The sequence below is a fragment of the Heptranchias perlo genome, chromosome 20 (assembly GCF_035084215.1).
Source record: "Heptranchias perlo isolate sHepPer1 chromosome 20, sHepPer1.hap1, whole genome shotgun sequence".
Lineage (NCBI taxonomy): Eukaryota > Metazoa > Chordata > Chondrichthyes > Hexanchiformes > Hexanchidae > Heptranchias > Heptranchias perlo.
In genome coordinates this window covers 37,828,701-37,900,226 of record NC_090344.1, presented here as the reverse complement: position 1 = coordinate 37,900,226, position 71,526 = coordinate 37,828,701, and the positions used below count along the sequence as shown (strand labels likewise).

The following is a 71,526-nucleotide window of genomic DNA, read 5'->3' as shown; positions in this document are numbered from 1 at the left end:
TAAACCCAGATTCCGCAGATTAAAGGGCAGTGGCCTGCCCCTGTAATGCTTCCCGTGCTTACAAGTAAAGCATCAATCTGTTGGGTAAGGACAGTTGGCACAATCTCAAGTTTTGGCTCAATGGTAGCACTTGCCTCTGCGTCAAAGGTTGCGGATTCAGGCCGCATTTGATGACTTGAGCACGTTCAATATTGTACTGAGAGCTGCCCTGTTGGAAGTGGCATGTCTCAGATCAGATGTTAAGCTGAGATGCCATCTGCTTGTTCAGGCGGTTGTGAAAGATCTGATGGCACTACTTGAAGAACAGCAGGAAGACTTGACCAGCTTTCATCCCTCAACCAGCACGACAAACAGATTAACTGTTGTTGATTTAATTTGATGTTTGTGATTTGTAACAAAACAATGTTAGCTTAAGACAAGGTTATACTGCCTTGTTATTGACTTAACAGAGGAAATAGGGTACTTGGGAGAAATTATCAATTCCTTTAATCGTCTTAAACTCCTCAATTAGATCACTCCTTAATCAATATACTCGAGGGAATACAAGCCTAGTCTATGTTGTGCACCTTTGCAATCTCTGTCATAATACAACAAATATTTTGTTCAAATGTTTTAGGATTCACCAGCAGTGTTGGCCTCAGGAGAGGGGCGACCAGATCTGTCGTCTCCAACCCATCGTGGCGAGGTCACCAAGGTGAAACCTGTACAGAGTCTATATGAGCCAGTACAACCTCACTGGTTCTACTGCAGGATGGAGGACTCTAAACCCATCTGGGTTCCCTTCAGTAAAATGGACTCTATCACACTGGAGAAAAAGCATTATTCCGGTAAGCAGCAGGGGTGTATACTTAAGGTAGGATATCTCATTCAAAACCCTTCGCAATCAACTTGCTTTGATGGAAGCATGTCGCCGACCACAGCTACGGTAGGTGTTGCAACGGGTCTGTCACGTAGTCTGTGTAACTGTACGACCATGATGCTGTCGCCCCAACTGCCCAATTACTACCAGAGAGAGGCAGCTCGGAAGCTCCCTCCTCAGGAGGGAAAGCATCGACCTCGGTCGCTCGTGCATATCTCCTTGTGGCTCTTGTGTAAAGATGGTGTGGAGCAGGTTGCGTGCTTGGCATATGGAGAGTTTGGGGATTGTGGGAATGAGGAGAAAAATAACAATTGGGGAGAGGAGCGTCTTGGAAAAAGTGAGAATTTGAGCTGTGAGGAAAGATTCGATAGGCTGGGGTTGTTTTCTTTGGAACAAAGGAGGCTGAGGGGAGATTTAATTGAAGTGTATAAAATTGAGGGGCCGAGATAGAGTGCATAGGAAGGACCTATTTCCCTGAGCAGAGGGATCAGTAACCAGGAGGTGTAGATTTAAAGTAATTGCTAAGTATTAGAGGGGAGGTGAGGAAACATGTTTTAACCCAGAGAGTGGAGGGGGTCTGGAACTCACCGCCTGGAAGGGTGGTAGAAGCTGGAACCCTGATCGCATTTAAAAAGTACCTGGCTGTGCACTTGAAGTGCCGTCACCTACAAGGCTACGGACCAAGAGCTGGAAAGTGGGATGAGGCTGGATAGCTCTTTTTCAGCTGGCAAGGACACGATGGACCAAATGGCGGCCTCCAGTGCCGTAAATTTCGATGATTCACTGAAATTAGTACTGCCCCTCTGTTGAACGAGTTGTAGTAGTTTGCTGTCAAGTTGCATGACGCACTGGTTGGCACATCTGGAGCTTGGAACCTCGTCCTGTCAGATGATGGTAGTGGTGCGAGTGATGTGAACGTTCACGGTTAGACAGTCGTACTGTGTTGATGGTAGGGAGATGGCCGGGAAGCACAAAGGTGGTAAGTGTCTACTCGGGAATTTTTCTTTTTCAGAAGCACTGGATTCAAAGCATGTGGCTGTTGCGACAGATGGCGGGCGGTACGACGTATTTCTGGCAAGGCGCATGAGGCACGCGGTGTACTGGCAGGAGGCGCCTACTGAAGTGAGGAGGTGCTCCTGGTTCTCCAAGGGTGAAAAGGACAGCAGATTTAACCCATACACTGAGGACCTCAGTGAGCAGATCGAGGTACAGTGCCGCTAACGGAGGTCTACCCTTAACTATCTCCACTGCTGGTAATGTTTCACCACCGTTACAAACACTTGCTCTTCTGCAGCTCGAGATAGTTGCCGCTTCTGGTCGGTTAGAGTCATAGCGTTATACAGCACGGACAGAGGCCCTTCGGCCCATCGTGTCCGCGCCGGCCATCAAGCCCTGTCTACTCTAATCCCATATTCCAGCATTTGGTCCGTAGCCTTGTATGCTATGGCATTTCAAGTGCTCATCCAAATGCTTCTTGAATGTTGTGAGGGTTCCTGCCTCCACAACCCTTTCAGGCAGTGAGTTCCAGACTCCAACCACCCTCTGGGTGAATAAGTTCTTTCTCAAATCCCCTCTAAACCTCCCGCCTTTTACCTTGAATCTATGTCCCCTTGTTATAGAACCCTCAACGAAGGGAAAAAGCTCCTTAGTATCCATCCTATCTGTGCCCCTCATAATTTTGTACACCTCAATCATGTCCCCCCTCAGCCTCCTCTGCTCCAAGGAAAACAAACCCAATCTTCCCAGTCTCTCTTCATAGCTGAAGCGCTCCAGCCCTGGTAACATCCTGGTGAATCTCCTTTGCACCCTCTCCAAAGCGATCACATCCTTCCTGTAGTGTGGCGACCAGAACTGCACACAGTACTCCAGCTGTGGCCTAACCAGTGTTTTATACAGCTCCATCATAACCTCCTTGCTCTTATATTCTATGCCTTGGCTAATAAAGGCAAGTATCCCATATGCCTTCTTTACCACCTTATCTACCTGTTCCGCCGCCTTCAGGGATCTGTGAACTTGCACACCAAGATCCCTCTGACCCTCTGTCTTGCCTCGGGTCCTCCCATTCATTGTGTATTCCCTTGCCTTGTTAGTCCCTCCAAAGTGCATCACCTCGCACTTTTCCGGGTTAAATTCCATTTGCCACTGTTCCGCCCATCTGACCAACCCATCTATATCGTCCTGCAGACTGAGGCTATCCTCCTCGCTATTTACCACCCTACCAATTTTTGTATCATCAGCGAACCTACTGATCATACCTTTTACATTCATATCCAAGTCATTAATGTAGACCACAAACAGCAAGGCACCCAGCACCGATCCCTGTGGTACCCCACTGGCCACAGGCTTCCAGTCACAAAAACAACCTTCGACCATCACCCTCTGCCTTCTGCCACTAAGCCAGTTTTGTAACCAAAGTGCCAAGGCACCCTGGATTCCATGGGCTCGTACCTTCTTGACCAGTCTCCTGTGGGGGACTTTATCGAAGGCCTTACTGAAATCCATGTATACCACATCCACTGCGTTACCCTCATCCACACGCCTAGTCACCCCCTCAAAAAATTCAATCAAATTAGTCAGACATGATCTTCCCTTGACAAAGCCATGTTGACTATCCCTGATTAATCCTTGCTTCTCCAAGTGGAGACTAATTTTGTCCTTCAGAATTTTTTCCAATAATTTTCCTACCACTGATGTTAGGCTCACTGGCCTGTAATTCCCCGGTTTTTCCCTACTCCCCTTCTTGAATAATGGTACTACATTAGCGGTTCTCCAGTCCTCTGGCACATCCCCTGTGGCCAGAGAGGTTCTGAATATATGTGTTAGAGCCCCCACAATCTCCTCCTTTGCCTCACACAGTAGCCTGGGATACATTTCGTCCGGGCCTGGGGATTTATCCATTTTTAGGCTTGCTCGATGTTAATATGTTCGAGTATATCACAGTCCCCCTGCCGTATTTCTATGTCTACATCGTCCTTCTCCATAGTGAAAACAGATGCAAAAAATTCATTTAGAACCCCTCCTACATCTGCCGGCTCCACACACACATTGCCATTTTTGTCCCTAATGGGCCCTATTTTTTCCCTAGTAATCCTCTTACCCTTAATATACTTATAAAACATCTTAGGATTTTCCTTTATTTTGCTCGCCAGTGTTATTTCATGGCCCCTCCTTGATCTCCTAATTTCTTTTTTAAGTATCCCCCTGCACTTTTTGTACTCCTCTCGGGCTTCCTCCGTCTTTAGCCTTTTGTATCTGCCAAAAGCCCTCCTTTTTTTCCTAATCCATTCTCGTATATCCCCTGACATCCAAGGTTCCCTGGAGTTCTTGGAACCACCCTTGACCTTTACGGGAACATGTTGCCATTGTATGGTCTCAATCTCCCTTCTGAAAGACTCCCATTGCTCCGATGCGGATTTTCCTACAAGCAGCTGATCCCAGTCCATTTTGGCCAGATCCTGCCTTACCCTATTAAAATCGGCCTTCCCCCAATTTAGAAGCTTTATTTCCGGCCCCTCCCTGTCCTTTTCCATGACCACCTTAAATCTCACCGAATTATGGTCACTGTCACCAAAGTGCTCACCTACTAGCACTTCTTCCACTTGGCCGGCCACATTCCCTAGAATTAGGTTCAGTACCGCCCCCTCTCTTGTAGGACTTTCTACATGCTGGCTCAAAAAGCTCTCCTGGATGCACGTTAAGAATTTTGTACCCTCTAAGCCTTTTACACTCTGAGTATCCCAGTTAATATTGGGGAAGTTGAAATCCCCCACTATTATTACCCTATTATTTGCACAATTTTCTGAGATTTGCCTACATATCTGTTCCTCTATCTTCCCCTGACTGTTTGGGGGCCTATTGTTCACTCCCATCAAAGTGCTTGCCCCCTTTTTGTTTTTAAGCTCCACCCATATGGCCTCATTAGAGGAACCTGCTAATATATCATCCCTCCTTATGGCAGTAATTGATTCTTTAATTAATATTGCGACCCCCCCCTCCTTTTATACCTCCCCCTCTGTCTCGCCTGAAGATTCTGTACCCCGGAATATTGAGCTGCCAGTCTTGCCCCTCCCTCAACCATGTCTCTGTGACAGCAACAATATCATACTCCCATGTGTTTATCAACACCTTCAGTTCATCCACCTTATTCGCAAGACTCCTTGCATTAAAATAGATGCCATCCAGCCTTGCCCTCACATATTTGCCCTGTCTTCCAAGCTGACTTGTTTTTTTCTCTATATTTGGCTGCACATCACCCCCTATTGTAGCTCCACTCTGTATCCCATCCCCCTGCCAAGTTAGTTTAACCCCCCCCCCCCCAACAGTGCTAGCAAACCTCCCCGCAAGGATATTTGTCCCGCTCTGGTTCAGGTGCAACCCGTCCGACTTGTACAAGTCCCACCTTCCCCAGAAGCAGGCCCAGTGATCCAGGAAACTGAAACCCTCCCTCCTGCACCAACTCTTTAGCCACGCATTCATCTGTTCTATCCTCCTATTTCTATACTCACTAGCCCGTGGCACTGGGAGTAATCCAGAGATTACAACCTTTGAGGTCCTGCTCTTTAATCTGCTACCTAGCTCCCTAAATTCTTGATGCAGGACCTCATCTCCCTTCCTACCTATGTCGTTGGTCCCAATGTGGACCACGACCTCTGCCTGCTCACCCTCCCCCCTTGAGAATGCCCTGTAGCCACTCAGTGACATCCATGACCCTGGCACCAGGGAGGCAACAAACCATCCTGGAGTCATTCTGATCCTGCCTCCGTTTAGTTGCGGTTGCTCGTTACTCCAGTCAGAGATCCTCGCACTCACTTATTTGGGACCTTGTGTTGCTGTGAAATCGTTCTAGCTAAGAATTAAGGAATAGATTTTATCAATTAAGTTTACATGCCAGGAATGCATATCAGGAATTCAGGCATCGATGTTAGCACGTCCCACAAAACTTTCTGTTGGTAATGAACAGATAATCATGTTGGGCATGCTGACATCCAATCCCCAATTCCCAGGTGTGCCCATTGATGAATTATATAACTGGACCTGTGCCATTGTTAAAAACCCTTTCCTTTCCCCTCCTCACCGCTAGTTCACGTTTGTATACGGGAATGTCACTGGGCTTCATAGAGGGACCAAGTGTATTTCTGTGCCTTCTGTGAATCTTCAGTATGTGAACATGTTCAATCCTTTCAACACCAGGAGTTCAGATATGTGACATCAAATTGTGTTGAGTTGTCCGATCCTTATTTTCTCCCCAGACATCCACTGTCCTGTCAGTCTCTTGCTCTTAAGCTCTAGCCTTGTTAAGCTAGTCTGTCCTCTGTCAATGACACTGAGAATAACCCACTGGTTGTGGCTATTCATTTTGCCCACAAACTAGCTGGGATATTTGAAATAACAAAAAAAAATGCAGGACACATTGACACCATGTTCTAATATGCTCAATGAAGATTGCCCCAAGGCAGAGGGAGTGGTTGACATAGTTGGTCGCGAGACTCCACTTGTGTAATAATGTACTTCAGACTGAAGGGATGAAGGTCTCTTCCGCTTCAGTTGTTGCACAAGAGGAGTTTGAGAAGCCTCAGCCCAGTTCCTTGTGGGTATACGTCCACAGCATAAAAGTACGTAACTCGTAATTTAGATGCCAAATATGTTAGCTTCCTGCAAAATGCCATGGGAAATGGACATGTCAAGCTGTTGCAGTGGACGAATGGTACTGACTTCCGGGTGAGTGCAGAACCTGGCTAATTCTGTATCCAGCCAGTGCTACAAGGTTGACGCGAGATGCCGCAAATGGAATAATAGATCAGTGACAGCCCTTTCCTTGACCAGAATGCCTACTGAGCAAGGATCTGTCTCTTTAAAAACTCCATTTGAAAGTAAGACTCTTGTGTCTGAAAGACTTAATAGAAATTCTTGGCTCCCAACAGAAAACGTACAAGGAAGCAGTCGTGACCAACGAGTGGAACAAGAAGGTGGAATTTCCCACAGGAGAAGTTATTATCCTGCACAATCCAAAGGTGACGATCTTGCAGTGTTAAGTATTGTAGCAGCATCACGATTCAATACAAAGATAGGAGTAGGCAAACCCGGGGACGATTTTCCCTTCGTGCTGTCGCCAGTGTTAATGTTGGACAACGAAGCAGCCAATTTGCACGCAGCGAGGTCTCACAAATAGCAATGAGATAATGACAGGATCTGCTGTTTGTGATGATGGTTGAGGGATAAATATTGGCCCTGCTCATCTTCGAATAGTGTCGTGGGATCTTTTACGGCCACCTGAGGACAGACAGGGCCTCGGTGTGAGGTCTCGTCCGAAAGACGGCACCTCCGACAGTGCAGCACTCCCTCAGTGCTGCACTGGAGTGTCAGCCTGGATTATGTGCTCAAGTCTGTGGAGTGGGGCTCGAACCCATGATCCAGTGGAAAGAGTGCTACTACTGAGCCAAGGCTGACAATGTTAGAACAGATGCACAGTTACTGTTCCTTGTTGGAGCTCTGTTTGCTACTCACTGTCTAATGTCTGCCTATTTTTCTTTCCCTCGTTCTGATGTTTGGCACAGCTGATGATGCATTTCCAGCCTTCGGGAGTGCTGGATGAGTGGGGCTCGACGTCCACTGAGCAGTGTAAACCTTGGACAGTAAAGAGAGGGATAGAGCAGACCTACGGCGATATCTTCATTGGAGAACCTGTGAAGGTGGATCACTTGGTGTTCATGGTTCACGGAATCGGACCGGCGTGCGACATTCGCTTCCGTAGCATCGTTCAGTGCGGTGAGTTTTCTCCGTTCCAAACACAATTTCGTTGACCTCTTACAAGTTAATGAACCCACCAGCTCCCTCTGTGCAAAGGCATATCTTTCTGTAGTCTTGCTCTTTTTAGCGTTGCTCTCCCCTTCCTCACCAAGGACTTGAGTACAAAATCTACGTTGATGCTGCAGCTGAGTACTGAGGTAGTACTGCATCGTCAGAGGTTTGGATGAGACCTTAAACCAGGGCTTGTTTTTAGGTGGATGCAAAGATGGCATGCACTATTCCAAGAGAGGCAGGGAGCTCCCCTGGTGTCCTGGCCAACATTCTTCCCTCAATCAACATCACTAACAACAGATGCTGTTTACTGGCCTCCTGTTCAGAGACACTGAAGCTAATTGTAACACACCCAAATGTCTCATGCATTCACCTTTCAGTAGAAATTACTGAATAGTGATCAGGAACAGGAACCCTCCTCCAGGGTGCCAAGGACAAATAAGAACATAAGAACATAAGAAATAGGACCAGGAGTAGGCCAATCGGCCCCTCGAGCCTGCTCCGCCATTCAATAAGATCATGGCTGATCTGATCCTAACCTCGAATCTAAAATCATGTCCAATTTCCTGCCCGCTCCCCGTAACCCCTAATTCCCTTTACTTCTAGGAAACTGTCTATTTCTGTTTTAAATTTATTTAATGATGTAGCTTCCACAGCTTCCTGGGGCAGCAAATTCCACAGACCTACTACCCTCTGAATGTAGCGCCCCTTACTGCTGGAGTCAGTGAGCTCAACGCAGACCAGAGATTCAATGTGGGACCTTCCTGTGCCACAGTTGGACAGTAGACCGTGCCTTTCTCTAATGTTGGGATACCCTCTTACTGTTTGCTTAGTGACTCACCTGGCAGCAATTGTTTGAGGCTGTGTTATTGTGGTTGCAACTGTCCTTGTGACTGTACAATCTGCTGAGACCTTTTGCTGATTGATTCAAAGCAGAAATTCTAACCAAGGTTTCTTTGTGAGTGACATGTTCACTCATAGGCACCCAAACCTTTCCAGCTTTTCTTAAAACAGACTTGTCCCAATAATTTTGGGGAAAAAACAAATTAATTTTTTTTAATAAGCTGGAAAACTGCCAAGTTAAATTCTGTCAGGGATTCAGACTTGTACCCCTGAAGTATTGGAAAGAAATCCATTTGATACTGCCCCTGGGGAGGGGATGTTACAGTTACTCCTTTGCCCCAATGAGTTCTAGATAATGATCCTCAGCAAAATGTCAAGTTCAGCCAGTCGAAGCTCTTCCCTCCAGTGTTGTAATTCTCCCAGTGTACCATTCAGTTGCATCCTGAGCGCACGTAATACCTATCTCTACAGCTCCTCTGTCATCGTGATGGAGACTATCTTCTGTCTCGGGTGCATTAAGAATGTGAGGATATGGAGCAGACTTTGAACGCTCAGGTGACAAAGCACCGTCTAATCCCTGGTCCATTATGATATGACAGCCATTAAAGGGAATATTGCCCTCTGACGTGCGGTTGCCACTTAAGCTGCAGGCCTCCCCAAGCTGCTGATTAATCCACTTTTCCTGTTCGTTGCAGTGAATGATTTTCGGAACGCTTCTCTCAACCTGCTGCAAACACACTTCAAGAAAGCACAAGATGAGCAGAAAGTTGGTCGAGTGGAATTTCTCCCTGTCAATTGGTACTGCACGTTGCATGGAGATGCAACAGGAGTGGATGAGTGAGTGTCAGATTCCAAATATAAATTCACGTTTTTCAACAAAAAGTGTTAATGCTTCAGGATGAAGTCCATATCTCTGTGCTGCTTATGTATTTGAAGAACTTATAGTTTGTCTTCCCTTTGTCGTTTTGATTCTCTTCTGCACCCAAATATGTCAAGGACCATGTCACACCTGCGAGTTAGAGGCTGCTACGGATACACAAGTGCAGCCCGACATCTTTTATTTGATACAAATTGGGAGTCAAGTGCTCTGTTACTCCCAAGAACTGCTAATGCTGCAGTTAAAACGCCACTCTGTTGTGGGTGCACCGGAGCAGGGCAAAGCCACAGGCGTTTTACTGTACACCGAACTTAGCCTGTTCCTATCCTAGAAGCTTGGTACTTGCACCAGATGTGAAGTGTTCAAAGATGTTTCATTTTCTGTGATGTACCTTCTCAACCATCAGTAGTAAAACATTTATCAAGCTATAATTCATAAGATTTACGAGTAAAACTGTTGGTGTTGCTGATACTGTTATCCATACTGTCCCCCTCACTTTGTTCCCTGTTAGAGACATTCGGAGAATCACGTTGCCGAGCATCAGTCGCCTGAGGCATTTCACCAACGAGACGCTGCTCGATCTTTTCTTCTACAACAGCCCCACGTACTGTCAGACCATAGTGGACACGGTTGCCAACGAAATGAACCAGCTATTGACCATTTTCCAGCAACGCAACCCAGACTTCAAGGGAAGGATTTCAGTGACTGGACACAGTCTTGGTAAAGCAGGAGTTTCTTATCGCCTTCTCACTGTCAGTCAAGTGCTGTTTTCTCCTGTTCACCTCTGTGCAAGTCGCATTTATTTTTCAGCGGTTGTGATCAAGGGGATCAGATGCTTTTTTAGGAAAGTAATGGACACTTGAGTGACTGCGAAGTTGTCGTCCAGTCCCTTTTGTTTAGATGACTCGTGTTTTGCTCTCAAGCCCCTCATGTGAGTTACAGGCTGCAAGTTCATCGCACGAAGCCCTCAGTTAGGTTTTGACTTAAATGCACTCCGAGCTATCGATTACAATATGTATAAACCATCTGAAACATGCAATGCCGTTGCAGCTGTAACTCACTCATGGGGATTTTTTTTTCCATTTGTTCTCGGGATATGGGCGGTGCTGACCAAGTCACCTTTGTTGCTCATTCTTAGTTGACCTGAGATAGTGAGCCACCACTTTGAACTCTTGCAGTCCTTCTGGTAATGGTCCTCCCGTGATGGTGTAAGACAGCCAATTCCAGGATTCTGACCCAGGGAAAATGGAGGCTGATGTAACACCGAGGTGATTGGTGTTTCCATGATATATACATTATTATACATATAAACCATTGCACCACTCGATTTAGATTTCTGCCTCTAACTCGCTCCCAGGATTCCTGACATTTGCAAATTTATGGAATCTCCTACCTTCCTATCATGACTGCTGGGTGAGCAGCTGATGAATCTTTGTAGTTATGGAGAGCTTCTCTTTCCCCCCACCCCCCCGCCACACTGGATGTATCCACTGTTGAATGTAAACATGTACTATTTTTCGTCAGTTTGGTTTTATCCCCCCTCAGGCTCTCTGATACTCTTCGATATTCTGACAAACCAGGCGAGTCCAAGCTCCAAAGAATCCAATGCAAGGCGATACGTTGCAAGAAAGAATTGTCATTCCTGCACCAAGGTACTTCCGGATATTCCTCTGTGGAGGTTTAGAGCACAAGTCACAACAGTGCAACGAAGCACATAGTTTGTGCAAGGGTTTCCTAAGGTTTGTGGATGGAAAGCGAACGAGTGTTGTGTCTTGTAATTTTCTCTCTGCAGTTCTACAAAGTTAGTTGGAGTTAAATACCTCCTTGAAGTATGATGTAACTTCAATTCCCCACAATCTTTCACGTCTGGGAGATGTAAAGAGCTGTGGTATAGTACACAAGAGGCAGCTGTGGTAACAGCACATTCATCAAAATAATTAACTGCCTTTAATGGAAGGTCGTTAATTTTTAATGTTAGCAATTGCTGGTGAAGGAGGAGTTGGGTATCTCCAGATCAAATCTATATCTTTCCCAAGTGAAATCAGGAAGCATTTTTTCACAAAGGCTAGTGGAAATCTGGAATTCCACCCCCCACCCCCCAACCCACCAACAAAGGTTGTGGGTGGTGGGTCAATTGAAGCTTTCAACCTCCTAAAACTTGCCTTCTCCCTCTGCCCCTCTCCCTCTGTATTCCAGCTGACTTCTGCTTGTGTGAAATAACAGCAATATTAGTGGACAGCTGCTTAACGAGTTTGTATGACGTTCCTCTACTGTGTTCGCAGAGAAATTAAATGGGTGAATGCCTGTGTTAAAATACCGGACAGGGCAACTTCATAGCAATGCACGAGGCACATGTCTGCTAATATCACTAACAACAATTTCTAGCCTGTGCTTTTTTTTTCTAAATTCTACCCCCCCCCCCCCCCCCCCCCCATCAACTCTTGAAATTGCTGGCTCGGGCCCATTTGGCTATCAAAGTGTTGAGGACAGCACAGCTGACCTCGATCCTGTGTTTACCCGACATCAATATATGTGACCTTGGAGAAGGGGGATCACTGGACGGTAAGCGGGTGCAGAAAGTTTGGCCGAACTGTATGCAATCCTAAAGGTTTTCTTTCCGTTGACTGCCCCAGGAGATGAGTGTGGAGGAAGCTCTGAGGATACATGGATTGTCCGAATTCTTGAGCATTTTGGAAAAGGAGAAGCTGGACTTGGAGTCACTGGTAAGATCCGCCTGAAAGCCTATGTACATTTTTATTTCTCTCAATTGAATGGTGGAACCAGCTCGTGGGGCTGCATTTTTTTTCAGTTTAATCAAGCTTTCTCCTCTCCAATAATGAATAGCTTCCACCTCCTGAACTTGACTCTATCATTTGAGTACTACAACAACAACTTGCATTCATATGGAGCCTTTAATGTAGAAAAACATCCCAAGGAGCTTCACACAAGTGTAAACAGACGAAAATCAAGACTGTGCCAGGAAAGGGGTCTAAAAGCTTGGTGGTCTAAGAGATAGGTTTAAAGGAGGCGAGGGAGATGGTGAGATAGAAAGGTTCAGGGAGGGAATTCCAGAGAACAGGGTGTATATATCTGAAGATACAGGCACCAAGGTGAGGCAAAAGGAGTGCAACTTACGCTAGTGGGCAGAGTTGGAGGAACGTATGAACTTAGAAATTGCTAGATGAGAAAAGACCACGGTCCATCTAGTTCACCTTCTACCATCCTGGTAGTGGCACGACACGACAATAATGGAGTTGTTGACCAAATATAATTGGTGTGACTGCACTTATGCATGTTTAAAGTGGTAGGATTACCTCACCGTTTTGGCTCAATATGGACCTTTTAATACATCCCAACATCTGATTTGCTTCACTCACTGCCAACGAGCATTGTTGCAGCAGCTTCAATTTACTGTTGGCCAGGAACCCCAGATCTTTCATTTTCCATGCACCTTTTCTTTCCACTTGAATAATCCCTTCCTGGATTTTTTTTTCTTGTCCCTATGTGAAGCACTTCGCATTTCTCTACACGTGAATTTTATCTACAACATGTCTGCCCAGTTCCCAAGTATATTTCAATTCTCCTGTAGTTAATCTTGTTCAACTTTGGAGTCTACCTTCATTAGCTTTGTATCATTGCAAATTTAGCTCCTAGCTCCAGATCATTGATGACTGTATGAAACAAGAGGTCCCAAAACAGACCCACTGGTAACCTTCTCCCAGGCTGATGACAATCCCTGTACTACTACTGAGTTCTATCAGTCAACCAATTACGAATCCGTGGTAAAATATTTCCACTGATTTCCGCCTTCTTTACTTTCAGTATCAGCCTTTCCAAAGGAACTGTATCAGAGGCCTTAGCGAAGTCCAAGTGCACTGCCGTACCCCTATCACACTCTATCCTTAGTCACACTCTCAAAGAATATCAGTAAGTTAGATTGGCAACACCTCCCCTTCATGGACCCATATTGGCTATCTTTTAGGATTTTATTTCTATCCAGATGCTCTGATATCTTTAAGGGTTTCCATAACTTCACCCACAATGGACCTCAAACACACTGAACTCTCTTTCCATAACTAGGAATGCAGGAGTTCAATGCCGGTCAGCGAGGATAGGAATGGGAAGCAGGGTTTCAGGTGAGCTGAGGTTTGGGACGTGGAGGATGGAAGGGCATCAAGAAAAGCATTGGAATAGTCAAGTCTGGAGCTCCGGATGAAGATTTCGGCAGGAGATGGGCAGAGGTGGACGATGTTGAGGAAGTGGCAGTAAGCAATGTTTGTGATGGAGAGGTTTGAGGATTGGAAGCTCATTTCGGGGTGAAATAGGATCCCATTGTTCCTAACAGTCTCGCTGGACCTGAGGTGGTGACCAGGGAGAGGAACGGAATAGTTGGTATCAGTACGGATTTTGTGGCGGAGACTGAAGGCGTCGGCTTCAGTCTTGCCGATGTTCAAGCGGAGAAAATTTGGGCTGATCGAGGACTAAACGTTGGACAAGCAGTCTGGCAACACTGGCAGTGGAGGGGTTGAGATGTGGAGCTGTGGTGTCTGTGTACATGTGGAACCTGAATCCGTGTCTTGGATGATGTCGACAAGGGGCAGTATGTAGTTGAGGCAGCCAAGGATGGATCCTTGAGGGGCTCCAGGGGAGAAAGGGAAGCCTTTGCTGAAGATCCTCTGGCTACAATTAGATAGCAAGAGTAGAACCAAGCGAGGACTGTCCCACCGAGCTGGACAAGAGGCAATGGAGGTAGATGACGTAGTCGATTGTGTCAAAGGTTGCGGAGGATGAGTGCACCAGAGTCTCGTCGCAGAAAATGTCTTGTGTGACTTTGATTCGGGCCGTTTCAATGCTGTGGCGGGGGCAGAAACCTGAGATTGAAACAGGGACTGCAGGCAAGATGGACATACGTTTGGAAGGCGACGACACTTTGAAGGACTTGGGAGAAGAAAGGGAGGATGGTGATGGGGCCGGCCCGTAAGTGAGTGCTGAAGGTTTTTACCAGCTGCCTGAGATCAAGTCTTTTTTTTGATCACTGAGCTGTTTCTGATGAAGTGGTGTTAAATGTGGGTTGTCATTTGTTTAGTTGGACATATTGATGGATGTTCCAGTTCTAAAATGACTGATTGATTACCTTCAGTTCAAAAGCAGTTCTGATCGTCTCGAAAAATTAGGGCTTACTGAGTGCGATTGTGAAAAAAAAATAAGGAACAGTGAAATTTTGCTGGTTACTTATGGTTGTGCCCATGACATAGTACTGGAAAGCTTCATTCCAACCTACAAAGGTGCATGATTATGAACCTGTGCAGAGTTGGTGCAAGTCTGAAACAAACCTGCAAAATTGCAGGAGACATGAACGCGTAGCTGAAATGCATAACTTTCTGCAATGTATCACAATCAAATCACTGGAGTGAAATAAACTTTGTAAATTGTCGTGACTTTCATGGCGAGGAGTGTTTTCAGGTTTTGTTCATTTTTTTTTTCATCAGGTGATGTGTTCAGATGCTGAATTGAAGGAGCTGGGGATTCCTCTGGGACCAAGAAAGAAAATCCTGAGTTTAGCAAAAAAATTGACCGAAGTCCAGGTACGCAAGTTTATCTCCCTGCGCCAAGTCGCTTGCAAGACATCTGCCTGCCACGCTGCTTTAAAAAGTGTAACTCTGCAACAATATAAAGTGGGAGGTTAGAAATACTCAGTTATCGAACGCACTACTAAAAGTGGACACTGAAGCTAAATCGATCAGATGGAATTAGCTCAACACCTGAACTAACCTCCTTTAAGTCTGTGGTTCAAAAAGCATGGAAGGGGGACTAGAGTTGACAACTCTGATGGGGTTGGGGGGGTGGTTGGCGGCACTGGGTTAGGAGGTGAGCAGTGACATGATCAGCCAAATGGCCACTTCCTGCGTTGAAATTGCTGTGTTTCAACAGTCAGTTTTGTGTTATCTGACAGCATCATTACAAGTGTGTTTATATTTTACAGGAGACCAGAGAAGAGCAAATCGGTGAGCCAGTGGTGAGCATTCCTGAGAAAACGACCCAACCCTCAGAGGAGGAAGGTGGCGGTGAGCAGTCACAACGTCCCCTGTCGAGCAGCAGCCTCACTTCAGTCAACTATGAGCAATTCGATGTTGGCATCGGTCAGGTAAGCCGCTGTTTTTCATTCAACAGTTGAAAGAGGACGTTGATCACCAAGATCTTGAGTAAACATAATGTATGAATGGCACTGGCCTGGTTTTTATTCGTCACTGTAGCTTATGGAAGTTTGATAAAACCAGCAATAATTGCATGTAACTGTACAAACCTATATAAACATCAAACCCACTCCATTCAGTTCACTTAACAGCAGCATCCATCCTCCTCCCGTTGTCCCTCCTCAGCAATGGTCAATACTCGATCAAAAGGCAGACTTGGGGTCTCTACTTATCAAGAGTTGACAAGCTATTGGTCTCTGGAAAGAGTGCTGTTCATATCAACTCTGACTCTGACCCAGTCCTTTTGAACATGCTACTCTGGGAGAATGCAGTGCTATTATTTGGAGGGCAGCATTGTACAGTTTTACACATACTGCACCGTAGACAATGGGAGAGTGCAGTCTAGGAGTCGAGGTGATGCGTACAACCACTCGAGCGGTGCTTGTTGCAATCACGTGAACCCTTTGTTGATCAATATCATCCACCCAATCTTGCACATCAGGAGCCCCTTGGATAGAAGCTGTGATTTTCCTCTCTTTTCCTCACCACCCCCCCGCCCCCCCTGCCAAATCAAGCTCTTTGTGTGTCCCAAAGTTAATCATGTCCTGGGGTGTTTTACAGGCAAAAAAAACCACTCTACTTTGTATTTAATGGAACAGATGACATGAATTTTTTTTCTCAATTGTATGTCTGTACTTCAGCACCCCAAAGTGAAGTGTGTGGAACTGTAAAGTTCAACACTCAATATTGTGCCAACACTAGGTGCTGAAATTTTGGGTTGACCACCTAAGTCGTCTTGTTTTAGCAGATGCTTCATGTGCTTTTGCACCAGTAAAGGTTTCTATTAAAGGTCAGTTTAACCTGTTTGGTTGACATTGACCCCTGTTTTATCTTTGTGTATGGCACGTGCCCCAGAATGCAACCAGCTGCGACTTGGCAATTGGCAGTAGCCAGTTTGGTCTCTTGCATACCTCTTCCCTCGCTGGTATCCTTTTTGATGTGTTGGCTGGTTCACTAGTCTCGATCCCTGTCACTGGTCTGCTGCATGCACAGTTTGCATGAAACGAGTGTGTGTAATCTGTGCTGTGAACAAGTCGGAACTGCATGTCAGTGCCCCTGGGAGGCGAGAATAATGTGTGATACAAGTGATTTCAAGGGTTTTATCTGAAAGGTTTCAGCCCAGTGAATATTTAATAGTTGTAACTTACGCATTCTACTACAAATTGCAGCACCAGTGATAAAATGCTGATTCAGCATTCCACTTCACCTGGTCACAAGCATCCTTTGGAGACTGCACCATTCCTATTGCCCAAGTCGTGAAATCAGTACAGAATTTCTAGTGCTCTCCTGGTCAGGATCCCATCTTCCACCCGATGTAAACTTGAACTTCTCCAAAACTCTGCTGCCCATATCCTAACTCTCTCCAAGTCCTGTTTCACCCATCACCCCTGTGCTCGCTAATCGATATTGGCTCCCGGTCCATCCACGTCTTGAATTTAAAATTCTCATCCTCTCTGTGGCCTCGCTCCTCCCTATCTCAGCAACCTGGTACAACCCTCTGAGAAGTCTGCGTTCCTTCAAATCTGGCTCCTCGTGCATTCCTGATTTCCTTCGCCCCACAGCTATCTCGGGCCGAAGCTCTGGAATTCTCACCCTAAATGTCTCTGCCTCGCTCTCCTCTTCCTAAGATGCTGAATAAAACCTATCTTTTTGCCCAAGCTTTTTGTGACCTGTCTTAATATCTTCTATGGGGCTCGACATCAAATTTTGCCTCATTACACTACACTCCAGTGAACTGCACGGGACATTTTACGACATTAAATGCGCTATATAAATGCAAGTTGTTTAAGAAATCCTGTATGTTTTCACCAGAACGAGCATGGAGCTTTGTTCACGGAGAAATAGAACACATGGTGTATATTTAAGAATATAAAACTAGTGGGGAATTACAAGGGAACAATTTGGTGGTGTCTCGACCCGAGTATTCTAAAAATATCCAGCTTTAACTTTGCTCTTTCTGTTTTTCATCTGAAGCCCCAGTAAATTTGCTGTTCTGTCATGCCATCAGCTATTTTGACATGCCGTTATTAGACGACTTGTGGGTCTTGACGGCTTAAAAGGGAAGGATGAAATTTTAATGTCAGTTGTGCTTTCTTCCTGTATAATAAATATAAAACAGCTGAACTACAGTACTCCTCCACCCTGGAGGGAATGGGATGCTTCAAATTGGGTGAAACTTTTATGACACAATGCACGATAATCAAACTGCCTGTTGCATCCAGTCTGCTGGTCCAAGCATCTTCAGATGAACCCATGTGTCGTGTTTAACGTTCTGCCAACTGTGTTGGGCTTGTGCATTGAGAGTAGTACGCCATATCAAGAAGCATGAGTGACGAATCAACACATGGCACTGCAGGTGAAGCTAACTGAAACCACTGCTGTTACAACAACTACACCATCCATCAATGCAGTCTGGACATGAAGCAGTGGAAGGCGGCGTTTAGTCAGTTCACAAGCAATCTGGAACACCGCAAACGGAGGGTATGTGAAAGATGCAGTTTCCATGGTGCCTTCTTACAACAGAGCAGTGCACCATGACTGCACTATGCTTCTGAATGGGTACTTCATAACTGCTTAGCTGACAACAGACCACGCAGAAGGCGAGAGGAGGTCTGGGGAAACTGCTTGTCTTTGGAGGAATTGGCGCTTTCCTTTGCAGGCCTGTGTTGCCAAGGGGAACGGTGATGCTGAGTTGCCTAAATGACAAGGCTGCACAGCATGAGCCAACAGTTTCTCTGTTAAGGAGGTGTGCCCATCTGCCTTTTCATGTTGAATTTTTAAAATAATTACCTTTTTTATTTTTCTCCCCCCGCCTCTCAGGTTTCAGTTCATTATCCACGCCTCAATTTCGAACCCGAGATCTTCTTTGCGTTCGGTTCACCGATTGGAATGTTTCTCACGGTTCGAGGACTGAAAAGGATCGACCCCAACTACACGTTCCCGACGTGCAGGAGATTTCTTAACATTTATCACCCCGTAGGTATCACCTCTAACATCTTGAAAAAGAGGCTTGTTTCCCCGGTTGGAGAGTCTAGAACGCGGGGTCATAGTCTCAATATGAGGGGTCGGCCATTTAGAACCAAGATGAGGAGGAATTTCTTCACTGAGGGGTCCAAATCTTTGGAATTGTCTACCCCAGAGGGCTGAGGATGCTCAGTGGTTGAGTATATTCAAGTCTGAGATCGATGGATATTTGGACTCCAAGGGAATCAAGGGAGATGGGAATAGGGCAGGAAAGTGGAATTGAAGTAGACGATTAGCTATAATCTTATTGAATGGCGGAACATGCTCGAGGGGCCACGTGGCATACTGCACCTATTTCTTATGTTAAGTTTTGTGATGCAACAATAGAAATGATTGTTGATATTAGTGGGAAGGCCTTAACACATTCAGATTACATTCCTCTGTTTGTTATTTTAACAGAGCCTTTAACCCATTTGTGCCTGATAAGTCCTTTACTAGAGTGTGTTGGTCCCCTAAAATCACTAGCAGCAATTTCTGGGTTAAAGAGGGAATTATTTAAGTTAAAACAATGTTCTTCATAATGTTAAGGTAATGATGTAGACCAGAAGCAGTGTGATGCAAAGCTTCTTTTTCCTGTCAAGTGGGGAACTGGTATGAGGTAAGACAGTGCAGCTTTGCGTTTCACTTAATGTAGCTTTGACCATTTGATGTCTGTCTTTCTCCCCTGCAGTTTGATCCTGTCGCTTACAGGGTTGAACCTATGATAGTGCCGGATGTGGAGCTGGAGCCTATGCTCATCCCTCATCACAAGGGCAGGAAGAGAATGCACCTGGGTAAGAACTGACTGCCATCCAGGGTCTCCATAGTGTTCGGGTCAGACCTGAACACAAACACCTTTTTAACCAGTGGCAGATCTGACCGTGTTTGACCAATGACTTCCTATTTACCATGTCTATTTTAAGTTTCTGAATTTTTAATCCAATTTGCCTCTGTGCAGGATGGATCCTGGTCTATCCTGCCATGGTGCACACTATAGAAAAGGTGCGTCCTTACATAGAATCAAACAGCACAGGAGGAGGCCATTCGGCCCCTCACGCCTGCGCTGGCTCTTTCAAAGAGCATTGCAATTAGTCTCACTCCCCTGCTCTTTCCCCATAGGTGGCAGCAGTTGCGATCCTCCAGCTTCCTTAAAACTGATGCAGGTCAGGAGCGTTCTGTTCCTACCCAAGTGCAGTCATCCAGAGTTTGAGGAAAGTGGGGTGCCCACTTCACCTGGCACCCCACAACGAAAGCTTTGGAGTGAGTATCTGCTGGTTGGTGCCCGCTGTACTCTACTCACGATGCCACAGCAAAGCGAATGGGACAGGGAGAATGGACATTCTCAAGTTCCTGTTCCCTCCTCTGCACCCCTCTTTGATTTTTTTTTTCTTCCACCCTCCCCAATCTTGTTTCATCCCCTTGAAGCTGTCTGTTGCACTGAACGATGTGGGTGCCTACCGTATAGTTATACCTGACTGTCCATAGTCAAGCCACCAAGGTGTGCTTAGACGTGACTCTAGGCTAAATGGCCACCTGGTGTCATGGGGATATGCTTGGTAATAACTTATACTGGCCAGGCAGCACGCTAAGAAGGTATTTATTTGATATAATTGAATAATGCTTGAAAAAGAACATGGGCATCAGTAAATTACTGAGTAGAAGAACATGAGTATTAGGGAAGAACTTTACTGAAATATAAATTTTCTCTTCCAGTTTATTGATGTGTGCTTGAGACAGTTGCTTTCAAATCCTTCTGTGTGGAGCAACCCCAGGCAAATATTGTCATAATCCCGGGAACCCACTTCAAATAATGGCACACTCATGGAGACCCTGTATTAGAACATCCAAAAGGCAGTGTCAGCTACCCAAAGGAAAGTGCTGTGAAATGTTAGTGTACAGTGACAGAAATTATATTCCAGTAAATCAGCAGTCAGAAATTACATGACCTTGTGGATCCCTGGCATTCCAGTGAAGACCCACAAGCTCTGGAGACGTTAGTTTGTAAAGCTGGGGGCCCATTGTATAACCATGCGCACAGACCTGGGTCTTGCCATTCTCTGTTGAAGTTAAATGGAACTTTCTTGACTGAGGAGGTCCCCCAGAACATTTTAAGTCACCCGTACTTGTTTCGCTTAACATTTTTGAGGTTTTCTTCACAAGCCAATACTAAATGACATGATCTAGGTGTTACCTACAAATGATACTATGAGGCTGTGACCTCAATCAGGGTTACCCGCACTGGTGTTTTTATTCTTTGATTAACCTTCAGGTAATTTCCTCACCTAAAGGGATAAACTTTTGTTGTATGGACAAGTGGCACAGTTGACCTGTCGTTTAACCACCTGTGTCTTATCCAAGTGGCCATTCTTCACGTGTGAGCATAAATAGTTGATTATTTGAGTTTGGACAACATCGTCAGTGAAAGTGATCCTCTCCTCACCCATTGTCTCCAAAATTGTATTTGAAGTGGAAGTTTTTAACAAAATAAACAGAGAGAGAAAAAGGCATGGAGGCTGTTTTTTTTTTAAAATGGAAATGAAATGAGAAGCAACTAGCTGCAATTGCAGGCTAATTGCACCATTGGAGTAATGCGGGGAAAACTATTTTAATCAAAAACTGGATGATACCTGTTTTTTCAGTAATAAACAACCCGCTAACGAAATCATACTCTCTCAATTCTCCCATTTCAAAGCCACTCATGAATGAAATTTCAGGCCCACGTTGCACTCAAAGGTAAAATCTGCAGAATAACAGCAATGTTCTGTTAACTTGCGTTCAAATCACCAGTCAATTCTGAGTATTAGTGTTGCTGGATGACATGAAATAAATCTTAATTTACAAGTGTGTAATAGCTATAATTACTCATTCACTCCCAGATAGCAATCTCCTCAGGGTCTGTATGTTAGGTTCTTCAGTTATTATAGGTACATTATTTTAATGTACGTCATTTGTTTTTTTTTGTGTCCAACCAGAACTGAAGGACAGCCTGACCCGGATGGGCTCTGACCTAAAGAATGGTTTATTTGGCTCTCTGAGGAATGCTTGGCAATCGTTTACCCGGATCCAGTCGCCCACTCCGCAACTGCTGGCCGACGCAACCGCGATGAGTTACCAAGCCAAGGAGCCGGTATCCAAGGAGAATGAAGGTGGCGCCCACTCCGTCGGCTACCTGTGTATCTGTTTTATAAAATGTTCATGTTGAACAATAGGGGTAAATCCAGCGCTCAGCGGGTAATCAGGCCCAAGGGGTGCACAGGTCTGAGGCGGGGCTGCAGAAGTGCAGCGCTAATTCTCTAGCTTGAAGTACAGCTGGGTGGGTGAATGACACCCAAAGTTTGAACAACAGCAAGAAACCTGTGGGAAAGATGTGTAAATAGTTCACATCTACTAACTTGCATTCAAATCATCAGTTAATTCTGAGATATCAGTGTGACTGAATTAAATGAAGTTAGTCTTAATTTTAAGTGTCTTAAAAATGATCTATCTTCCAGATGTCCATCTCCTCAGCACAGATTGCAGTAAAGTTTCAAATGCAGTGCGCTTGTTAACTTGGCTCAGCTGGTAGCACTCGCCTGTGTTGTAGTTTTGAGCTCAATATCAGGATTTGCATGCTGACATCGCAATGCCAAGGGAATGCTGCTTGGTTGGAGGTGCCTGTTCTGTGGACCTGGCATCTTGTGGCCCTCGAGGAGCAGGGAGTTCTTGCGGTATCCTGGTCGACATGTCTTCCTGAGCAACACGACCTGGCCTTGCGACTCGTGGCTGTTTGTGAGCTAAGTGGCTGCTGTGTTTCCCTAATCATCATTGTGCCCACAAATAAATCACTGACTGTGGGAAACACTGAGGCTTTTCAATAGAAAGCACTGTATAAATGCTAGTATTGCTGCCCATGAAGCAATGCTTTGAGAACCCCTCACCAGTCTTTACGTATATTTTTTAAGATGGGAAGGAAGTGGAAAGCAGCAGCATCTTGCAGGAGGAGAAAGAGGAGATCAAGATCGGAATGTTAAACGCAGGACGTCGCATCGATTACGTACTGCAGGAAAAGCCCATTGAAAGTTTCAATGAGTATCTCTTTGCACTTCAGAGCCACCTCTGTTACTGGTAAGTGAGCAAGACGGTGAGAGTGGGCTTAGATTTGGTGAACCAGACAAGGGAGGGGGAAGAGATTGCTCTAATAGCTCAGTTGGTTGAGTGTGAGACTAAGACTTGACGCTGAGTCCCAGGGATGCCAGTCAATGTCGCATGAGTTGGGTCAGCTCTGACCCAGGCAGCAGGCGGAACTGCCTAGTTAGCAGCTAAAGGTGTTCCTGAAGTCAGCTAAAATGGTGATCGTCAGCCTTGACATTTAAATCAAGTGTATTTCTTGGGCAAGTGAATTAAAGCAACAGCAGTGTTGACGGTGCACTGCTGGGTGGGGTCGAAGGGTTGTCAAGACTGATGCAAGAGCAGAGATATGAGTGGAACAGAACATGTCATTTGGCATCCACTCTTGTCTGATTACAGCTCTGTGAAGTGCCTTGAGATGTTTTTCTATGTTAGATGGTGCGAATATAAATGCAAGTTATTGATAGAACCTGTCTTTATTCTGTCGTGCTGACACGTGTAAGAATGTAGAATCAGGATTAGGCTGGTGAGCCTGTTCGACCATATCTTTTCGGCACAGCAACTTTGTCTTCCTCTTCACAAAAGAATTAAGTGCACGTTTTCTTCGCTTCATTTTCATATATTTATATGTTGCCGTTTCTTTTGAAACCAACCTAAACTTGTTTTCTTGTCTTCTAGGGAGTCTGAAGACACAGCACTGTTAATTCTAAAGGAAATATACCAAACGCTTGGAGTCAGCCTTGAACAATCACAGCACTAGTTGGCATGGAATCTCAACTCATCAGCATTAGTTCAAACAGTAAGAGGACCCAGGGGACGTGTTGATGTATTTCCTCAGTGTTTCTATTTTAAAGCTGACTTGTTAATCAGGAGCAGTTTGCCCAGACCACATGGTTGGTTTCTTTCCTTGTGCGAAGCACTGAAATGATGTGTATATTATGTCCTCCAGAAGGGATGAATGGTTTTCAAACCTCTTGGAACTCTCGTCTGCTTGAGGTTGCTATTTGAGCTGCACGAGGCAGTGAAGAGCGGCTCGTCTGAGGGACCACTTCTCACCTGTCTAACCAGCATGTGCACGTGGTGGAAACAGCTCGAAGAAGCACAAGGAGGCCTCATTGTGTGCAACTCGCCCCCAAACATAATTATTAATGGCTGTGAACTCTTGTATGCAAGTAATGGAATATTAACTTTGGGTGTTCAGCATATGAAAGTGTGGACAGTACTCAACACAATTGGCACGTTGAGCTGTGGCTCTGATTAGACCATTGGTGATTTCTGTCCAGATTTATTCATTGTAGCTTCCAGGTTTGGATTGAAATTGCACTTCTGCGATAAGTGCAGTCTTAAACAAATTTTTCAGTTCTTGTTTGATGAATCACCAGTTTACAATTGAGCTTCCTTAAATATGGCTAATGGAAAAGCTGCTTTATAACATCATTTTCAAATGTGGATGCTCTATTTACTCTTCCTCTTTCACTTAAAAAAAACTTTTCCTGCATCCTCACTACTTCTGGGGTGATTAAATGGACCAAAAACAGTCGCACCTCTCCACCAGCAATAAACTTAACACTATTTCTGAATACTGCAGCTCTATTATACATACTATAATTTTTCACCACTGTGTGTGTTCTATGCATGTACAGCACATAAGTGCTGCAATGTATTTGTGCCAGGTACAGTGTCTCATGCAGTTGTGTAGCATCAGGTTCAGGTTTTAGTGGAAATACCAACAAAATAGTTTAAGGAACACGTCACATTCAAAGTTTTTTCCTTTCTTCCTCTATTCTTACTCTATCTTTCTCCTTTTCCCTCACTCTATTCCCCTTCATTATTTCACCCCTCCACCAAATCCACTCTTCTTGCTCCTGACTGTCCCCCTCTTCTTCCTTCTCCTTCACTTTTGAGCCAACTTCTTTTGTTGGGGACTACTGTCGTACGTCTGAAATAGTACCGTGACATTTTGATGTGGTGGTTCTTTTCCCTCACTGTTACAGTATCGTAACAGGCCCTCCACTGTTGTACAAAGCAAGGTGTAAACACGTTTCACTGCCTGGAATTAGAATTGCTGCATAAGATGTTATTGAGGCAGTCATTTTATTCCGAGCCCATCCTGTCAGGCGGTGCTGTCGGTTGCTGCGGTGTTCAGCTCCAGTCATAAGGTCTCCAATTAGTAGTCAGCTCCTGCTGCCTGATAGCAGGATCTGTCATTCTATGTTCAGATAGACTGGTTTCATATAACAAACATTATACAAGAGCTATGCATTGACATTGTCCCGCAACAACAGACCTGATCATCTTCCCCTTCCCTGCAACAACAGTACTATGATTCCTTTACCATGAACAGCAATGAGGGGGTCTGGCAATCTGTCAGCCTTGGGTCAGTTGTAGCATTCTGGGTCACAGGGTTGTGAGTTCAAGCTACACTTCAGAAGGTTGGCATGTAAGTGCTGCACCGAGGGAGTGTTGCAGTGCCAGAGGTGCAGTCACTTGGTTGAGATGTCAGAGCGAGGTCCGATCATCCCCAGGTCGACACAAAACACTGACACTTTTTAAAGGGCTGGAGTTCTCCCGGTGCTGAAGGCAACATTTCTCCCACAACCAACATGAGCAGAACGGATTATCTGGTCATTTATCTCCTTTGCTGCTTCTGCGATTTTAGTGGATCAAATTGGCTGCTCCGTTTCCCTATATTACAAATGATGACACTTAAAAAGTAATTCATTGGCTGTGAAGTACAATGGGACAAGTCTGGTCATGGAAAGTGCTGTATAAATGCATTTTTTTCAATTGTGTTAATTCACAGCTCCCTGCAATAGTCCCTCAGTGGTATAAGCTGTCCGCTCTTTCCAAGACAAGGGAGTCATTGGGAATTTCCAAACCTGCAGTAAGATAATACTTGCACTATTTATAGGTATGACATTGACTATGAAAATATAACCGTGCTTGTCAGTTCTGGTGTGGGTACTAGGGTATTTGCATTAAGCCCTATTCTGCAACTGAGCTCCAAACGAGCTATCTCAAAGCATTGGTCTATCAGCATATGTGCAAGGTTGTCTTTTCATTTTTTTATTCGTTCATGGTATGTAGGTGTCGCTGGCAAGGCTGGCATTTATTGCCCATCCCTAATTGCCCTTGAGAAGCTGGTGGTGAGCCACTTTCTTGAACTGCTGCAGTCGGTGTGTGAAGGTTCTCCCGTGCTGTGAGGTAGGGAGTTCCAGGATTTTGACCCAGCGACAATGAAGGAACGGCGATATATTTCCAAGTCGGGATGATGTGTGACTTGGAGGGGAACGTGCAGGTGGTGTTGTTCCCATGAGCCTGCTGCCCTTGTCCTTCTAGGTGGTAGAGGTCGCGGGTTTGGGAGGTGCTGTCGAAGAAGCCTTGGCGAGTTGCTGCAGTGCTTAATGCTAAAGGGTTCAAGGGATATGGGGTAAAAGCGAGAACAGGGTACTGAGTTCGACGATCAGCCATGATCATTTTGAATGGTGGAGCAGGCCTGAAAGGCCGAATGGCCTACTCTTGCTCCTATTGTCTATGATTCTATGATCCTGTAGATGGTACACACTGCAGCCACTGTGCGCCGGTGGTGGAGGTATTGAATGTTTAGCATGGTGGATTGGGTGCCAATCAAGCGAGCTGCTTTGGCCTGGATGCTGTCGAGCTGCTTGAGTGTTGTTGGAGCTGCACTCATCTAGGCAAGTGGAGAGTATTCCATCACACTCCTGACTTGTGCCTTCTAGATGGTGGGGAGAGGGTGTCAGGGTAAGACTGCAGAGTGAAGGAGCATATTCCAAGGAATATTTTGCCATTAAATTGTAGGATTATTACTGTTTAAAATGTATTGATGGCAGATAAACATCCATTACAAGTCTCCAGTGTTATTGACAAAATCATAAACTCTTTGTGGGATTTACAAGAAATTGCCAGACTTCTATCCTTGAGTTGATGTCTTGCCTGTACATCATCCATCTCCTGCACCACCCCCCACCCCCCGCCCCCCACCTCCTGGAAGAAGCAAAAAAACTAGACTTGTGGACAGTCTGGGAGTATGCTGTAAAACAATGCTCTTCAACCTGTCATGAGCAAACAGGGAGGCGCCAGATCGATTTTTTTTTCTTCCCCACGAGCATTAACTCTTACCTTCAATTCCTGTGATCACCCTGTTTCCCAGAAATCCATGTAACCCTTTGAAGCACTTCAAGGAATCATTTTCCATGACCTGCTCTGGAATCCTGGCGAGCAGGTTCATCAGCTGGGGAAGGGGTGGTTTATGTGATGTAGTAACAGTGTAGTTGTATTCGTCATGTTGCAGTTTGGATGGATGGTGTACATGAACATATGGAAAATGATAGACAGGCAAAGACTGATCCATCCAACCTGTCACATACACTTATGATGCCTTGTGGATCATAACATAGACACTTGCCACCAACTCAGTGCCATGTAATGTCCAGGTAAAGGTGAACAACCAGATAAAAGCAATTTGGGTTGGGGGTGGATGGAAAATTCCTCTCCAACCCCCTTAGCGAATCTAAACTAGTCCAGGAGGTCACATTGACACTGATTTACGTTAAAGCATGCTTACTGCTTTCATGAGGTGATCTCAACCGCAGCCAGAAACAGGTCTCGCTCTCGCTAGAAGGAATACAGTGAATCTTATTCGAGCTATGCCTCCTTTTGAGTTCTCCAGCGTATGCTTTTCTACCTTTGTGTACATATTGTTTTTCTGGGTTGATGTGTCGTTACCCGAGTGTTGCATATCTTCTTCCCTGCGATCTGTCATTCTTGCCCACCCCACCTATCAAGTCTTTATTATTACAAAAAGGATTTGGAGCAGTGGAGAAAGTTAAACCCTCTCAGTTCTGGTATCATCCTTAGTGCAAAAAAGATGTACATCAGGAAAGCCTGAACAGGCTGGGGTGCTTTTCCCAAGAAAAGACTGAGCAGTGACCTGGTTAAGGTCTTCAATAATATGAAGGGGTTTAATAGGTAGATGTAGAGCACTTGTGGGAGAGTCCAAAACTAGGGGCCATAAGATAGTCACGAATAAATCCAATAAGGAATTCAGGAGAAACTTTGTTACTCTTGTGAGTGGTGAGAATGTGGAACCTGCTATCACATGGAGTGGTTGAAGCAGAGATGTATGTGAGGGGAAGGTAGATAAGTGCATGAAGGAGAAATGAATAGAAGGATATGTTGATAGGGAGGAGGCTTGTGTGGAGTAGAAACACCTCCATACAGCAGTTGGGCTAAATGACCTATTTCTGTCTTGTAAATTATATGTAAACCTGCTAACTCACTGTTGCTTGCGAGTCTCTGTGCTCGTCTTATTCCTGGATTACTCCTTTTTGTTCTGAAAATGTTCCGATATTTACAAAGGTCGCATTGCTGTTCGGTACTGGGATTCCAATCATTCATTTACATCCTTTTTTTTTGGTAAACTCGCCCCTCTTTTCCCAAAGAGCATACCAGAGAACTTTACTTTGCATTCAGTCTTGCGACAATGGACGTGTCCTTTGAGATATTATTTCTCCCTGTGTCATTTACCTCTACATCGACCACCCCCACTCGGCTCTCTCCTGAACCATGCAGTACGCCTTTGTACCTTTCCTCAATCTGCCATGCAAGCAATGTGGTTGCCATCCTGTCGGCTTTATCTTTCTGATACATTTGGCTATCTGCTTAACGACGTGAAGAATCCTCTGCAACCATAGTCGGTCTGGGACCTCCAAACCGCATCTCTGTCCAAGCTGTCCTCTCTGCACGCTGGTTGCCTTTTCTCTCCGGACCTTCTTTCCTTCTGCAGTGTTGGACAGTGCATGGTATCTGCTTGTTACTGAAATCTCACAGGTAACTTTTCTTACCTTTTTTTCCCCACTTTTAATCGAACTGGGAATCTTAATTTCCCTGACTTCCCTCAGCATTTGTCATCTTTTGTGGCACTTGGCTGCCTGGGTATACTGAATTTCAGTTCCACTGCCTGGTGATTCATTGTGAAAGTGTAATATTAGCACGGCCATTTCGCTGATGTGTGATGACTCTCATAGATTCTAATACTATCCACTGGCCCGTAATGATACCCTCCCTGATATTGTCCTGGCTTTTCTAAAGCCGTAACCCTTTCTTTGAGCTCACTGAGCAGAAGAGAATTGAATATCTACTTGAAAAGGAAAAAATTGCAGGGCTGTGCGGAAAGAGCAGGAGGAGTGGGACTAAAGGGATAACTTTCAAAGAGCTGGCACGGGCACGGTGGGCGGAGTGGCCTCCTTCTGTACTCTGTGACAAGTCTTAGCAGATGAAAAACAAGAGATGCAATCTCACCCGCATGCCTTGGTCCTGTGGGTGTGGTGTCATGCCAAACGCATGGTGACCGCCTTCAAGCGCTGGGTGGGGCGTCACTGACCGCGGCCTGCTCGACGCTTTCGGTCGGTCGGTCGATGGGTGGCAACCCCTGTCACGCGGGCGCTGCCCCCTTGAAGGGACGGCTGTGGGAGGCGAAGGAAAAGAGCGGGAAATTCGTGCGCAGCACTTGGAGCGGAGGGAAAGGAGACAGACGGCAGTTGGCACGAGGAAGCAGCGCACGAGCGGTCCGGCCTCGCGCCCAACGGCGCCAAATTTGAACCCGCCCGGCCCGTTGGGAATGCGCGCGCCGCCGCCGCCGACTGCCGGAGACGCGGCGAGATGGACGCCTGGTGGAGCTGGACTCCCTTTTGGTTTGTGCACCCGCCTTTTTCCGTCCCTGCTGCGCGTCGATTGCTGGGTTGACGTTTCGGTTAAGACTTCGGGGTGTGCGGTGCGAGGGTGGGTTGGCGTCCGTGGCATCGTCCTTTCAACTCCCAACGCAACCCCCTCCCCTCTCCCTGAAGTCCGCCAGCTTTATTTATGTTTGAGGAACAGCTTCTGCGCTTGCAGAAGAAAACTGTGGGGAAAGGGCTGGATTTCAGCAGAGCAGGTTACTGACTGGGTCAAAGCTCTCCCAGGGGGGATGGTTTCCTGTTTCAAACCTTTTATCGTTTGAATCACTTGAGTTGTGCAGAGAAACCCCAAATAATCTTCATTAATGGGACTGAAGGGGGCAGGTGAGGTCCTTGCCTTGAAGCTGAATTGTTCTCAATTCAGTCCAGCTTCATCGAATCTTCCAGCACAGAAGGAGGCCATTTGGCTCATCGTGCCTGTGCAGGGTCTTTGAAAGAGCAACCCAATTAGTCCCACTCCCACGCTCTTTGCACCTAGTCCTGCAAATGTTTCCTTTTCAAGTATTTCTCCAAGTCCCTTTGCGAAGTTATCATTGAATCTGCTTCCCCCACCTTTTCAGGCAGTCCATTCCAGATCATAACAACTTGCTGCGTAAAAGAAATTTTCCTCATTTTACCTCTGGTCCTTTTGCCAATTATGTTAAATCTGTGTCTTCTGGTTGCTGACCCCTCTGTCAGTGGAAACAATTTCTGCTTATTCACTCTCTGTCATAATCCTTCATGATTTTGAACACTTGTATCAAATGTATTCTTAATGTCTGCTGTGAGGAGAACAATCCTTAAAATTGAATTGCGCTCCAGCTCTGCAGTATTTGCAAACTTGCAGTTTGAAGAAACAGAATGATAAAAGGCTAAAGGACCTTAGATCTAAAGGGTTGATGTTTCAAATGTAGACTGGAAATTTAGTGTATTTTAAGTGTCTGTAATATGAAACCTGGACGGCAACACCCAACCGGATAGGGAATGTAAAATTGGTATAATCTCTGTCTTCGGGGATTGGTATTGTTTCTGATCCTACATTTTCATAGCTTCATTTACCGAAGGTGTTGTGAGAGGAAAGCATATATCCACTATCAACCTAAAAGTGCCAATGATGAATAACAAGGTTGCCTTTGAGTGTTAGGTGGCACGAAGTCAAAATATGGGTGGGGGTCATTCGACGCTACTGCGTCGGAACCACATTGAAGCCCCACCAGAGCATTATGAGCCATTTTCATGATATCAAGAAAAGGATAAATTTAAGTTCCATTGAATCCAAAAGCTATGTTGAGTATCGATGCAGAAGCCTTTGAAGCTGGACCGTCAAGGTGGCTAAGAGGATACATGGTTGGTTTTTAATGGTGCTGCTGTGTCAGAGCTGGGGGGGGCTTGTTACCTAATTTTCATTGAGTGAAGCAGTGAAGTGTATGATTTAAGTTAAGGGAATGAAGATGCTAAGTAACAATCCAAAAGGCCTTCAAGTATGGAACGCAGGGTGTCTAAGAGGATACCAGGTTGGCATTCAAGGGTACTACTGTGTAAGAGGTAAGTTCAAGACTGCCTGGGCCTTGAGTTTCATTGTGTGTGTGTGTGCGTGCGTGTGTGTGATGTGAGGCACTCTCAAGGGAATGAAGATGTGAAGTATCAACCCACAAGCAGCTGTAGCAAGGAAGGTGGAATGGCTTGTGGATAGGGTGTTCAACTTCCAGTGTTGGAGATTATATGTGTGAAGCAAGTTCAAGTCCAGATAGTGCTCTGTATTTTCAGGCCTATAGGAATGGAGATATTGTTTAAAGTCATGAAGGGAGGAGAGATGCTAAGTGTCAACTCAAAAGCTATTGCAGCAAGAAAGATAAAATGGCTTGTGGCTAAGGTGTTCACCTTGCAGTGTTGTAGATTTGTGTATGAAGTCAGTTCAAACCCAGGTGGGGTGATTAGATAGGGTGCAAGGTGCTGTATATTTTCAGGTCTCAAGGAATGCAGCTGTTATTTAAAGTTATGAAGGGAGAAGAGATGTTAACTATCAACCCCAAATGTTTTTCAGCAAGCAAGGAAGGTAGAGTAGCTGAAAGGATTGCAAGCTCACATTCTGACCATATGGAGATATCGGATCCTGGTTCAAGGCTAGTTTAAGGCAGTAAAGTTAGAGACAATAAGCCAGAGTGAAGATGTGCAGGAATAAGAGAGAGAAATAGGTGGGGTAGTGAATGAATGGAAATGCTATGCCCTTATAAGGGGGATGATGGAGGCTGGAAGTGCCCTGCTCTTCCAAAGTGGGGTGATGGTTAGGAGTGTGGATGAGGTGGCTTGCCCTCACCAGGGGAGGTGCAGTAATGGATGGAGAACTGGGCAATTGTGATAGTGGAAGAAAATGGAAATGTCATGCCCTCAAAAGGAGGGGATGCAGTGGCAGTGGATGGGATTGCTCTGTCTTAACAAGAATAGCAGCCCCAAATGGGGGTGGAGAATAGGGCCAGTGTGGTAGAGGTGGGAAATATGGATTTGAGAGGAGAAGGAGGAGGATAGAAGTGCCTTGGCCTTACAGTAAGAAGGATAAGCAAGTGGATGGTGGATGGTGGATGGTGGAGGAGGAGGAGGAGGAGGAGGACAGCAGCAATAGGAGGACTGAGGGAGTGGAGGTGGACAGGGTGAGTGACAAGTGAGGAGGAGGTGGGGAAGAGTAGAGGTGTGAAGTGGACAGGGTGGGGGGAGGAGTAGAGGTGGTAATAGGGTAAGTGAAATGGGCAGGGTGGGGAAGAGCAGAGGTGGTAGGTGAAGTGGGGGGGGGAGGAGGAGTGGCAGGAGCAGTGAGGTGGACAGGGTGGGGAAGAGCAGAGGAGGTTGGGGAAGAGCAGAGGTGGTAGGAGAAGTTGGAGGGGGGAAAAGAGGTGAAGTGGGGGGGAGGAGGAGTGGCAGAGAGCAGTGAGGTGGACAGGGTGGGGAAGAGCAGAGGTGGTAGGAGAAGTGTCGAGGTGGTAGGTGAAGCATTTATTTTTGCTTCTCTTGTTGTCGTCCTGCTCCTTTCCTGCTACTCTCCCCACCCCTCCTTCTCCTCCTCCTTCCCTGCTGGCTCTCCCCGCCCTCCTCCTTCCCTGCTAGCTCTCCCCACCCTCCCTCCTTTCCTGCTCCTCTCCCCACCCTCCCTCCTTTCCTGCTCCTCTCCCCACCCCCCTCCTTTCCTGCTCCTCTCCCCACCCCCCTCCTTTCCTGCTCCTCTCCCCACCCCCCTCCTTTCCTGCTACTCTCCCCACCCCCCTCCTTTCCTGCTGCTCTCCCCACCTTCTCTTGTTATTGTTTCCCCCCAATCCTCCACTTCTACCCTCCTCCTCCCCCCACCAGTTGTTCTTCTCCTCCTCCTGCTGCTGTTCACCCCACCCCCTCAGTTGTCATCCTCCTCGTTTCCCCCCAACTCACCCTCTGCTATTTCCCCCCTGCCCCCAGTCATCCCTTGACTACTGATCCTCCTCCCTCTACTCTCCATTTGAGAGAACAGGGCACATCTTTCTTTACTCCTTCTCTACCATTATACCCCTTTTAAGGGCAGAGTACTTCAATGCCCCTGTATCCCTCTCCTTCTTTATCCCTACCTGCTGTCACTTCCTCCATCATTTTCTAGCCCTCACCTCCACAAGCATTTTATCCACTGCTCCTGCTCTATTATATCAGCCCTGCTTCACATCCACCACCACTCATGCCCTCTTCTTTCCTGGCACCTTCCTTCTGGCATTTTAGTCTACATTTATTCGACACTGCTATTCTTCTCTTGTTTATTATTACTCCTGTGTTTTTTTTCCTTGTATTGTTTCTTACTGACTTCACTTTTCCAAACCAATTCTCTCCCCCTTTTATTTCTACACAATTTTAATTTGGCCCACTGGCTTTAATGTTATTGCCCTCAGCTGGTTTTGAACCCCAATCCTCTTATATTCATAATCACAGGAAGGCAAGCTTGCAATCCTTTCAGCCACTCTGCTTTCCGTATTTACAAGCCTTTGGGGTTGGTACTTAACATCCCCCCTCCCTTCATGACTTTAAATAATATCTGCAATCCTTGAGATCCAATAATATCTGCATTCCTTGAGATCCATCTGGCTTTGAACTTGCGTCACAAATAGCTCTAACACTAAAAGGTGACTACATAATCCACAAGCCAATTTACCTTCCTTGCTTAAAGCCTTTTAGGCTGATACTTAACATCTCCCCTCCCTTCATGACTAAATAATACCAACATTCCTTGAGATCTGAAAATATGGAACACTTTGCACCATATCTAAACACTCCATCTGGCTTTGAACTGACTTCACAGACACACTAACACTGACAGGTGAATACATAATCCACAAGCCAACTTACCTTCCTTACTTTTCAGTCTCTCCCCTCCCTTCATGTCTTTAAAAAATACCAGCAGTCCTTTACACCTGAAAATGTGGAGCCCTTTCTCCTCTGTTTAAGCACTCTACTTGGGTTTGAACTTGCTCCACACACACATAGCTCCAACACTGGAAAATAAACTTCTTCTCCATAAGCCATTCCACTTTCCTTACGACAAGGCCTTTTCAGTTGATACTTAACATCATGTGCTTTAAATGATACATTTTGGTTTCTTTCCCCAATCAAAATGGCTCTTACTGCTTCCATGGGGCTTGAACCCACTTCATATACAGCATCAAGATTGAAAAGCAAATTTGCAACCTATCAGCCACCCTGGTTTCTTTGCTACTTCATCTTTTGGGTTGATACTCAACATTGCCATTTCAGTCTCTCAGCCTTAAAATTGAACACACTTTGGAGCATGAAACCACCCTCAGCTGTTTTGCTCATGTTACCTTTCCTCAGTTTCAACATTCTTTCTACACTTTGGTACAGTTGAACGATAAGTTTTCTCCTCATCAACCCTCATATCGTCGTTGCTTCAAACTCTTTCACATGCATACCACTCCACTCCCGGCCCTGTACTTTAAACAAAAGCTTAACAAACTCTTTACATAGAATTTACAGCACACAAACTGGCCATTTGGTGTTTATGGTCCACACAATTACTTTTTATTAAACTGAATACTTAAACCATGTTAACTAATTAATTAAACTCAAAATAATCGATTGAATAAAAACTTTAATTAAATAATTGGCCTACTCCTGCTCCTGCTCCTATTTCTTATGTCCTTATAAATAAAACAAGGTTAGATAAGGATGGCAGTGCAGGTAGTGTGTCATAACTGCAGCATTTGAGAGTTTGTGGAGACCAGCGAAGTCCCGAGCAACCACCTCTGCAGTAAATGTCTGCAGATTGAGAAGCTTCAGCTGAGAGTTGTTGAGCTGGAGTCTGAGCTGCAGACATTGTGATGCATCCAGGAGGGAGAGTTATCTGGACACTTTGATCCAGGAGGCAGTCACACCCCTTAGGTTAGATAATTTAGATTCATTCAGTGGTCAGGGACCAGAGGGTGTGACTGTGATTCAGGCAGGTATGGGGACCCAGGATGCAGAAGCCTCAGCCCTTCACCTTGTTCAACATGATGTGGAGATGCCGGTGATGGACTGGGGTTGACAATTGTAAACAATTTTACAACACCAAGTTATAGTCCAGCAATTTTATTTTAAATTCACAAGCTTTCAGAGGCTTCCTCCTTCGTCAGGTAAATGTTCAGGAGCTCCTGAACATTTACCTGACGAAGGAGGAAGCCTCCGAAAGCTTGTGAATTTAAAATAAAATTGCTGGACTATAACTTGGTGTTGTAAAATTGTTTACACTTGTTCAACATGTACGAGGTACTTGCTACCTGTATCGATAAGAACAAGGGCTGCAGGGAGGATGGGCAAACTGACCACGGCACCGTGGTACAGGAGGTCATTCAAGTTGGGGGGAGTAAAAAGGAATGTGGTAGTGGTAGGGGCGAGTACAGTCAGGGGGATAGACACTGTTCTCTGCAGCCACGACCGAGAGTCCCGAAGGCTGTGTTGCTTGCCTGGTGCTATATCTCCTCGCGGCTGGAAAATAACTTGCAGCATGAGGGGGAGGATTCAGTTGTCGTGGTCCACGTAGGAACCAACAACATAGGTAGAACTAAGAATGAGGTTCTGCTGAGACAGTTTGAGGAGCTCGGGTCTAAATTAATAAGCAGAACCTCAAAGGTAATCATTTCTGGATTACTACCTGAGCCATGTGCAAATTGGCATCGGGTCAAATGGACCAGAGAACTAAATGTGTGGCTCAAAGAGTGGTGTGGGAGACATGGGTTTTGATTCATGGAGCACTGGCACCAGTGCTGGGGAAAGAGGGAACTGTTGCATTGGGACCAGTGTCCTGGTGAATTGAATAACTAGGGCTTTAGATAGGGCTTCAAACTAAAAACGTTGGGGGGGCGGGGGCGGGGGAAGGCATCAGGAGAGGGGAAATTTAGAAATCAAAAAAGAAAAGTCAAGGCAACAGATCAGTGTACTGATTTGGGTAAAGATATGATGTGGAGATGCCGGTGATGGACTGGGGTTGACAATTGTAAACAATTTTACAACACACATTCACCTGAGGAAGGAGGAAGCCTCCGAAAGCTTGTGAATTTCAAATAAAATTGCTGGACTATAACTTGGTGTTGTAAAATTGTTTACAATGGGTAAAGATAAGCAGACTGGCAAGAAGGTACAGAGAGTTTAACGGTAATAGTGCATCAGCGAATAAGGTAAAAGCAGGGAAAAATGGTAAAAAGTTAAAATTAAAGGCTCTGTATGTGAATGCACGAAGCATTCGAAACAAGATAGACAAATTAATTATACAAATAGAAATAAATGGGTTTGATCTAATAGCCATTAAAGAGACATGGTTGCAAGGTAAGCAAGGTTGGGAACTAAACGTTCCAGGGTACTTGACGTTTCGAAAAGACAGGCAGAATGGAATTGGAGGGGGCGTAACCCTGATAATAAAGGATGACATACAGACGGTGGTGAGAAAGGATCATGGCTCGGAGGATAAGGAAGTAGAATCAGTATGGGTGGAAATGAGAAATAACAAGGGGCAGAAAACACTGGTAGGAGTAGTTTATAGGCCCCCGAATAGTAGCTATACCATTGGACATAGTATTAATCATGAAATAATAGGAGCTTGTTACAAAGGACAGGCAATAATCGTGGCAACTTTAATCTTCATATAGACTGGACAAATCAAATTGGCAAAGGCAGTCTGGAGGACGAGTTCATGGACTGCATTTGAGACAGTTTCCGAGAACAATGCATCATGGAACGGACCAGGGAACAGGCAAGGGAGTGACATAAGAACATAAGAAATAGGAGCAGGAGTAGGCCATACTGCTCCTCGAGCCTGCTGCACCATTCAATAAGATCATGGCTGATCTTCTACTTCAACTCCACTTTCACACCCTGTCCCCATATACCTTGTATTGTATTCAAATATCCATCAATCTCAGTCTTGAATATACTCAACGACAAAGCACCCACAGCCCTCTAGACCACAGAATTCCAAAGATTCACAACCCTCTGAGTGAAGAAATTTTTCCTCATCTTGGTCCAAAATGGCCAACCCCTTATCTTGAGACTATGACCACTAGTTCTGGACTTTCCAGCCAGGGGAAACAGTCTCAGTCTCTCAGCATCTATCCTGTCAAGCCCTCTAAGAATTTTATGTGTTTCAATGACATCACCTCTAGAACCTGGTGCATTCACTATCTCTGCAGCCACCTCTTTTAAAACACTAGGACGTAGGCCCTCAGGTCCAGGGGATTTGTCAGCTTTTCGTCCCATTAATTTCTCTCGTACTTTTTCTTTACTAATCTTAATTACTTTAATCACTGTCATTAGACCTTTGGTTTCCCACTATTTCCAGTATGTATCTTGTGTCTTCTACTGTGAAGCCAGATACGAAATATCTCTTGTCAATCTCTGTTTCATGTCTCTGCCTTTTCCTTATTCCCCATTATTATTTCTCCTGTCTCTGCCTCTAAGGGAACAATGTTTACTTTTGCTAATCTCTTCCTTTTTACATACTTGTCGAGGCTCTTACAATCTGTTATTTACATATTTTGCTACTTTACTCTCATATTCAATTTTCTCCCTCTCTATCAATTTCTTGGTCATCCATTGCTGATTTCTAAAACCCTCCCAATGCTCAGGTTTACTAATGTTTTTGGCAACACTGTAGGTCTCTTTTATTCTAATCTAGTTGGAGGCCTCCAACCAACTCTCGGGTCAGAAGCAGGGATGTTTCCTGATGATTGCACAATGTTCACTTCCATTCGCAAGCCCTCAGATAATGAAGCGGTCCGTGCACGCGTGCAGCAAGACCTGGACAGGCTTGGGCTGATAAGTGGCAAATAACATTCACGCCACACAAGCGCCAGGCAATGACCATCTCCGACAAGAGAGAGTTTAACCACCTCCCCTTGACATTCAACAGCATTACCGTTGCCGAATCCCCCACCGTCAACGTCCTGGGGGTCACCACATAAATACTGTGGCTACAACAGCAGTTCTGCACCGAGTAACTCACCTCCTCACTCCCCAAAGCCTTTCCACCATCTGCAAGGCACAAGTCAGGAGTGCAATGGAATCCTCTCCACTTGCCTGGATGAGTGCAGCTCCAACAACACTTAAGAAGCTCGACACCGTCCAGGACAAAGCAACCTGCTTGATTGGCACCTCATCCACCACCTTAAACATTCCGTCCCTCCACCACCGGCTCCCTGTGGCTGCAGTGTGTACCGTCTACAAGATGCACTGCAGCAACTCGCCACAGCTTCTTCGACAGCACCTCCCAAACCCCTGACCTCTACCACCTGGAGGACGACGGCAGCAGGAACACCGTCACCTGCACGTTCCTCTCCAAGTCACATACAATCCTGACTTGGAAATATATCGGCCATTCCTTCATCGTTGCTGGATCAAAATCTTGGAACAGCATTGCGGGAGTACCTTCACCACATGGACTGCAGCGGTTCGTGAAGGCCGCTCACCACCACCACCTCAAGGGCAATTAGGGATGGGCAATAAATCCTGGCCCACATCCCATGAATGAATTTAAAAAAACTTCTCTGCTTCCTGAATTGCTAAAGAGTTTGCAATTTGACGATAAATAATAACAGAAGGACATATTGCTCTTACCCCAATCACTGTTTCGGTGAGAAGGCTCCTCAGCTTTAGTTGTCCGTGGCTGACTTCCACGATCCACCACCCTTGAGAAATGCTCACGGACTTCCACAGAGTTTGGCTGATGGCTGCCAGCACTTTTTGCCAACTGGGCTCGGGCAGCCCCAGTCACACTAAGTGCTGTGTGGTGCTGTGCAAAGAGGTTCTGCCATTGTGCACTTCTCAGCAACAAAATGGCTGATTTGTCAGCTGCTCAGTCAGTGATAATAAAGAAAGCCAGATTGTCTGATTGGTGACTTGTAAAGGAAGGCCTAAGCTGCCTCTCAAACCTGGGCTGGACTATTTTATGCACTGAACTTTAGAGCAGATTCATGGTGGGATGAAAGAATCAAGTTAAAACAAAAAGGCTTTGGATTCAGAATTCTTGAACGGAGCCTTATTGTGGCTATTGAAGTCTGGACAATAGCTGAGATGCTAACCTGAGGTTTCATCTTCCTCCAATTAGCCCTGTCACAAGACTAAGTCTTATATTTGTTGTTCCTTTCACAACACTAAGGAAAGGCTGCTTGGTTACGACCAAGTTGCCTCAACCTGCAGGCCAGGTGGTCAGAAAGGATTGTGTTGGTGCATCAATGACAGAGATACTCATATTAAGGGCATGGAATATAACATGGGTGAGTGTCGGTTAAAGTTAACAGGAGGAAAAGAATTGGGGATGATCATTCATTGCTCCCTCAAGGTTCAAGTTCTCAGGATCAGGAGGACTCAGCCAGAATAAGCAGTGTCCCAGGCTATATGGCCCAGACTATTCAATGCTAAACTAGGACCACAGTAACAGGGTTGTCTCAAGTTTTAGTACAATCTCATTTGGAGGACTGTGCCCCGTTTTTTCCACCATAGTGCAGAAGATACATCGGAACTGTAGAGAAAGTGCAGAAGCTGGCAGCAACGATGGTCCCCAACACCAGATCGCTGAGCTGTGAAGATAGACATGGCGCCTCGGATTTCTACTAAACGGAGAGGAGACTTCGAGCGGATCTGAACCAGGTATTTAACATTGGTAAAGTTGGTGGTGTGTGGTATTTCATTAAATGTAATGCATTCTACTTCTGTTTTCATAGAATCATAGAAAATAGGAGCAAGAGTTGGCCATTCAGCCCTTCGGGCCTGCTCCGCCATTCAAAATGATCATGGCTGATCATCTAACTCAGCACCCTGTTCCTGCCTTTTTCCCCATATCCCTTGATCCTTTAGCATTATTGTCACCAGCAGGAACGGTAAGAGGAGGGTCTCCACCAGTAATGATAGAGATAGGGTCACCACCAGTAATGTTAGAGTAGGGTCTAACCAAATCTCTCCCTGATGAGTGCAAGCACTAATATCTACTCAACCCTCTCCCAAAATGCCATTCTTCATGTGAGCCAAAACAGTAATTGTGGAACAATGACGCATATTGGTTGGAATGATTGTGGCCTTTATTTTCTTGCGTCATTACCGTTTTATTAACTGGACATCTGATGTTACAAATGGTTGGATAACCTAGATCCATTTCCTATAACTCAATGGGTTAGATTTTGACATTGTACGATAGCATAAAACAGTTGATTGCCAATCGGCAGACCGTTTCATATCTCTGGCTATTTTTATTTCCAACAAAGTCAATGGCAACGATAATGGGGAGAGATGTAAAATGGGCTGCCGATTCACTATCGCCTGTTTTGCACTATCGCACAAAGTCAAAATCTACCCCAGCGTCTCCATTGTCACAGGAAAAATGCAGGCTTGTGGGCTCATTTTGTTCATGTCACCGGTGAAGAGCAAGGCATCACTTCTGTGACATCTTAGATCCCAAACCACGAGGAGGAGCAAAGAGTGCTTCAGGAGGATGTACCTGTGTTGTGACCCACGACCTTCTGACTCAGAGGCAAGAGTGCTACGACTGAAGCCTTAGGTTCCATCCAGTCATTGTGAAATATTTATCCTCAGCTTTTCTTTGTGGGAGATTGTAGATAGACCAGTGCACTGGGATTTTATTTTTCCAAGAAAGCTGCCTCTGCTGTTTCTGAAGGAGTCGCCTCTGTACTGACAGCAGCTGCATGGAGTACACATTGACATTGAAGGAGGGCTTGGATTCTGGAATGGCCTGCACACTTGACAAGGCTTGGCTTGTTCACCGACCCTCATCACTGTGCCCTGTGGATAAAGCCCTTTAGAGAAAAATACCAGAAAGAAATCTAAAACTGAGTTTTAAATATTTGTCTTTGTTTTATTTGGTTCAGTTAAACAGAGAGAGAACATCCATTTATACACAGGGTTGACTTAAGATTACTTTGTTCAGACAGAGTGATCAACACAGGACTAAAACCTGGCACAATATTCCCTTGTATATTCACAGTACAGTCAGTGAATTGATACATTTACAAAAAGACAACAGTTGGTTCTGTAGTTACCACATTTTTGTGAAATTCACATCCCAGGGAAATGGATCAAAAATATCCCAAGATGTGTGCTGCCTCTTGCTTCCCTTTGCCTGGACACCTACCGTAGCCCGTTGCTGTACCTATTCGTGCACTGGGAATCAGAGCCGGGCAGGTGCAGCAACTTTGGTACATAGCCAATTGCTTACACGTATCTCAATATTTTCATTTGTGTGAACGGGCGCTGTACAAGGCACAATAGAATCACATGCACGATTGGAGACAGCATTAATCACAAGGTCATTATTTTTCCTGCGATTAGAACTAGTTTCTATTCAAAGACTACCAAATAGTGCGAGCAGATCATGGTGAAGAGAAACAAGGTTAACAATTTCATTTGAAGGTCCAATTGGCACCGTATTTAAGAGACCGCCACCGCCGTGAAGGTGCAGTTATCGATGGTTGAGACTCATGTATTCCATGAATAGGAATCTCTCAGCATGACCTAAACTGGAATGTGTGCAAGAGTGTCTCCTTTCAGGATTATAGTCTTGGTGGAAGTGGCACAAAAGCAAAATGGTGTGTGTGTGTATACATGTACATACTGTATTCACCGCTGCCCCCACCCAATTGTGGCTCAAAGATGCAGCTTTGGTTGAACTGGAGCCTGGTGACTGAAGTCTTACGATTGAACAATCGGTGCACCACCCCCTCCCCCCACCACATTCCACATTCAAAATCTGAGAAATCTGATTCGAAAATGCATTATTCTACCCAACACAGAGCAGGTTTGTAAGCAGAGACCAGCACTTTCACAAAATGGCATGAAAACTCAGTAGGACCTGTTCTACTGTGGTCTGGTTTGCATAGAATCTAAATGGTTTGGAATTTACATCATTGCCCCCAATTTTAGATCTCCTTGCACCACCCACCAGCTATAAGGAGGCAGAAAACCTGAGCCATTCCGGTAGGCTCAAGTGCAAAATATCCACTACATCTTAACCCTTAATTGCAAGAACTGGACCCTACAATCCTGTATATGAGGATTCTGGGAGATCAACATTAATGAAACCCTGCTCAATCCAATTTCCTCCTCCCTGTAGCAAACCTGCAGACTTGGTATTTCGTGAGGTTCCTGGATTGGAGGTTAGATTTAGTACTAGCCCTGGAAGGTGACTTATATGCGATCCTGTTGCGCCATTCAATTAGATTACAGCACTCAATTAATTCCACCAAATCCCCACCCCACTCCATAACCCTTAATACCCTTGCCGAAGAAAAATCTCACTTTTGAAATTTTCAATTGAGGCCTCAACAGTTTTTTTTAAAAGTGGAGAATGTTCCAAATTTTCACTGCCCTTTGTATGAAGTGCTTATCATCTAGCTCGAAGCTGCAGAGAAAATAATTTCTCCACATCAAATCCTTCCATTATTTGAGGGAGGATTCAAAGAACCCTCATTTAATGGCGCCAATAGAAAAGCAGCTCAGGTATCAATGCAGGCTTCCTCTCCTTACCTCGATGGACTATGTGTGTGGGGGGGGGGGGGGGGGGAATGGAGGAAATCGAGAGGCTGTGTTACAGTGATGAGGAAAAAAATATAGCAGGTGGCTATTACAGCTTCAATGAAGACACACACAACTTTCTTGCAACCTCACCTTCACAGAGACAGTTGCTTTGAACACCAGGCACTCCCTGCCATTACCCATCTGTAAATGGAATGTTATGAACATTTTATGGTCATGACAAACAAGCATTTCTTCTCATCGTGAAGAGGAGAAGGTAGTTCAATCGAACACATTAAATTCTGTGCAAAATTTTGAGGCAACACTACATCCATCTACATAAATATACACGTCAGTTTGCCAAGTATGCTTTTTCTTAGCAATACAAATCTGTGTGAAAGACAATGTGCGAGACTGCTGATTTGTAGCCCACATGGAAAGATGGATGGCATAGCAGAGTTTGATGGCCCCAACAATCCCTGAATCCTAACAGGAAACAGAATTTGACTTGTTCAGTCACTACAAACTAGCAGCCCTAATTAGGAGCACCTACAAGGTAGACAGAACTCGCTGAAGGAGGCTTCGACGATTAATGAATTTATGGAGTTCAAATCACACCCCACCTCCCTGATGTAACCTTTTCAACAACATTCCCCTAACGTCACTGAACTACACCCCCTCTCCCATACTCTTATCTGTGATGGCTTTGTTACAAAATGAGGAAGCATTTCATGAGAAGGGCTGTCACCTCAAGTGGTACAGAATAATTTTAAAATGCTATCCCCAAATATGCCGTGAAAAGGGTACGGTGGTGTAATGATCACATTACTGGACTTGCAATCAAGAGGCCTGGATTAATAAACTAGAGAACACAAGTTCAAATCCCACTGGCAGTTGGAGAATTTGAATAAAGAGATCGGGAAATAAAATACTGGCATCAGTCAGTGACCATGAAGCAGTAGAGATTGTCAAAAAAACCCAACCCATTCGCTGATGCCCTTTCGGAAATTAAACCTGCCGCCCTTACGTAGTTTGGCCTTTGTGTGACTCCAGTTCCACACCAAAAAGTGGTGAACTGCCCTCTGAATTGGCCTAGCAAGCACCTCAGTTGTATCGAACAACTACTAGCAGTTCAAGACAGTAGCCCACGACAAGTGTCTCAGGGCAACTCGGGATTGGCAACAAATACCAGCCTTGCCAGCAACACCTACATCCCAAGAATGGATACCATTTCAGTGCCATGATGTAGTCAATGTCTGCCCCTCCCACATGCTGTGTAAAAGTTGTGGGATGATACATCTGTATGAAATGGCTCTTTCCCCCTCACCCCTCTTGAATAAAAGATCCTTTTTTGTTAAAATATGTGAGAGAGAGATTAATTAAAGAGCAGACTATCGTTTTTGTGGGATCTGAACTTGCAAGTACACCCCTGTTTATGAAGGAGAGAATTGGACACCTTCCCTGATCACAATAAATCCAATGATTAGCAGCAATCACAAAAGTTGTTTAACCTCAATTGAAACATATCCACGGCAGGGAGCATTGATCACCAATGGTACATTTTATTCTGTGGAATTAATCAGGCACTTGGTCCTGGAGCTAACTGCATGGTGTGGAGTTTGGATGGGGCAGGTTGTTGCGGTCATTTGTTCCCAGTGAAGTTAATTCCACAGAACAAGTTGGTTCATTAAGTAACGATACTCAAACTGTCATCGCATTAGACAAGGGACCCATCTGAAATCTAAACGCACTTACTTGTTACAACCATGTTGAACTATTGCCTTCGTACCATCTGTATTTTATTTGCGAATTTATAGATTCAAGCAAAAGGAAAAAAAAGCTTACTTAAAAAGGGTCAAATCAACCATTTTAACTTCATGAACCAATACAATCTGAAATGCTCTGGTCTCGTCAGTCCATTTAATTCCCTTGCTTTGCACATGTATCGTGTGCGTATTTGTGTGTACGTTACGGTGTTGCAAAAGGTCCCATTATAAATATGTGCAAATGGTGCCCCCAAAAAAATGAAAAGCAAGTTTACATGGTGAGGAGGTGGTCAGTGCACCCTGCTGCAGGCTGCTAAACAGGCAGGTCTCTACACATCCAGTTTGAAGCTGGGGTTGGATAGCTTGCGCTCCTGCGCCGTTGACAGTTTGGTCTTCGAGTAGGGTTTGTGGCATTCGGGGTCTGATAGACAGGGGTAGTGCTGTCTGTAGCAGGTGTACGCCAAAGCCAGTCCAATCAGAGAGCCGGCCATCACATCTGCAAAACAAAATAGCACACTACTCAAGGAGAGCAAACCAGTTTCTTTACATGCAACAGTTTCACCTAGTAGCTGTACTGGCCCATCAGCTAAAGCCTTGCTGATTATACCTATGTGGCATAGATTGGATGAGCGATTGTTGACAATGCCATGTCTGCTATTATTGAAGGAAGGCGAGCAACTTGCATTTATATAGCAGTTTTAACATTGTAAAACATCTCAAGACGCTTCACAGGAACATCAAAAATAATTTGACACCAAGCCACTTGTTAGGACAGGTGACTAATAGCTTGATTGAGGAGGTCGGTGTTTTGAAGAAGAGGAGAGAGATCCTAACTTGCACCAAGTCTCCTTCACCCATCATCCCTGCACTCGCTGACCTACACTGGATCCTGGTCCGGGAATGCCACAATTTAAAAGTTCTTATCCTCGTTTTCAAATCCCTCCATGGCCTTGCCCTTCCCTATCTCTAACCTTCAGCCCTCCAATTCTTGTCTCTTGCGCACTCTCAATTGTGACTGTTCCACCATTGGCGGCTGTGCCTTCAGCATTCTAGGCCCTAAGCTCTGGAATTCCCTCCCTCGACCTGTCCGCCTCTCCACCCCCTCTCTCCTCTCCTTAAAACGTACCTCTTTGACCAAGCTTTTGGTCACCTGTCCTAATATCTCATGTAGCTTGGAGTCAATTTGTGTCTGATTATGCTCCTGTGAAGCACCTTGGGATGTTTCACTACATTAAAAGGTGCTATATAAATGCAAGTTGTTGTTGCATCTCTTTTGAGTTAAACACAGCTTGCTAGTTGTTTAAACCATGCTGTCTCAAACTACATTTAGATTTTCAAACTGTACAAGGTAGAGTCCCCACCGCTTATAGCAGTCCTGTTGGTGTTAAAACACTTAGAGTGGGCTAATCGTGTTAAGAAACAGAACAGAAACAGGGAAGGAAGCAAATGGCTGACTGGATTCCTATACTTTCCCGCCTGCTCCAATTCCAAATGGGATGAGCAGATGCGATGTCCAGGATTTACACCAAAAGGTTTTCCAATGTTCCAAAATTACCTACTGAAGAATCAGGAGCTGGCAAAATGCAGGGGGGACAGGTTTTTTCCCCCCCTCAAACTCTCTGTAGCAGGTACTGCTAATTGAACCACAGGTGGGATTCGAATTTAGAACGGGTGATTGTTAAGAATGAGATCGTGGGCTCAAAATACAACTATCCATGCAGGGATTTAAATACCAATAGGATAACAGGATGTGCAGAACTTACTGAACTGCCCAAAAGAGCCAGCACACTTCACATGTTATAATTGTGCTGAAATTCTGAAATAAAAACAGAAAATGCTGGAAATAGTCAGGTCAGGCAGCATCTGTGGAGAAAAAGTGTTAACCTGTCAGGTCGATGACCTTTCGTCAGAACTGGAAGTTAAAAGATTTAACAGTTTCTAAGCAAGTACAGACCCAGGCAAAGGGAGGGGAGGGGAAGAAAGAACACAAGGGAAGGTCTGTGAAGGAGGGCAGGAGTGATTAAATGACAAAAGAAATGATGTGGCAAGGCAAGGAGGGTGATAATGGGACAAGTAGAGAAACAAAAGATGGGTCCAGAAGAGCTGTGAATGGCAACAGCAGAACTGTTACCAGCCCCTGCAGTCTGAAAAAATGGGAGCAGTGCTTATGATCTGAAATTACTGAAATCAATGTTGAGTCCAGAACATTGTGAAGTGCCTAATCAAAAGGTGAGGTGCTGTTCCTTGAGCTTCATTGAACAGTGTAGGAGACTGAGGACAGAAAGGTCAGAGTGGCAAGCGAGAGAATTAAAACGGCAGGCGACCAATAGCTCAGGATCACGCTTGCAGACTGAACAGAGATGTTCAGCAAAGCAATCACCCAATCTGCACTTGGTCTCCACAATGTAGCGGAGACTGCACCGTGAGCACAGAATACAGTATATTAAATTTGAAGTGCAAGTAAATCACTGTTTCACCTGGAAGGAGTGTTTGGGGCCCTGGACGGTGGGAAGGGAGGAGGCGAAAGGGTAGATGTTGCATCTCCTGCGCTCACACGGGAAGGTGCCATTGGAAGGGGAGCGGGTGTTGGGAGCGATGGAAGAGTGGACCTGGTTGTCGCGGAGGGAACGGTCCCTTCGGAATGCTGAAAGGGGAAGACGTCTGGTGGTGGCATTGCGCTGGAGGTGGCGGAGGATGATCTGTTAAATGTGGAGGCTGGTGGGGTGGAAGGTGCACTCTTCCATCACCAACACCCTGTACTTGCAGGTGAAACAGCGATTTACTTGTACTTCTTTCAATTTAGTATACTGTATTCGCTGCTCACAATGCAGTCTCTTCTACATCGGGGAGACCAAACGCAGATTGGGTGATCGCTTTGCTGAACACTTCCATTCAGTCCGTAAGCGTCACCCTCACCTGCCTGTCGCTTCCCATTTTAAATTCTCCGTCCCACCACTATTCTGACGTCTGTCCTCGGCCTCTTACACCGTTCGATGAACTTCAGGGAACAGCACCTCATCTTTCGATGAGGCACTTTACAACCTTCCGGCTCAACACTGATTTCAGTAACTTCAGATCATAACCACTGCTCCCATTTTTTGAAACACCAGGTGCTGCTAACTTCTGTTGCCATTCACAGCTCCTCTTGACCCATCTTTTGTTTCTCTACTTGTCCCATTATCACCCTCCTTGCCTTGCACCATCATCCCTTTTGTTATTTAATCTCCTGCCTTCCACCTTATCACAGACCTTCCCTTTTGTTCTTTCTTCCCCTCCCTCCCCAGCTGCGTGCATGCTTAAAAACTGTCACATCTTTAACTTCTTCCAGTTCTGATGAAAGGTCATCGTCCTGAAACGTTAACTCTGTTTCTTTCTCCACAGATGCTGCCTGACCTGCTACTTCCAGCATTTTCTGTTTTTGTTTATGATATAAGCAGTGCCTTTGTAATTGGCTTCTACGTAATTGGCAAATGGTTAACGCCATTTGGCAGATATATTTGGCTGCCCGTGATAAGCGTTGACAGTTGAAGTGGTGGAGCCTGTATGAGATGAATACTTCTTGCCGACCCACACTTTACCATACTGCGCTCGAACTCTTCACCACCGTTCCAAATGAGACATGTAACGTTAGTTATCGGGTGAGCAATAATGAGACAAGTTACCCTCTTGGAGTTGCTACGACAATTTAGAACAGGTTGCATGAGAAGATGGAACTGTTAGATAGAAATGGTCAGGTGCTACGCAATACAAATGGCCCGTGCTTCTCACCTTGCCAGTGGTGCCTGTAATCACAGGCACGCGTCAGAGCGATCATGGCTGCAACGTACAAGGGCATTAACATCGCACAGAGTCGCCATCCTTTTCCACGGCCCCTTGACGTGAAGCAGTGGAGCTTCCCTCCCAGGTAGAAGGCTGTGAACCCAAGGCCGGCAAAAGCAACTGCGAATACAAGGTGAAAGAACAACATTTAAAGACTATTCTGCTTGCCCAACCTGCTTCACTCTCAGGGTGCTGTGCGCACCTAGGACCTAACTCAGGAATGAAGGTGAAGTGACAAGCCCACAATGCAGGACTCGCACAAAGAGACCTGACTGTTGGGGGAAGGCAAGAACAAGAAGGGTTAACGAGTTACACCAAGGGCTTAGAAAACAAGGAATATACTGGTGTTCACAAGGACCGTTGCACTTTGCACCTCTGGCTGCACACGTGCTAAGTTATTGCCCTCGTGTACAGTTATGGGAAGCTGCTGTGCTGCTGGGCCCTGCAATCCTCTCCAAAGAGCTATTTACACATGCCATGGTGACAAGCTTGGGGGCAAGTCGCCAGTCTGCAGCCTTGGCCGGGGAACGGTGTGCAGTCACTGCTGCTGCTAGCATTTCAGCAAAGTCAAAACCGGATTTTTACGTGAACGTGCAGATTACGATCACTTGAACTGAGAGAGCAACCCATCAGTACAATTACATTACCGTGTTAAAGCGTGGCTTGCACCCAGCTCGAGACTTTTACACGAGTGTTAGGAGTCTGCCATTTTGAAGTCAGCAACTTAAGCTGATGCATTTCGAGCACCCCACCGGAATTTGGCCACACAAAAGCCTTTAAAAAGATATTCATATGCCCACAAAGTCTAGTGGCAACAACGTGCAGCTGAGGAATACAAGAGCAAGTTAAGTATCTGAATGAAACTCCAGATCTCAAATATGGAACTATCACTGTAATCCAAAGGGTTCAAATGATGAATGACAGAAGCTGCAGTGGGGCATCTAACATGGCACCTATGATTGGCCACATGAACAGTTCTGACTCATGGAATTTGGAGGGGCAAATGAACAAAGAGGCACCTCCTTAGAGGGAGGTGGTGAAAATTAGGAAGGGGGAAAAAAAAACAATTTTGATGTTTTAAATGTATTATTGCAACCTCAGCTCTCCACTGATACTGAGGATGGATCAAAACGCTTCAGATTAGCCTGCCACTATGATAACACGGCATTCATTGAGCACAAGACGGCATCACACTAAGGACTGCAGAGCTTGTTGGGCAGCTAACGAGAACAATGATAGCATCAAGTTTTTTTTTAGTTGAATCAGAGAATGACTTGCAGTTCAAGTGGGGCAATGCAGGTGGTGCTTGGATGCTTGTATTGATGTCTCCGGTCTGCAGACCAAAGTTCTGGCACATGGAAGATACACAATGTCCAGTGCAGACAGCATTTCAGGACAGAGAAAAATTAAGCGCGGTTGAAGGTTCAATCGACCGAGTAACAGCTGAACGTTGCGTCAAATCTTTAGTGGAGTCAAAAACTGACAAATGGCTGTTCTTGATCTCGCGCACGGAACGTTGAACCGTTTGGCCTACTGAAGAGGCCATTCTGGATTTTTCAACATGGCAACGTGATCAACGCACGGTGGCGTGTACTTACACGAGGAGTGACCACTGGGGAAACTCTTCCTTCCCTCCATTATCACGCCAGGGTCGCCCGTGCACTGCATGTCCTCGGTCACCACTCCGTCCGGAAAGCAGCGGTAGAAGTAGTCTGGCCGAGGCCTGCAAACAGTGAGCACCAGTTCCCATCACACTGTCGCCAGATCCACCATTCAGACTACATTACAAAATACTTCATTGGCTGTAAAGCACCTTAGAAAGCCCTGAGGTCGTGAATGGTCCTATATAAATACAAGGTAGTCACTAATAAATCCAATAGGGAATTCAGGAGGAGCTTCTTCACCAAAGAGTGGTGAGAATGTGGAACTCGCTACCACAAGGAGTAGTTGAGGCGACAAGCATAGGTGCATTTAAGGGGAACCGAGTTAAGTACATGAGGGAGAAAGGAAAAGAACAATATGCTGATAGGGTTAGATGAAGTAAGGTGGAAGGAGGCTCTTGTGGAGCATAAACACCAGCATAGACCTGTTGGGCCGATCAGCTTGTTTCTGTGCTGTACATTCCATCTGTCCAAGTTCTTTCTTTCTTTACAAAGCTACAGGCAAGTTGACAACACCTGGAGCCTTTCCCCATCTGAAGAACAAGGCCAGGTGTAAGGTGGGAAATGCAGACTGCTTTCTCACCACCACAGCTCCTCTACTTTCAGCTACAGAGTGTGAAACTTTTACTGGACTCCACGCCCTGACAAGTGGCCTATCAAGGTCTGGTGGCCAGTTTGATAGTGAGCTTCTACGGAGGCTACCAGTTCACATTTGTGCAAGGGGGACGGACTACCCGGGGAGGGGGGGGCGGGGCGAGACGAGGAGACGGTCCCCGCAGGAGAGGCCCCCCCCAAACCAGGAGAGGGAGGGAGGATCCTTGCACAAGAGAGGGGGCGAAGGAGAACGGGCCAACCCCCGGAGAGGAGTGGGTGTCCCTGCGGGGTCCCAACTGATGGTGTTTCTGTTGTTAACATTCAAAAAAAGGAATCTGAAAACTTGTTTAAGCTGTGAAACTTTGCAGAGAGAAATGGGTGTTCCTGTACATTTTATCACATTCCCTATTTGCATATTACAGTATATCATTTGTGATTCGTGTGGCTCAGGAGGTCGACAACTGCAAGTCAGATCTACAGCAGACAGAACTACATCGAATTTACAACACAGAATCTGGCCATTCGGCCCAACTCGTCTGTACCAGTGGTTATGCTCCACACAAGCCTCCTCCCTCCCTACTTCATTTAAACCCTCAACACATCTATCTATTCCTTTCTCTCATGTGTTTCTCGCTTCCCCTGAACTGCATCTATGCTATTTGCCTCAATTACTCCTTGTGGTAGCGAGTTCCACATTCTAACTACACTCTGGGTTAAGAAGTTTCTTCTGGCACAAAATCATTCTGCTCTCCCATATAGCACTAACGCAGGTTCAGGTCCAAGTCTCTGCCGAGTTAACTAGTTTGAGCTTGAGGCCACTGTTGAGACAGCACAATTGGCCTCATCATGGCAGTCCAGGAAGGGTGGGAGGTCAAAATTAAACTGACTGACTGTCCAGTGACTCCTCTGGAAAGTACGTGTGGACAGCAGATAGATGCTGGATTGGAGTAAGTTGTGCTTTTTTCTTCCCTACCCCCAACTGTAGGTGAAATAACTTGTTATGAGCTACCCTGGTGTGTGCGTGCGAGGACCCCTCCTAATTTATGAAAGAGGGTAAGTTATCTGAAGCAAAACTGCAGAAAACATTTTATTAGGATACACCGATGGAAATGCGGTCAGTCCACCAACACAGGAGACACAACTCTGGACAGCGCTCAGCCTCAAGTACCGAAATCTGACCTCATGAAGCTCGCTCATCAGTTGGACTCTCACAAAGAAAGGCCCAATTACGGAGGCCTCTGGGCCTGATGCTTGAAGGCAGGGTTCTCATTTATCGCCACTGGAGACGAATGATCACAATCAGGCTGAGCTGCAGTAATTCTATTCTGGCCTTTTATCAGGTCACGTAAGTGCACCAAACTCTGGATCCCTGGCTAACTCTGCAAACGGAGAAGTGGTCCTTGTTTTAAGACGACTCTGCGTCAGCTCAAGGCAAGGTGCCGAGGCGTAATGTTTTGGTGCTTCTTGCTGTACCGCTGAAGCCAATGAATGAGAGGTGACAGGAGCCATGGTTAAGCACGGAGATTTTAAAAACGGACAATAACTTAAATCGTTAGCATTCAGAGCTGAGATCTGCACAAATTCCTCAGGCCACGCAAACAGACTTCACCGTGGATTATTTCTTCAAAGCGCAAGTGAGCTCAGAGCTGTGCAGACCCGAACTTACCTTCCAATTACTAGTTTCAAGGTGTTTGTGATGACTCCATTCAAAACCAGGCCCAGAGATGCTGCTGTAAGTGAAAGCACAACAATTACAATTCATTTGTGCAATCACAGCAGAAACAAAAAAAATCATTGAACTGACTGAAGATCTGAGATTCAAAAAGGAAACTTCATGCGCCTTAATGGGAAGCCTGCTTTAACTTAGCAACGAAGATTACCAGAGGCTCACATTTCTCCCCCGCTCTCAAGACAATAACGCTGGGGAATGGAACACTTTCAATTTCATCCACCCAGTGCCTGCATCAACCACACCCCAGGTCAGGTTCTGCTTGGCTAGATCCCAGTGTACCACCCTAATTTAGGGCCTATTTGGTGCTGTGAACCCTATGTCCACCAGTAAGTGAGAATAACACTGCCCAGCCAGCAGAGATAATATTTGTCCCATCAATCTGAACTGTCATGCCAAAAGGCCAAGATCGAACCCACTGCATCAAAGTCCAAGTGTTGGTTTTGTACTTCAGTAGAAAAATCAAATCAGACAAGATATCATAGAACTGTCCATACCCCATGACCATTCATTATTACTCTTTCACTGCTGTCGGGGAGGTGCTGTCCTTTGCATGGGACGTGAAACAGGCCCGCCCGACTGTTCCGGTGGACTTAAAAGATCCCATGGCACGATGCAAAGGAGAGCAGAGATATCTCCCAGTGGTCAATATTCATCCTTCGACCAACACCGCCAAAAAAAGACGAACTAGTCATTTACATCAACTTGCTGTTTGTGGGATCTTGCAGTGCGCCGATTGGCTGCCACGTTTGCCCACATTAACAGTGATTGCACTTCAAAAATAACTGACTGGGACGCACCTTGGAATGTTCGGAGGACATGGAAGGCTCTTTTGTTCTTTTATGTACACCAGAAAGATTTCAACAAAAATATTCACCGCACACAGGACCGAATCGATTTCCTTCCCTCACCTAAACAACCTTCCTTCACATCACCGTTTTCTGTTCTATTCAGCAGTTTCATCAGAAGTATCGTCATCAATGGAGTCAGGAAGGAAATGGCCTGTTGAGGGAGGAACGACAAATGTTATTTGCCAAATTATAAATGGGGAAACAGGGCGTGCAGCTTGCTCACGAAGACAGATTTAATACCGCCAGTCAGGGGTTTCTGAGGGTTTTAAGAATAGGCCAAGTTCCTCTGCTGGTTCACTCGATATGAGTGGAATTATAAAGATCAGAATAATGGGGGTTCATCCCAGACTGTGCAGAGTTAGCTGTCAGCCAAGGTGTCAGTGGGGTGGCGCGACGAGTAGCCTCCGTGTTGCTGGATGAGAACACTCTTCCAGGACACCAATGTCCAGCTCGATAGGGTACAGAAGCACAGTGGTTATGTTACTGGACTATTAATCGAGAGGCCAGGACTAAAAGTTCAAATCCCGCCACGGCAGCTGGGAAATTTAAATTAAGTTATTTAAATAAAATCTGAAATAAAAAGCTATCAGTAGTAATGGTGACCATGAAACTACCGGATTGTCGTAAAATCTGGTTCACTAATCTCCTTTAGGGAAGGAAACCTGCAGTCCTTACCCGGTCTGGCCTATATGTGACTCCAGACCCACAGCATGTGGTTGATTCTGAACTGCCCTCTGAAATGGCCTAGCAAGCTACTCAGTTGTACAATCCCGCTACGGAAAGTCAAAAGAATAAAACAGGATCAACCACTAGTCACCGGACACAATAAAGGTAAAGGCAAACCAAGCCCAGTCAACCCTGCAAAGTCCTTCTCGCTAACATCTGGGGACTGGTGCTAAAATTAGGACAGCTGTCCCACAGACTAGTCAGGCAACAAGCCGGACATAGCCATACTCTCAGAATCATACCTTTCAGCCATTGTCCCAGGCTCCTCCATTACCACCCCTGGGTATGTCCTGTCCCACCAGAACAGACCCACCAGAGGTGGCGGCACAGTGGTATACAGTCAGGAGGGAGTGGCCCTGGTAGTCCACAACATTGACTCAGGACCCCGTGAAATCTCATGGCATCAGGTCAAACATGGACAAGGAAACTTACTGCTGATTACCACCTACTGCCCTCCCTCAACTGATGAATCAGTACTCCATGTTGAGCACCACTTGGAGGAAGCACCGAGAGTAGTAAAGGCACAGACTGTACTCTGGGTGGGGGACTTGAACATCCATCACCAAGAGTGGCTCAAGGACTGTCCACAGTACTGAAGGACATAGCTGCCAGACTGGGCCTGCACAGGTGGTGACAACCAACATGAGAGAAAAACCTACTTGACCTCGTCCTCACCAATGTACCAGTCATTGGTGCATCCGTCCACGACAGTGATGGTAGGAGTGACCAACGCACAGTCCTTGGAGACGGAGTCCCGTCTTCACACTGATGACACTGTCCATCGTGTTGTGTGCCACTACTACCAAGCTAAATGGGATAGCTTGAGAACATATCTAGCAGCTCAAAACTGGGCACCCACGAGGCACTGTGGGCCATCAGCAGCAGAATTGTATGCCACCACAATCTGTAAACTCGTGGCTCGGCATATACCTCAATCTACCATTAACAAGCCAGGGGATCAACCATGGTTCAATGAGTGTAGAAGAGCATGCCAGGAGCAGCACCAGGCATACTATAGACAGAGCTAAGCAATCCCACAACTAACTGATCAGAACAAAGCTCTGCAGACCTGCCACATCCAGTCGTGAATGGTGGTGGGCAAACAATTAACGGGAGGAGGAGGCTCCCTGAACATTCCCATCCTCAACGATGGCACAGCCCTGCATCGGAGTACAAAAGACAAAGCTGAAGCATTTGCAACCATCTTCAGCCAGAAGTGCCAAGTGGATGATCCATCTCAGCCTCCTCACGAGATCCCCACCATCACAGAAGCCAGTCTCCAGCCAATTCGATTCACTCCAGGTGATATCAAGAAACGGCCGAGTGCACTGGATACAGCAAAAGCTATGGGCCCCGACAACATCCCGGCTGTAGTGCTGAAGACCTGTGCTCCAGAACTAGCCTTGCCTCTAGCCAAGCTGATCCAGTACAACTACATCACTGGCAACTATCCGACAAAATGCCCAGAGCATACATGTCCTGTCCACAAAAAGCAGCACAAATCCAATCCAGCCAATTACCACACCAGCAGTCTACTCTCAAAGTGATAGCACTGTACAACACGTTCCATCAAGTGGCACTTACTCATCAACAATCTGCTCACCGACGCTCAGTTTGGGTTCCGCCAGGACCACTCGGCTCCAGACCTCATTACAGCCTTGGTCCAAACATGGACAAGAGAGCTGAATTCCAGAAGTGAGGTGAGGGTGACTGTCCTTGACATCAAGGCAGCATTTGACAGAGTGTGGCATCAAGGAGCCAGAGTAAAACTGAAATCAATGGGAATCAAGGGGAAAACTCTCCAGTGGCTGGAGTCATACCTAGCACAAAGGAAGACGGTAGTGGTTGTTGGTGGCCAATCATCTCAGCCTCAGGACATTGCTGCAGGAGTCCCTCAGGGCAGTGTCCTTGGCCCAACCATCTTCAGTTGCTTCATCAATGACTTTCCCTCCATCATAGGGTCAGAAGTGGGGATGTTTGCTGATGATTGCAGTGCTCAGCTCCATTCACAACCCTTCAGATAATGAAGCAGTCAATTCCCACATGCAGCAAGACCTGACAACATCCAGGTTTGGGCTGATAAGTGGCAAGTAACATTTGCATCAAACAAGTGCCAAGCAACGACCATCTCCAACAAGAGAGTCTTACCGCCTCCCCATGACATTCAAAGGCATTACCATCGCCGAATCCCCCACCAACATCCTGGACCAGCCATATAAATACTCTGGCTGCAAGAGCAGGTCAGAGGTTGGGTATTCTGTGGCAAGTAACTCACCTGACTCCCCAAAGCCTTTCCGCCATCTACAAGGCACAAGTCAGGAGTGTGATGGAATACTCTCCACTTGCCTGGATGAGTGCAGCTCCAACAACACTCAAGAAGCTCGACACCATCCAGGACAAAGCAGCCCGCTTGATTGGCACCCCATCCACCACCATAAACATTCACTCCCTCCACCATCGGTGCACCGTGGCTGCAATATGTGCCGTCTGCAAGATGCACTGCAGCAACTCGCCAAGGCTTCTTCGACAGCACCTCCCAAACCCGTGACCTCTATCACCTAGAAGGGCAGCAGGTGCCTGGGAACACCACCACCTGCACGCTCCCCTCCAAGACACACACCGTCCTGACTTGGAAATATATCACCGTTCCTTTGTAGTCGCTGGGTCAAAATCCTGGAACTCCCTACCAACAGCACTGTGGGAGAACCTTCACCACACGGATGCAGCGGTTCAAAACGGTGGCTTAACACCACCTTCTCAGGGGCACTTCGGGATGGGCAATAAATGCTGCCCTTGCCAGCGACACCCACATCCCATGAATGAATAATAAAAAATCCAGAAAGTGGGTTGTTTGACTGGACTGGGTTCCCGAAAAGCAGGGGATGAGTCCTTTTTGATGATCATTGATTATGATTGCTACAGTACTTCACTTTGCTAAGAATGCTACAATACTTTACATACAAACATGTGCCACGCCGGGACTGTATCCCTCTCAGTCCTGGGGTTTTTGTACATCCACATCTCCTCTGGATGGATAATTCGGTGGAACGGAGTCAATGACTCGCCAATCCTGCAGAATACAAGCAGTGGGTCATTTTTCAAGACTTCCGAGAATGCTCCTTCATTGGCAGCACTGCACGTCTTTAAACACAGTATTTATCCCTTAGTCTGTCTGATGTGCACAGTGTAGGCAACATTATAAAAGATACTTCAAGATAAAAAAATCCCCCTGTACTCAAGGTGAAGAGGTCTGTGCTGGGGAATGGAACACCCAATGGCAACATCAAACATTTCCAGGTCAAGTACTGCAAGCTAGGTGATGCTCCCACTCCCCAGCCCCAATGTGCCCGAGCTTCAAGCTAACAGCAAAGCTTACCACGTCGAATGACATTTTACCCTGATTGCCCAACTAACCAATTAGTGCACTTCAGGGTAAGCTGTGGCTCAGTGAGCAGCACTCACCTCTGAATCAGAAGGTTGTGGGTTCAAGTCCCACTCCAGTTCACAACCAAGGCTGACACTCCCAGTGTAGTACCGAGGGAGCGCTGGACTGTCGGAGGGGCCGGTTTTTGGATGAGATGTTGAACCGAGGCCCCGCCTGCCCTCTCAGGTGGATGCAAAGATCCCACAGCACTGTTTGAAGAAAAGCAGGGGAGTTCGCCTCGGTGTCCTGGCCAATATTTACCCCTCGACCAACATCGCTTATAAAAAAAAATCTGGTCATTACTGTGAGCAAATTGGCTGTCGCGTTTCCTACATTACAACAGTGACTACACTTCAAAATTAGCTATTAAGTGCTCTCGGACGATGAGGTCATGAAAGGCTCTATATAAAGTAAGTCATTCTTTTTTGTGCTGTGGGCATACGGCCACTAGGAACTAGTTAAGACTGCCCAAACTCATTTCATGCAGGACCCTCTCAGCCTGTAGATGCTGAAGACTTCTGCCCAGTTATCGAGTTGGTTTCGATATCCACTTACATTCTAGCAGCAATTGGTCACTGCCCAAAAGAATGCAGAGTACAGCCATTTTCATAGAAACAAGTGGCACGTGCTTCTTAAACCACCGATCTGGGTAAAAGGGGCAGTTTTTAAACCTGTGAGAACTGGTGCTTTGGGTGGGGTTTTTTTTGCTTAAAAACCTCAAGTGCCAGGACTCCAGAAAAAACTTGGAACCAATGGCTGCTGACAGTTAATGACCACGCTCAATATTTTTGCCGGATAATGCACTCAAAAGGAGTTTACTTCATTCACGACATAGGACATTGCCAGAAATCAGAAACACTTACAGGAATAATCCAAACAGCAGCAATCGAAGTGCAACTTCACAGATCAAGTCTATCATGACTTTCTTCCGCATGTTGACCAGAGTTTTATTTTGTCCAATGTTTCAGTGCCAATCTGTTTGGAAAGACAAGACCATCTCATTATACGTCTCTTGACAAGAACCAATTCCAAGCTATCAGCCACTCAGTTACGCAGAGGTTTCTTTCTCACTTCGACATGATGTTTCCCCCCCACCATCCTATTACCCATCGTCACCTTACAAAAGTCACTGTCAGCAATGGTATGCAATGCAAGGCAACAATCAATTTCCACACTGCACCTCTAAACCTGAAGTATTATGAACTGGTTTCACACTTATTTAACACACCTGTGATTGGAACATGTGTTAGACAAGTGTGCAAAAATGTTTTGTTTGGATCATCAGCACGTGACTTCAACGCTTACCTGCAAGTGGAATACTAGCAGAGCGAAGCTAACTTGCGAGTAGTACGGAGACACACTCCTGCGGGGAGACACGTCGTGATCTGGGATGAGCTTAAAATGACAGGACAAAAGGCTTTTGCAATTTGTAGCCATCACAAAAGGTGAAGTGACAGCCTTGAAATAATTCTTTTCTCATTTCTGCTATGGGCGCAATCATTCATTTTGCCAGGTGTCTCAGCCAAAGTTAACTAGAAAATTACAAGTCTATGGGGAAAAGAGGAGGGGGAGTGGGACTAATTGGGTAGCTCTTGAAGAGCTGGCACAGACATGATGGGCCGAATGGCCTCCTTCTGTGCTGTCAGATTCTATGATACAGGATGTAATCTCCACATTCTCCTGTGAAACCCTGCAACTTCTGTTTTGCACAGGTCAGTTTTGGCAAATACAGATTAAAAAGGCATTGGATAAGTTTGTGATCATTTTCAAGTTCCTTTAGCAAAGGATTACGGTGGCATCATTTGGCATTTTAAAGAAACAGTTAAAACAAGTGTTTGAATGAGGATTCTTAAACCAAATCCATCAAAGACAGAAAGGAATTTTCCAAATTTTTTCCCTAATTGTCCTGGCTTTTTACCGGTTTCTGGCCTCACCCAAGATGGTTTACAGGTGGGGTAGGGAGCGTATATATAGTGATGGACAAGCTATCAGAGTTTATGTGGAACAGGCTGGTTGGACCAGAGTGTCTTTTCCAGTCAGTCATTGTTTGTAGAAGAACATAAGAACACAAGAAATAGGAGCAGGAGTGGGCCATACGGCCCCTCGAGCCTGCTCCACCATTCAATAAGATCATGGCTGATCTTCAACCTCAACTCCACTTTCCCGCCCGATCCCCATATCACTTGATTTCCTTAAGAGTCCAAAAACCTATCGATCACAATCTTGAATATATTCAATGACTGATCATCCACAGTCCTCTGGGGTAGAGAATTCCAAAGATTCACAACCCTCAGGTGAAGAAATACCTCCTCATCGCAGTCCTAAATGGCTGACCCCATATCCTGCAACTATGCCCTCTAGTTCTTGACTCTCCAGCCAGGGGAAACATCCTCACATAAGTTTCAATGAGATCTCCCCTGTCAAGCCCTCTTTGAATGTTTCAATGAGATCACCTCTCATTCTTCTAAATTCCAGAGAGTATCGGCCCATTCTCCTCAATCTCTCCTCATAGGACAACCCTCTCATCGCAGGAATCAATCGTTGCACTGCCTCTAAGGCAAGTATATCCTTCCTTAGGTGAGGAGACCAAAACTGCACACTATGTCTGTAAGATGCCCAGTTTCAGTTTTCAGAAGTCAGTGCATCAACGAGTCTCAGGCTGGCTGCAGCATAATTAGATAACAAACCATGTACAGTATTTACAGCTTTGTTTGAACACATTCGCCCCATCCTTTCCTATGATTTCTCAGTACAGAATCACATCCCCAATTTGGTCATTTTGCACCTATCCACAGAACAGAAGAAAGTAAAAGAACCAGAAGCAACATGAGGAGAAAAAAAACTGTTTACATGGCAAATTATGATCTGGAATGAAATGCCCAAAAAGGTTGGTGGAAGCAGATTCAATAGTAACTTACAAAAAGAAATTAGATAAATACTTGAATGGAGAAAATTAGAAGGGCGATGGGGAGACCACATCTTCCCCCCTTCACCAGTGCAGGGGGAGAAACCCCCCACCAGTGCCAGGGAGAAAGCCCCAGCTCCTCCCATCCCAGGGAGAGCTGTTCCTCCCCCACCCCCCCGGCCCACAGAGAGCCCACCACCCACCGTGTGGGGGCAGAACCCCTCCCCCCCACACACACAGCGCCAGGGGTGGGGTGAGGGGGGAGAACACCCCCTGCTCCATTTCATCTATTGCAGATTTATTTTGCATGAAGTTAAAACCGTTGCATTAATATTCATCTTTCACACCGCTCCTCCCTCCCTCCCTCGACAGCAGGTAACGGCCCCGGCTCGGGGATCCCCTCGCTCCGCCGCTCAACTCCGGTTACTCGGAGACGCCACACTCGCACTCGAGACCCGGCTCACCGAGCCTCTCCCCCCGCCCCCGCCCCCGGTCAGCCTCCCGCTGCTTCCTGACCGACACTCACCCCCGCAGCCGCTCCATTCACAAGACCGGTTACCTGGAAACCCTTGACGTGGCAGGCAAGAGGCAACCCTCCGCGGAAGCCACCCGCTCCTCCGGCTGCGGCGACCCCCTTCAGGTTGGGAGAGGGATAACAGCCTCCCTGGGGGAACCACATCTGAAGTTTAAATCTAAAGAGTCTACAACACCAGGTTATAGGCCAACAGCTTTATTTGAAATCACAAGCTTTCGGAGCGAAAAGCTCTGAAAGCTTGTGATTTCAAATAAAGCGGTTGGCCTATAACCTGGTGTTGTATGACTCCTTAAGATTTGTCCACCCCAGTCCATCACCACATCGCAGTTTAAATCCACATTCCTCTTCATTCGCATACATCCCACAGCTCTCACCGAAGGTCTTCGACCTGCAACGTTAACTCGGTTTCTTTCTCCACAGACGCTGCCTCATTTGCTGAGCTTTTCCAGCATTTTCCGTTTTTATTTCAGATTTCCAGCATTAGCAGTATTTTGCTTTGACTCAGGATTTTTCCAGTCAGTCAACAGTACAGATAGCTCTTGCCTTGGCTCCAGGTCCATGAGATTCAACCAGAATGAATCACAACAACTTGCATTTATATAGCACCTTTAAACATGTTGAAACATCCCAAGACAAAGCGTTATCAGAAAAATTTGACATCTCGCCACATAAGGACAGGTGACCAAAAACTTGCTCAGTTAGGTTTTAAGGAGCATCTTAAAAGGAGGCGCAGAGGTTTAGGGAGGGCCTTCCAGCTTAGTGCCTAGCCAAAGGTATTAAGGAATATGGAACCAAGACAGGTGGAGGCTGCCGAGGCACTTCATGGTGCAGCCGTGAAAATCGTGGATGGGCAAGAGGCCAGAATTGGAGGACCGCAGAGATCTTGAGGCTTTTAGGGCTGGAGGAGGTTACAGAGATAAGGAGGGGCACGGCCACGGAGGGATTTGAACACAGGGTTGAGAATTTTTACAATCGAGGAGTTGCCAGGCCAGGAAGCAAGGTCGGTCAGCGAGCACCTCAAATATAGGCTCACCACAGAATGCCAGGGTCACAGTTTGACCTGCAGGCTGTAGTTTAGGGAGCTCTGCTTTAGAACGTAGGATGGGGCTGCAATTAACAAAAAAAAAAACTTAGGATGAATCGCCAGCTCTTATTGCAAAATCAAGCATAAGCTGCTCATTGTATTCCATCCATTACGATGTGGACAGGACTAGTGAGTAGCCTCTGCCTGATTTTGCCCTACCAAGCTCTTATGTTCCAGCACTGAAGAAAATCTATCCTCCTGTCGAGATAGAATAGGACAAAAAACAATTTTCAACAAAGTTCTGAAGTCCATTCTTCCGTCTGGAACTTGAGTTGGTATGCCACCATTTGCAGACACGAGCAGAACGCCATCAGAACAGGAGTCGGCCATTCAGCCCCTTGAGCCTGTTCAGCCATGATCTCATTGAATGGCGGATCTGTATCCTTACTCCATCCAACGGTCTTGGCTCCTTATTCCTTAATACCCTTGGCTCGCAAAAATCTCTGATTTAAAATGATAAATTGAGCTAGAATGTACTGCTTTTTGTGGACATGTTCCACACTTCTACCACCGTTTGCATGAAGAAATGTTTCCTGACTTCTCTCCTGAACGGCCTGACTGAGTCCTAGACTCAGCGGAAAAAGTTTCTCTATCTACCCTATCAATTCCTTTCAAAATTCTAAAAATCTCGATCAAAATCACCCCAAACCTTCTATATTCCAGGAACTAAAAGCCTAGTTCATGCAATCTCTCCTAATTTAACACTTGGCATCCTGGTGAATCTGCACTGCACTCCTTCTAAGGCCAATATATCCTAAGGTGCAGTGCCCAGAATTGTATACAGTACTCCAGATGTGATTTAACCAGGGCTTTGGCTAGCTGTAGCAAAACTTCCTCACCGTTATATTGTAGCCCTTTTGTTTATAAAGGCTAACACTCCATTAGCCTTTTTGATTAAAATGTAGTAGTGCGGTACAAAATAAGTGATGTGTGCGTGGACCCCAAGTCTCTTCAGACCTACACCATTCCCAGCTTTTCACCATTTAAAAAACTTGGATCTATCCTTTTTTTGATCCAAATGGATGACCTCACGCTTACTTGCATTGAAATCCATCTGCCACAATTTTGCCCACTATCAATCTATCAATGTCTCTTAATAATTTTATGCTCCTATCTACATTATTTATTATGCCACTAATCTTTGTGTTGTCAGCAAACTTTGATACATGACTATTGTGTTATCCAAGTCATTAATAAATTGTGAATAGTTGAGGCCCCAGCATAAATGCTTGTGGGACACCACTAGTCACTTCCTTCCAATTAGAGTACATGGCCCATTATCCCTACACTGTTTGTTCTACCGCCGAACCAATCTCCTAACCAGGTCAATGATTTGCATTCAATTCCATGAGCTTTCATTTTAACTTACACACACTGATATGGAATCTTATCGAATGCCTTCTGGAAGTCCCTATAAAAGTACATCCATAGACATTCCCGTCTACTACCTCAGTTATTTCCTCAAAAAACCTATTAGGTTTGTTACACATGACCTAACCTTTACAAATTCATGTTGGCTCTCTCGAATCAGCTCAAAGTGCTCAGGTCACACTGCCCTTAATTATAGATTCCAATAACTTGTCGACATGTTAGACATACAGGTCTATAATTTCCTGCTTTCTCTCGCTCACCTTTCGCAAATAATTACATTTGTCATTTTCCCCCATCTAAAACGGGACACTTCCTGAGTCGGGAGATCTTTGGAAGATTATGGCTAAACCATCTGCAATTTCCTTGCCTACTTTCTTTAAAACCCTGGGGTAGAAACCATCAGGTCCTGGGGTCAGTCTTTAATGCCATTAATTTTTTTAACACCGTTGTCTTGCTTGCGTTAACTTTACTGAGTGCCAGTCCTTGATTCATCATTAGTTTCCCGAGAATGTCAGGTATATTATCCTCTTCCTCGACTGTGAAGACTGACAAAGTAATTATTCAAAATCTGCCATTTCCTTATTTTCATTTGCAATATTACCCACAAATGTTTTCTAAAGGACCCACATTACCTTGGACTACCCCCGTTTCTATTAATATAATTGTAAAAACTGTATTCATCTCAATATCCCTCACCAGTTTCTTTTCATATTCCTTTTTTGTAGCTCTTACTATCTTTTTTTCCTCCATGTGCGTAAACACACTTAGCAAATGTCAGTCGACAGCAGTGAGAATCATTCATTTTGGTTGAAAAGTACAAACTTAATTAACATCACAAAGTATGGTCCATATACCGAGCTACACACAGATCAGCCGCAGGAGTGGCACTCATTTGGACTCATTTTAAGGAGGGTCTCTTGAAAACGAACATGGATGCATACCTTTACTCTGGTTTGTAATCTGCATCACTTGTAATCATGAAATGTTAGAGGTCAAATTTATGGTTTCAAAAATTTTGAAGCATAAAACCCACAATGCCTGCACTAATTCCATATTAGAGCTGATGAGAAGATCATTGGCCCGAACCGTTCACTCGGTTTCTCTCTCCATAGATGCTGCCTGACCTGCTGAGCGTTTCCAGCATTTCCTGGTTTTATATCAGATTTCCAGCATCCAGAGTGTTTTGCTTTTGCCATATTAAAGCTATCTGCTTTAGTCCCACTTCCCCCACTCCGCTTTCTGTTTTTGCTTCCCTACAGTACAAAAATCACTACATTTCATTGGCAGCGAAATGCTTTGGGACATCCCAAGATCAAATGCGCTATAGAAACTCTAGTCCTTTCTTTCTGTATCCTGGGGTCAGTAGAAGGGAGAAAATCTGGGATTAAATGAGTCTTTATGAAACCAACTTTAATGGAGACAAGTTAGCCAATATACAGATCCATTCTAAATCCACCAAAGGTCTGTCTGCAGTCACCAAAAGTTATGAGGTGCGATTAAGATTTGCCAAGTGTGTTGCAGATAAAATGTACTTCATGTCCAGAAGTGTACTCAAAGTCCATTGTAGACCTGCTTCTACATCATATCCAGACCTGCAAACCATACTTCCCTTATACATACCTCTGTGTGTACACAATTAATGCATCAAGAACATATTTAGAAACAAGTTTATCAAACGATATCCTGGTGCACATCAGCAAACACAGAATGGTAATTACAAACAGAGGAATTGCTGGACGGAAAAAGACCAAGATCATTTTGTTCACCTTCTAGCATCCTTGTCGTCGCATGATACAATAATGGAGCTGTTGACTAATCACCAATCTCTAATGAGTCTGCAACAGGACCCTCCTCTTCATGCATGAAGCAGGAAAATTACAAATTACAAGGCAACGTGGCCTTAACAAATTAGTCTAATTCAAATTTGTTACTCACTCTGCATCTCTCCTGCTTTTCCTTTGTTTTTTGGGCTGGCCGGTCACTGGTTTTCATTCCTTCATGTTTGCTGTTCCTCTCATTTTCTCTGGCAGTCTCTTCATTGCCCAGGACTTAAAGAGGGCAAATGCACAAATTAATTATTGTTTATAGAAGTGTGCTGGGTTCAAAAGAATTCCCTGACCTCAGCTTTTGGATTTATTTCATCAATTCCCCACTCTCAAACCTTGCTTCTTCATTAATGGTTCTCAGAGAGAGCAAATCAAAACCTGGTGTTTGTGCAGGGCGCTCCTCTTCATTTGAGGCCCTCGGCCTAGTGTCCATGCCTCTTACACCCCACCCCGACATTCCTCGGCCTTGACTCTTGGGGACCAGAATAAAACGCACAAGCAGTACGCAGGGAGAATCTGACCACGAACTGGTAACGGGGTTAAAAATCAAGATCAGAAACCAAACCAGCAACCTACCTTTGAACTAATACAAACTGAAGGCTGAAAGAGAACCAATCACTTGGGATAGGAATCGAGATGACAAAATAAGAACGCTCTTAAAGGGGCAGAGAGATTTCTGGAGGGAAATGTGAAACTGACGATACCGGATTCTTTACTCTTAGTCTGGTTCAGCAAAAACTGAAAGCGAATACACTTGAAAGTTTTAACACAATTTATTAGCTGCAGCTGGCCCTATCTATAGAATTGATTTCAACTCTTGACAGAGTCTGGTCAATCTCATAGAACAGGCAATTTACACAGTCAAAGTTCACACAATTATACATTTTCAGAGTGGGGAGGGACATGAGTAGCAAGGGGTTAAAACCAATCATAAGCTGAGTCTGGGCAAGCCATACTAACTGACATAATGACCGACCACTCACAGGTGATACCTGTTCATACGTAGGTCACAGGAAAGGGAGTCTCACTTATCTCAGGCCTGGGATGTTTTTCGACCTTGTCCGAAATAAGGATCCATTCATTCGGTAGCTGCAAAACAACACTCCCTACACCTGCTTACCCCAGAATTCAGCTTATCATATCGCTTTGCTTGATTCATAATAAAGCATACATTTTCATACAGGAAATTAATAACAATTCAGCTTATCATGTCGCTTTGCTTGATTCATAATAAAGCATACATTTTCATACAGGAAATTAATAACAAACGAATGCTCAAGGATAAACTCATTTGAAAAGCTCATTGTTCTAATTCTAGCTAGCAAAATGGGCCACTTATATTAACCCTTGGTTTACCATACTGCCATTTTGTTATGGAGGCATCTTATTGAGCTACTGAAAGCTTACTACATATGCATTTCATTAGAGGGGCACCTCGTAGGTATTCTCAAAACGAGGCGGAGAGTGGTCACTTAAGGTCATTACCTGATGTGAAACATAGAACTAAAATAGAAGGAAAAGGGGAAAGAAAGAAAAAGGGAAAAAAGAAAAATTCCACACCTCAAACTCTCATCAGTAGGTGTGGCTGAGGATGTTACACTCTTGCATGAGGTCACAGGAGGAGTACACCATGTCAGTCCCAGCTCATGAATCCATCACAATGGAGCACAGAAAATGCTGCAAGTGCAAAGTAGCTCAAGTCAGCATGAGAGACAAAGGACGGTTGACAAATTTGGGCTGGGTCCCCGTTTCCAGTCAGGCTTTCTTTGTCTCTCAACGATCACAGACTGATGACACTGGGTAAGACGGCTTATCTTTCTTCAACAGGGTGCCCGTGGGGTCCATAGTGTGTCGTCAGCATTTACTTTGTACCCGCTGTGGAACTCATTCTATATCTCCCCATAACCAGAGATGGTGAATTCTTCTACAGTTTCATTCACTGGGTCCGGACCATGGCCCTCGCTGGTGGCATCCAAAGAAAAAGTTTAGCAGAGAGCAATGACCGAATATGCCAGTCTCCAAGCTCAACTCCCAAGCCAACCAAATCAGCTTCACCATCGTGGTTTAAGATGTCATGTGAAGTGACAGCAGATTCGGGTCTCGTATTTCTGTCCTTCCACCTTCAAATCCTTGTGTCTGAGGTTGAATAGATTGGAGGTGGGTGGGGGAGGGGGGGAACAGATGGTCCTGGGTCTCCAACAATACCCACTCTGGTTAGTTGAAAAGGAGATATGAGGTCCAAATCTTCTGCAGTGTACTTCTGTGCCGACAGTTTAATAGGCTGTAGCTTACACGTGGCACCTCATGGCATCGTGGGGTTAATTGACATGGGTTACTGGTGCGTAGATGAATGAAGCCAAAGCTCAGTGTGCAACAGCAGTAAAGAGAATAAAAATGGGATCTTGGGCTGCGTAGCGAAAGGCACAGACAATAATCGATGGGTAGGAGACGACCAGCTGGTCCATCAAGCCAGCCCCACATCATGACGACCGCAGCATCATGACTAGACAATGCCTACCCACCTCCTCGCCCCCATGTGAGAGAGAAAGGCTGAGTACCAGAGAAAAAAAATCCACGGCCAATAAAGGGGCAAAATACTTGGAAAATTCCTCTCCGACCCCCACTCCCGCCTCAGGTGATCAAAACCAGACCAGATCACATGGACCAATTGTTACCGAAAAAGACGCTTACCTTCGACCAGATATATTTCCACTGGAATAGAGCACAGATATCAGGCAGTGATTGTGTTGGTTCAGAGCACTGGTTCAGCCCGACTTGGTGTACTGGGTACAATTCTGGTCACCATATTAGGAGACACATATTCAGGCATTGAGTAGATGGAGCATGGGGCAACTGGATAGCTGGGATTAGGCATTAGGCATTATATATGAGGGGCTGCTGCAGAAATCCTATTGAAGTCTTTAAGATCCTGAAGCACATGGACAAAACAAACATCAATTTGTTTAACAGTCACAAACAGCTTCTACACAGATGGTGCATGTATGAAATGGACCACTAAGGGAGGCAGTAGGGGCTGATTGCATCAGCATATTCAAAAATACAGTTGGACCATCTGAAGAAATTTGATCGAGGGATATGAGACATGGTGGGATAGGATATTTCCTCAAAGCTGGGACCTGTAAGCCCTATTTGCTGCATCCCCAGTCCCCTCCCTTTGCTCCACAACTTTCAGCTGCCTCACTCGCATTCATTGAAACTCCCTCCCTAAACCAAATGTTTCTGGTCTTCTCTAGACATTATAAAGCCTTATTACTCATCTCTTCAACCAAACTTTCAACCACCTCTTCGCTGTGGCTCGGTGTCTGTTCCATTCTATGTTTTCCCCCGTGAAGTGCCTTGGAACATTTTGCTGGACTGAAAGCTCTATACAAATGAAAGTCCTTCTGTGGTTGGATAAAAAGGCCTCATGACAAAACCAGGCTCTTCTGTTACCCTTCATCTCACAAAACAAAACCAGCGAGGCAGGAAAGACTTGCACAACTCATTTGAAGAGTCAACAAACCCGACTTCTCGCAGGACTCGTCAAAAGGGGAACCATTAGTCGATGATATTCTACTCCATGAAAATATGGCTTCAAGATGTCATGGCTATATTTCACAGCCGTAAGTGTAACCTTGCCCAGCATTCTGTCCCTGTGCAAACAATCAGGTCTCTGTTTCCAGCAGCTTCAGCCTGTCACCATTTGTCAATCCGGTACATCAAGTCCCATCTTTCAAGGGCATGCAAATAGTTTCTTGTACCAAGAGATAAACGGAGGTTAACGGACAGCGCTATTATAGTACCCAAGTTTAGTAGCTGGCAGCTGCGAAGGACTCGTCTCGCTTCCATTTACGTCAGTGTATTGTGTCACCCGACTTTTAACAGGGAACTGCTGCTGGGCTGAAGAGCGAGACTGGCTCTGCAGTTCTGTTCAAAAACAGACGGAGAGAAAAGACTTTTTAAAAAGCACGGCTAGGAGATATTTTCAGGAGCAACTAAATGGTTAGCATTTACTGCTTCTCCAACATTGACGTGAATGGAAGTTGACCATCAGTGGAAAACGACCGTCTTTCGGATGAGATGTTAAACCGAGGCCCTGTCTGCCCCCTCAGGTGGACGCAAATGATTGCATGAAACTATTCGAAGACCAGCAGGGGAGTTCTCCCAGGTGTACTGGCCAATATTTATCCCTCAACCAACATCACTAAAAAGAGATTATCTGATCGTTATCTCATTGCTGTTTGTGGGAGCTTGCTGTGCACAAATTGGCTGCTGCGTTTCCTACATTACAACATTGACTACACTTCAAAAGTACTTTGGGACGTCCTGAGGTCATGAATGGCACTATATAAATGCAAGCCTTTCTTTATCATTTGATAGTCAACCTGCCATCTTGCGCCCGACCTCAGGTACCAACACTGCCATTTATTTTATATATTGACCCAGTTATTTGAAAAGAGTCAAATTCAGATGGTTTAACTTGCAACATGTAAAAAAAGAGCCACAGCAAACCATTTCTGTGGATGCCAAGGTGGTGTTTCAAACACTGGCAGCTGCAGAGAGATCGATGCACGCCCATTTTGTTGCAGTGCACTTAAAACACACTAGTCAGTGCATTAACTGACGGCAGAGACCAGTGAAACCAAGTGGCGAACGTCTGTTCATCACATGTCAGTGTGTTTACATGGACACGGTTGTGACATTCAGAGTATCAAACTGCTTCCTACATGTAGCAAAGTAAGAGACAACCTCTGTTTGGTCATTCTGAAGCACAGTACATTAGTGGGCCTTGACTGATACAAATTTGAGAGTTGTCAGTAAACATGTGGCCAGATGCAGTCCCCCAATTAGTCACCCAAATTGTAACATTGGTTTTGTTCTGCAAGCAGGCTTGTTTGGACAGTCACAAAACACTGCATAGGCTTTAGCACATTAGTCAGATGTTCAATCGACTTACTGAAAGTAGATCACCACCAGGCAAGCCTCATACAAACACCTCAAACTGTACCTCTCTGGTTGACTAAAGCAAAATATCATGGATGCTGGAAATCTGAAATAAAAACAGAAAATGCTGGCAACACTCAGATCAGGCAGCAGCTGTGCAGAGAGCAACAGAGTTAACGTTTCAGGTCGATGACCTGTCATCAGGACTGGAAGAGGTTAGAGACGAACATCTTTTCAGCAAATACTGAGTCAGGGAAAAGGTAGGCCAGGGAAAGAACAAAAGGGAAAGGTCTGAGATAGGGCGGAGGACAGGAGGATTAAAGGACATGAGGCGATGGTGCAAGGCAAAGGGGGTGATAACGGGACAAGTATAGAAACAAAAGATGGGCCCAGGAGGTGTAAATTGTCACAACAATCAATCTGGTTCAACTGAGTACCACTGAGGCAGGGCAGAGACTGGACAATTGTACAGACTTTTAACTTTAACACGATGTATTGTTGCAGCAAAAAGCTCCAAATGCCTCCATTTTCATTCTGTTGCCAATGGCTGGAGTGTCCAGAACCAGGGGTCAGTGTCTCTGGATACGGGGTATGCCATTTAGAACCGAGATGAGGAGAAATTTCTTCACTCAGAGGGTGGTGAACCTGTGGAATTCTCTACCACAGAAGGCAATGGAGGCCAAGTCATTAGATGTATTCAAGAAGGAGATTGATATATTTCCTAATGCTAAAGGGATCAAGGGATATGGGGAAAAAGCTGGAACAGGGGACTGAGTTAGACGATCAGCCGTGATCATTTTGAATGGCGGAGCAGGGCCGAATGGCCTACTCTTGCTCCTATTTTCTATGTTTTGGGGAGGACACGGGATAGATTGCAACCAACACACTCCAATGCCAATTCCAACAACTGAGCTCTGTACTCTTCATTAACTTCGCTTAGACACCACAAATGCTTAGAGAACATGCAGCTACACTGTCAGACAATTTGATTTGATGTGTACATGACCTCTAGTCATTGCATTTTGTCTTCGACCGTGACGGTTGAGTTTTTCTTGTGGGTTCAAGTCCCACTCCAGGAATTTGAGCACATAATCTAGCCTGACACTAGTGCTGCACTGTCGGAGGTGCCGTCTTTCGGATGAGACGTTAAACCGAGGCCCCTCCTACCCTCTCAGGTGGATGCAAAAGATCCCATGACACTATTGGATGAGGAGCCAGGGAGTTTTCCCCAGTGTCCTGGTCAATATTTATCCCTCAAACATCACGAAATCAGATTATCTGGTCATTATCACATTGCTGTTTGTGGGACCATGCTGTGCGCAAATTGGCTGCAGCGTTTTCTACATTACAACAGTGACGACCCTTCAAAAGTACTTTGTTGGCCGTAAAGCGCTTTGGGACGTCCTGAGGTGGTGAAAGGTGCCGTAGAAAGTCAAGTCCTTTTTCCTGTTGGACAATTCCTCTTGTCCAACTGATTCCAGTCGACAGAGAATGGGTCAGTTCGAATTTGAACTCCAACTGCAATCCAATTCAAGGGTTAACTCGAACATCTGTGCTCCGTATGTGGAATATAGTCACAAGACATAATGACCAGGTGGTGGCAAGTTGGAGGGTCACCCAAGGACAGCGTCCTACAAGGTAATACACGCACATCTGGCTTTCCAATATGATTACAGTCTGGGAACTGGTTGTTCCGCTGGATCAGTGATCCAAGATGCTTAAACTTGTACTGAAAGACCGGCACAGCAATACAGTGGCCATTGATCGTATGAACATTTTTACCTCCAATTTCACCAATAATT

The 71,526-nt window shown here is 45.5% G+C and overlaps 2 protein-coding genes across 5 annotated transcripts in view; one reads left to right on the top strand and one right to left on the bottom strand.

Annotated features, from left to right (window-relative positions):
• Positions 1-24,816, top strand: part of LOC137335719 (phospholipase DDHD2-like) — a 29,802-nt gene extending 4,986 nt beyond the window's left edge. For all 3 annotated transcript variants that reach the window (XM_068001023.1, XM_068001024.1, XM_068001026.1), the window contains 15 exons: positions 617-827; positions 1,872-2,065; positions 6,781-6,870; positions 7,414-7,624; positions 9,196-9,337; positions 9,889-10,097; positions 10,923-11,029; positions 12,011-12,100; positions 14,867-14,962; positions 15,361-15,522; positions 18,452-18,607; positions 19,326-19,428; positions 21,607-21,780; positions 22,576-22,738; positions 23,420-24,816. In XM_068001023.1, coding sequence (XP_067857124.1) covers positions 617-827; positions 1,872-2,065; positions 6,781-6,870; positions 7,414-7,624; positions 9,196-9,337; positions 9,889-10,097; positions 10,923-11,029; positions 12,011-12,100; positions 14,867-14,962; positions 15,361-15,522; positions 18,452-18,607; positions 19,326-19,428; positions 21,607-21,780; positions 22,576-22,738; positions 23,420-23,501 — 2,190 coding nt within the window. In that variant the 3' untranslated portion in view covers positions 23,502-24,816. The remainder of the gene's footprint in view (positions 1-616; positions 828-1,871; positions 2,066-6,780; positions 6,871-7,413; positions 7,625-9,195; positions 9,338-9,888; positions 10,098-10,922; positions 11,030-12,010; positions 12,101-14,866; positions 14,963-15,360; positions 15,523-18,451; positions 18,608-19,325; positions 19,429-21,606; positions 21,781-22,575; positions 22,739-23,419) is intronic.
• A 15,993-nt stretch (positions 24,817-40,809) lies between these two features.
• Positions 40,810-64,968, bottom strand: LOC137335718 (phospholipid phosphatase 4-like). 2 transcript variants are annotated; one of them, XM_068001022.1, is made up of 8 exons: positions 64,890-64,968; positions 57,923-58,034; positions 56,597-56,705; positions 52,970-53,060; positions 51,996-52,059; positions 49,673-49,797; positions 48,024-48,194; positions 40,810-44,751 (listed from the first exon to the last, which is right to left on the bottom strand). In XM_068001022.1, exons 2-8 carry the CDS (start codon positions 57,991-57,993, stop codon positions 44,585-44,587), a joined length of 798 nt encoding a protein of 265 aa, XP_067857123.1. In that variant the 5' UTR covers positions 57,994-58,034; positions 64,890-64,968; the 3' UTR covers positions 40,810-44,584. The 2 variants fall into 2 exon arrangements, with proteins under 2 accessions (XP_067857123.1, XP_067857122.1); XM_068001021.1 differs by lacking the exon at positions 64,890-64,968 and adding an exon at positions 60,491-60,560.
• Positions 64,969-71,526: the final 6,558 nt, after the last annotated feature.

Excerpts from the sequence above, each read along its gene's own strand:
- LOC137335718 (XM_068001022.1), bottom strand. The coding sequence starts at position 57,993 with ATGCGGAAGAAAGTCATGATAGACTTGATCTGTGAAGTTGCACTTCGA. Across the intron at positions 56,706-57,922 it reads CTGCTGTTTGGATTATTCCT|GATTGGCGAGTCATTGACTC; the intron begins GTAAGTGTTTCT and ends TGTATTCTGCAG. Across the intron at positions 49,798-51,995 it reads TTGAAACTAGTAATTGGAAG|GCCTCGGCCAGACTACTTCT; the intron begins GTAAGTTCGGGT and ends CACTGTTTGCAG.